This window comes from Aulonocara sp. 'chitande type north' Nkhata Bay, linkage group LG15 (assembly GCF_057382095.1).
Source record: "Aulonocara sp. 'chitande type north' Nkhata Bay isolate Kocher_YH1m ecotype deep benthic linkage group LG15, A_spYH_male_GT1.1, whole genome shotgun sequence".
Classification (NCBI taxonomy): domain Eukaryota; kingdom Metazoa; phylum Chordata; class Actinopteri; order Cichliformes; family Cichlidae; genus Aulonocara; species Aulonocara sp. 'chitande type north' Nkhata Bay.
Window position 1 is genome coordinate 43,211,489 of NC_141358.1, and position 70,660 is coordinate 43,282,148.

The following is a 70,660-nucleotide window of genomic DNA, read 5'->3' on the forward strand; positions in this document are numbered from 1 at the left end:
AAAAACAAGTTTGTAAACGAGTTGATTCTGTTCGTCTGGACGCAGCCTTTTCAGAAATGTCTGCCAACCTCACAGCACCTTGGTCATTCAGTGGGCTCTGTCGTGTTGGCGCCGTGCAGCCCCATGCATGGGGTGATCCGCGTTAACTCGCTAATGGAGATTTGCCGCTTTAATGCGGTTACGGCGTTAACGTCATATTAACGAAGACAGCACATGTGTGTGTGTGTGTGTGTGTATATGTACAGTATTAGATTTAATTTTTCTACTACTGTAACTGTGGCTTAGCAAGCTTTCTTAGTGTTCTTTTAAACTCTGTCATAACAATTAGTTATACTGAAAACTATTTTAAAATTAGGCTAATAGGGAAACCACATGGTATTGTTTAAGTCAGTGGTTCCTAAACTTTTTTTGCTAGGCCCCCCTTTGTTTTACAAGAAAAATGTCCCCCCCCCCCCCCTGCACAAACACATCCTCCAACCACACACGCCCATATTTTGTTTTCAAACTCCATTGCGGTTTATTTCACACCTCAAACCTTTAGTAAACAATTAAACAAGTAACAGTAATCTGCAATAAATTAAAGGTAGTAATAAAATACATTACTAACTCTCTTACGCCATGTCCACACCTACACGGGTATTTTTGAAAACGCAGCTGTTTCTATGCGTTGGGCATTTCGTTCACACGTAAACTGCGTTTCGAATCCCCTCCAAATGAAGATTTTTTTAAAAACTCCTTTCTTGCGTTTACGTGTGGAAGAGGAAGTTCGTAATGCAACGTCAAAGGTATGTGCCTTTTTTCACGTCACGTTGTGCGCCATGTTATTGTTTATATGAGATGAATTGCAGAATGGCAGATAGAGACGAAATACTGTTAATCTGACTGTCTTCAGGTTTTACACACTTGCATATACACACGCAGTTACTGCCCCTCCATTTAGAAATGCAGAGGCGTCATGGTGTGATTATTTTACATGTAGCTGGGGGTTTTTTTTTCCTGTGAAATAATATTCAACATTGCTATCAATAAATTTTTCAAAAAATGCCTCTCTGAACTTCCGGGTAGGCTATGAGAGGGTGAAGACGCGTGTGTCAGTGGCTCTTCCACCTGACTTGTTGAAATTGTGATAATCATCAAAGTAACATCTTTTTCTTAAAAAGCAATATAGGGAGTGCAGAATTATTAGGCAAGTTGTATTTTTGAGGAATAATTTTATTATTGAACAACAACCATGTTCTCAATGAATGTTTTTGGAAGTAGTTTTTAGTTTGTTTTTAGTTTTAGCTATTTTAGGGGGATATCTGTGTGTGCAGGTGACTATTACTGTGCATAATTATTAGGCAACTTAACAAAAAACAAATATATACCCATTTCAATTATTTATTTTTACCAGTGACACCAATATAACATCTCCACATTCACAAATACACATTTCTGACATTCCAAAACAAAAACAAATCAGCGACCAATATAGCCACCTTTCTTTGCAAGGACACTCAAAAGCCTGCCATCCATGGATTCTGTCAGTGTTTTGATCTGTTCACCATCAACATTGCGTGCAGCAGCAATCACAGCCTCCCAGACACTGTTCAGAGAGGTGTACTGTTTTCCCTCCTTGTAAATCTCACATTTGATGATGGACCACATGTTCTCAATGGGGTTCAGATCAGGTGAACAAGGAGGCCAATGTCATTAGTTCTTCTTCTTTTATACCCTGTCTTGCAGCCACGCTGTGGAGTACTTGGACGCGTGTGATGGAGCATTGTCCTGAGTATTGCACACCTTGTGCTTCTGGGCACTCCAGTGATGTTGCAGCTCTGAAATATGGCCAAACTGGTGGCAAGTGGCATCTTGGCAGCTGCACGCTTGACTTTTCTCAGTTCATGGGCAGTTATTTTGCGCCTTGGTTTTTCCACACGCTTCATCCGACCCTGTTGACTATTTTGAATGAAACGCTTGATTGTTCGATGATCACGCTTCAGAAGCTTTGCAATTTTGAGACTGCTGCATCCCTCTGCAAGATATCTCACTATTTTTGACTTTTCTGAGCCTGTCAAGTCCTTCTTTTGACCCATTTTGCCAAAGGAAAGGACATTGCCTAATAATTATGCACACCTGATATAGGGTGTTGATGTCATTAGACCACACCCCTTCTCATTACAGAGTTGCACATCACCTAATATGCTTAATTGCTAGTAGGCTTTCGAGCCTATACAGCTTGGAGTAAGACAACATGCATGAAGAGGATGATGTGGACAAAATACTTATTTGCCTAATAATTCTGCACTCCCTGTACAGTGGTTGTGAAGAGTGCATTCTTTTTCGAAATGCCACCAAAAAGGACAAACCCGAAGCAAGTGGCGACTGAAACGACCGACCTTGGCGAGGCCTCGGCTGAAAATGACGGCGCTAAAGCTTACGCGCCCGCTAGTTCTGCACACGAGGAGTACACACAAGGCAATAAACAAGTGCTGTCTGCAATTGTTACTTTGGACGCCAAGATAACTCAAATGAAAGTGGACATTTGTGATACTCTGCGCGGGGAAATTGCAACGCTGAGGGCTGAAAATGATGAGGCCATTTCAGCTTTGAGAACTGTGATGGAAAACGACAATGTCCACCTGAAGGATTTATCAGAATCGGCTACAAGCACTTCCAACTCCGTGGTGAAATTAGAAGAAAAAGTTAAACAACTTTCTAGCAAAGTGGAACAACTGACTGAAAAATGCATTGATCTGGAAGGGCGTTCAAAGAGAATGTCATGTGACCCAGTATTCTGAGTTTCTTGGTGTTTTTGTTATTCTTTTCAGTCTAGTTTCATTTCAGTTTATCTAGTTACTAGGGGTGCAATGATACTCGTATCGATATTGAACCGTTCGATACAGTGCTTTCGGTTCGGTACGCATACAGTATGTATCGAACAATACAAAATTTTTAATTTATTTTATCAACTTTCCTTCTGACGATGCTGTCTGTGTTGAGCGCGGTAGCTCGTCAACGGAGATTTGCCGTGTTGTGGCGTTAACGTCATTTCAGATTAACGCTGACAGCACTACTGGGAACACAACGAATATGACTGCACATTTACTCCGACATCATCCTAGTGCAAAGACACGTGGAAGCAGACAAAAACAACAAGCACGCATGCTACAAACCATTTCTCTGTAATAAACTCTCTTTTCCAAAGATGAGTGATTCCTCAATCAGATACAGGGCTCGCAAAATCGCTAGCCCGACGTCCCGGGGCTAGCAATTTTTCCAGTCGGGCTACCAAAATCTATCTCTACCCTGCTTGTCGGGCTATCGTAGGAAGGAAAAATATATGTCAATGCTTTTGCATTCTTTCGGAAATGTAGCTGGGTAATTATGTCATTGGCATCGGTGAGCCACTGACAATATGTGACATATTGAAATCACGTTTGAATTTGCGCTTGTTTTTTGCTTTCACTTTGCAATCGCGCGAACTGTGTATAGAGAGCGACAGCACTGATTGGTGAGTGACGATAATTTGCGCACCAATTCCTCTGACATCGTCTTATCAATCGTTAGCTTACTATGCAAACATGACAAGTGAAATCTCCCGCAGCTTAAACATGTGAGAGGTTGATCGCGCAGAGAATCGCTGAGCGTTATGTGAGTGCGTGTGTAAAAGCAGCAGGATATTTTAGTTCTGCTGAGCCAAATAAGACAGGTCAGGGTGAAGAAGTGACAGCCAAAGAAAAGCTTACCACAAAACGGAAAAGTTATGACAAATCAGACTATAAGGCAAAAAGAAAGTGCAGCTTTATGGTTTCATGGACAAAATAATTTCTCTGGCTGCAATATGATGAGCTAAATAACCAGGGGTGCACATAATTATATTTGTTTTTTGTTAAGTTGCCTAATAATTATGCACAGTAATAGTCACCTGCACACACAGATATCCCCCTAAAATAGCTAAAACTAAAAACAAACTAAAAACTACTTCCAAAAACATTCAGCTTTGATATTAATGAGTTTTTTGGGTTCATTGAGAACATGGTTGTTGTTCAATAATAAAATTATTCCTCAAAAATACAACTTGCCTAATAATTCTGCACTCCCTGTATTTAGTCTGTGTGTTTCCGCTGACTCAGTGTCAGATTGTCTGTTTTTGTTTTTTTTGTTTTTTTTCCCAGATCGTCTGTTAACCTCACCACAGTTTTCATAGGGTTACCTCATTGTTTCACTGTGTTTCCTAGTTTACTCAGTGTTTATAGTTTTGTCATAGTTTTTTCACTGAGTGTCACATCCTTCTGTTAACACAGTGTTCATAGTCCCCTTAGTTTCCCTAGTTTCATGTTTTTCTTCTGCAATCAGCCACAGTGGCTCGCTTTATTTTTGAAACTACGTTTTGTCTCCACCATCTCTGCATCTGGGTCTACCTCATTCTTCACACCCGCGCACCCGCCGTGACAGTACGATCTGACCATGTCAGACCCAGCGGACAGTCTGGACGAGATTGGGGAGGAGCTGCAGCGGACCAGCCGGCTCATGATGCGCATCTGTGGGTGCACGGACCCCAGAGTGGTGTCCACTGGGTTGGCGGCCATAGACGCCATCCTTCAGAAGGCGCCGCAGCTCCGGCAGTTTCTCCAGCTTTTTGAGGCGTTTGACTCACTGGTCCCCCTGAAGGAGGAGCTTCGCGCCCGCGCGCTGGCTCAGAGTGTTGAACGCCGCCTCAGCACCTACGACTCCGACCCATAAACGGTTGTCGTTGTCATCGCTGCTGCCTCGTGAGCCGGAGGCAGTCACAGTCCGGTCGTTCAGTCTGACGTCACTAGCCGTATCTGGGCCTAAACTCCGCTGCAGGTCCATATATCAAACGATCACTATGGCATTACTGAGAGTTGAAAAACTGTCTAAAGTCTTTCATCTTTAATAAAATGATCAGCGTTCTGCTCTACCAGGTGTAACAATTGAGTTTAACATCCAGGCATCCATGAAAACGGAATTTATGACATTTAACAGAGTTAGAAGTTAGCAGGAAGTTAGCTCGCTAGCTTCTATCTAAATACAATATAGTATGTCCTGACTGCGGGGTTTTGGAAACAAATTAAAACGTACAGCTCTGTTATCACTTCCAGCGTAAATGAAGACAGAAAACTAAACAGCAGTGACGTTTGTAGGGTTACTGAAGTTTGGCTAGCTTTACCCTACCGCCTACTGGTGTTGGCCAGAGGGGCCGATGGCGCAATATGGCAGCCTCGCTTCTGTCAGTCTGCCCCAGGGCAGCTGTGGCTACAACCGTAGCTTGCCTCCACCAGTGTATGAATGCGAGAGTGAATGAATAGTGGCATTGTAAAGCGCTATAATAAATCCATTATTATTATTATTATTTTTAGGGGCTTTTTGAAATTAAATAGAAGAAGATACAAAACATTAAACATGTTAACAACACAAAAGCCATATTAAACGCAGACTACTTTGGCCCGGAAGCAGGATTTGTCACGTCATCACTTAAAGACCGGATTAAACTTTCTCCGGGTGTGGGTGTCACTACCCAATCCGTACCGGAAACCCGATCGGTACCACACATGCGCAAATCTTACGTCCCTTCCTCTATTTGCCAACATTGTGACAGTTAATGTATTTGAGTGACACGGTTAGCACCCAGTTAGCTCCTAGCATTTCTCAACAGCTCTGCCTGCCCGGGACATTTAAACAATGGATAATCCGTTTACAAACATATTCATGTTTTTCTCCTCAGCAGAGAGCCTCCCCCGATTTAACAACAGCGCCGTAAAATAAGAAGAATAGCGCCTAATTACAGACTTAATAATACTAACTTAAATTAGTATATAGCAATATGTCACATGAAGATTCATCAGCCAGATTAAGTGTTTACTGACAATTGGCAGTGATAGTGGACATCTTCGCACAGACAAGCATAAACACACTTGACTATCACTAAATCAAATTAAACATGCATTTGTCATTCGGTTTACTTCAGTTTACAATACGGTTCATTCGCTCGGTCAGCAGGTGGCGGTATCCTCGTGCACTGAGGAGTAAACTGCTGTTAAATGAAACAGAAGAAGAAAAAATCTCCACATGCGCAGTAAGGATCGGGGAGTCCTGATCCGTAACTATCTTTTTATTTTTCGTTTTTGTCTACATTATATTGAAATGCTTGATTATTGCAAACATTTTAAGAGATACTTATTATTCTTAACATCTTAACAGATACTCTGACCTGTAACTATCGTAAAACGCTACTAAATAATGATTATAAAATATTGGCTCTATTGCTAGCTAGAAGAATTAAATATATTTTGGATGATATTGTAGATGAGACACAGTCTGGATTTATGACAAACAGGCACATCTCCAATAGACTCGTCTTGGATATTCTGGACTACTCAGCATTAATATCTGATGACTCATTTATCCTAATCCTAGACTTCTATAAAGCCTTTGACTCAATTGAGCATGAATTTGTATTTCTTACACTTCAGAAATTTGGTTTTGGTGATATCTTCTGCAAAGCTATCAAAACTCTGTATTCCAATGCAAATAGTTCTATTAGAATGAAAAAGGGCACCACTTCTCGTTTTAGTCTTAATCAAGGGGTACGCCAGGGATGCCCGATTAGCCCTTATATTTTTTTTCTTTGCACCCAAATTCTTGCCTCTCATATTTCGAATAGCACTGTGAAAGGTATAAATATAGCAGACAGAGAGATTGTCATCAGTCAATTGGCAGATGATACCACAATTTTTCTTAAATATGCCAGCCAAGTGCCAATTGCTTTACATGTAATAGAGGATTTCTCAAAAGGGTCTGGATTGATGTTAAACTTAAATGTCAATTATTACCTGTCAAAGAGTGTAATGTTCAGAGTCTTTGTAATATAACAGTTAAAAATGAAGCAACATATTTAGGTCTGATTATCTGCAAAGATCAAAAAGACAGAATTTCACAAAATTTTCCCCCAATTATTAAAAAATCTCAAACCAAATTAAATCAGTGGTTGCAGAGACATTTAAGTTTAAGAGGAAGGGTATCTGAAAAGCAGAAGGTCTGTCTCGACTGACTTGTGCAGCAATTTCTCTGCATGTGGACGGCAAAACTTGTAAGGACCGAATGCTCTTCAACTTCCTCTGGAAAAATGGGACACATTACATCAGAAAAAGTGTATTGATGAATGACTATGAACACGGTGGTCTCAATATTTTGGATTTTACTACTCTAAACAATACATTTAAGATTAATTGGGTTAAACATTTTCTTAAAAATCCGGTATCCATTTGGAATTTTATTCCTCACTACATTTTCTCTAAGTTTGGTGGTCTAAGTTTTATCTTAGGTTGTGATTATAATATAGATAAGCTTCCAGAAAACCTTTCGATGTTTCACAAACAAGTTCTATTAGCTTGGTCCCTTATATATAAACACAACTTTACACCCCATACGTATTTAATTTGGAATAATAGGAACATAGTGCATAAAAATAAATCATTAATTTTTTTCTAGGTGGGTTGAGAAACAGATTGTTTTAGTAAATCAGCTGTTTAATCCTAATGGGCAGCTTATGCCTTATTCAGAATTCTTAAACACTTATAAATTTTCAGCCACACCCAAAGAATATGCCATATTATTTGATGCAATACCTACGGGTATTATAATGCTTTTTAAAGGTATTCAACCTTGTATATCATCTGTTTCTCTCCCCAACCCTGTGGATACACCCATAGGAAGAATCTGTTTAAAAAAACCATAGTAAAGGTAATAAAATAAGATTAGTCCCACGAGTGGGAAATTTCATGTTAAGGCTGCCGACCTATTGCACGCAATGGCGGCGCCAATAAGAATATCCGTGCTTTGTTCCAGACAGAATCTCTAACTGTTCTCCTTTGTCAGTGACATTAACTGGAAAAGACTATGGACAATTCCTAACAAGTATCTGGTAACGAATAAAGTAAAAGAAGTTTCCTTTAAAATACTGCATAAATTTTATTCTGCTAATCATTATATGACAAACTTCAAAAGGGACATAAATGTGAGCTGTGGATTTTGTAGAAGCCATCCTGAGACTGTGCAGCACCTCTTCTGGATCTGTTCATGCACTAGAACATTTTGGAAAGACTTCAGTAGATTCATTGCTGGACATCTCTATAAAGACTTTACTGTGAAACGGGAAAATGTTGTATATTGTTTCTTTTGAAGGCAAAAAAAAAGATGATGTTTACTTTATAATAAACTTGTTAGTTATCTTAGCTAAATTTTATTTTCACAAATGCAAATACAGTAACCAAAAGGCTAGTTTTAAACATTACTATAATGATGTTTTATGTTACATAAAATTGATTCATGGATCACTTAACAAAAAGGCTATGAAAACTATTACTATTTGTAGTAATTACAAATTATTTGAATGTTTGTAATTCTTTGTATTACACCCCCTGGCATATGTTAATTTTGTTCTGGTTGTATACATGTTCTGTATACTGTTTCTCAATAAAGTTTTTAAAAAAAAGATCGGGTAGCGACAGGGGTGCTCCGCTGGGAGGGGCGGAGCTGCGAGACTGGGTCAGTGTGCACACACAGAGAGCACTTCAGAGTACTGCGTCTGGTACTGCAGCAGGTAAGTGGGTGCCGGTTCAGTTGTGTTTATGTGTACTGAGTACATGGTAGCGCTCCAGAAAGCTACAAACTTAACTTCTTTACACCGAACCAAACTCCGTCTAAAAATGTGCTGATTTTTAGTGTCGCATGCTTTTCCGGAGGCTCGCGAGGTAAAAGTTTGGTGTTTCCGGATGAAAGCGAATCTGTTTTTAATTCGGCATTAGTGTTTGCTCCAAACTTCACGGGACTCCGTGAGAATCTGAATTTTGGCTTGCCAGGGCTCAGCTCCTCACTGTAACACGGTCGTTCACCTTAATGAAGACGTGCACGAGCCGTGCGGGGCAGGGGCGGATCTAGAGAAATTTTCTTAGGGTGGCATGAGGGTGGCAAAGAAATCAAATGGGGTGGCAAAATCAAAGCCTTTTTTTTTTCAAACACATATGCAGGTGGTTACATATGGTTAGTTTTGATTATATGTACTGTATAGCCTGTATAATAAATAAGTATGTAGCCCAATAAGTATAAAATCCTGAAAGCTACACAACATGAGGCGGTCTATTTACAAACACAGGTCTAACTTGAGTTTCACTGTTTTTTGTTAGAAAACAGTCACATTGTTACAGCTTAAATTACACAAAATGTCAGAAATCTGCACCGTCATGAACAAACATGTAAACCTAATTTTTCATGATTTGTTGGATTAACTCACTGAGGTCTGAAATACAACCGGCGATTTTGACTCCTTTTGAGTTTACGTTTGTATTTTTTTCCCCTTGCCTTGTTTGGTATCTTTTCAGCTCAACTGAATTTAGTTGTTTTTTTCACTGACATACTGCATTAGTATTACTGATCTGAAATCACACAAAGAACTTAAGATCCTAGTAGTAATTTTTTTACTGTAAAAAAACCCACAGACATGTTGAGTAAATTTTTATAACTTGAAATGCAAATATAAATTGTACATTTTGTAAACATAAACAACTATTTATCTAAAAATGCAGCCAATACACCTGCTGTTTTTTTCATTTTGTATAACCATTTAAAAATCTTACTAAAACTAAAATGAGAGAACAATCAGGTGTTGCAATAAGATGCCCCACAAATGATGTGTGTCAGTAAAAACAGGAGAACAGCACAGGGAGAAACCTGCAGGCCTGACAACAGCAGGTGTATCACTCCGCTGGTTTTCTACTTAGTCAGAATCAGAATCAGAATCAGAAAGGGTTTTATTGCCAAATGTTGAGCAGGTTTACAACATTAGGAAATTGCTGCGGTGCTTCAGTGCAAACATACTGTCATAAAAATATAAAAATAAGAATAAGAATTAAAAGTGCTAAGTGGATAGATATATACATGATATATACATGAGTGCAGGTGGTGATCAGTGCCAAACATGGAATGATGCAGTGAACACAGCGTAGGGTCATGTGTTAGTGGTGGGAACAGTCATACGGTTATTGTTCATGTGTCCGACAGCAGAGGGGAAGAAACTGTTCTTATGGCGAGAGGTTCTGGTGCGAATGGACCGGAGCCTCCTGCCTGAGGGGAGCAGGTCAAACAGACTGTGTCCAGGGTGAGAAGGGTCAGCTGAGATCCGAGCTGCACGCCGCAGTGTCCTGGAGGTGTACAGGTCCTGCAGAGATGGGAGTCTGCAGCCAATCACCTTCTCAGCAGAGCGCACAACACGCTGCAGTCTCTGTTTGTCCCTGATAGTGGCTCCAGCGTACCACACGGTGATGGAGGAGGTGAGGATGGACTCGATGATTGCAGTGTAGAATTGCATCATCGTCCGTGTTGGCAGGTTGAATTTCTTCAGCTGCCTCAGGAAGTACATCCTCTGCTGGGCTTTCTTAATGACGGAAGTGATGGTGGGCTCCCACTTCAGGTCCTGGGTGATGGTGGTACCCAGGAAGCGGAACGAGTCCACAGAGGTGATGGGGGTGTCAGTCAGGATGATGGGGGGGAGTGGAGCTGTGTGCTTCCTGAAGTCCACAATAATCTCCACTGTCTTCTGGGCATTCAGCACCAGGTTGTTGTGGCTGCACCAGGACACCAGACGTTCAACCTCCCTCCTGTAGGCAGACTCATCCCCGTCCGAGATGAGCCCAATGACGGTGGTGTCGTCTGCGAACTTGATTAGCTTGACAGACTGGTGGGTGGAGGTGCAGCAGTTGGTGTACAGGGAGAAGAGCAGAGGAGAAAGAACACAGCCCTGAGGGGAGCCGGTGCTGATGGTCCGGGAGTCCGAGACATTCTTTCCCAGCCTCACGTGCTGCTTCCTGTCCGTCAGGAAGTCAGTGATCCACCGGCAGATGGGATCAGGCACATTCATCTGGGAAAGCTTGCCTCGGAGATGGTCTGGAAGGATGGTGTTGAAGGCAGAGCTGAAGTCCACAAACAGGATCCTGGCGTAGGTTCCTGGGGAGTCCAGATGCTGCAGGATGAAGTGTAGGGCCATGTTGATGGCGTCGTCTACAGACCTGTTGGCTCTGTATGCAAACTGCAGGGGGTCCAGGAGGGGGGCCGTGAGGGTCTTGAGATGGGAGAGAGCTAGGCGCTCAAATGACTTCATGACCACAGATGTCAGAGCCACGGGTCTGTAGTCATTTAGTCCAGTGATCCTAGGTTTCTTGGGGACAGGGATTATGGTGGAGGACTTGAAGCAGGCAGGCACATGGCGTGCCTGCAGTGAGGAGTTGAAAATGCCAGAAAACACTGGGGCCAGCTCGTTTGCACAGTGTCTGAGGGTGGCAGGAGACACACCGTCTGGGCCGGGAGCTTTTCGAGCATTCAGACTCTTAAACTGCTTCCTCACATCTGCTTCATGAATATGAAGAGTTGTGGTGGGAGGAGGTGGTGTGAAATCCTCTTTTGTGTGGGGTGAGGAGGGGGGTGTTGTAGGTGAAGTGTTTGAAGGTGGTGATGGCTCTATGGAGGGGGAAGAGGTGGGGGAATTAGTGTCCAAAGTGTCTCTATTGTTGGGGCCGTTGGAGGTGTGAAGGCTGCCTGATGGCTCGTCAAAACGGCAGTAAAAGTCGTTGAGGGTGTTGGCCAAGAGCAAGTCATCAGTGGAGTGGGGGGTTTTAGGCTTGTAGTTGGTGATATTCCTAAAACCTTTCCACACAGAGGCCGAGTCATTCTCTGAGATCTGCTGCTGCATCTTCTCAGAGTGCTGATGTTTAGCAATGTCCACTTCTTTAGTGAACCTGTACTTGGCCTCTCTGTAGCAGTCCCTGTCTCCGCTTCTGAACGCCTTTCTCTTTTCCAGCCACAGCTTTTTGAGTTTAGGAGTAAACCAGGGTTTGTCATTGTTATAACTCACCCTGGTGCGTGATGGCACAATGCTGTCCTCACAGAAGTGGATATAGGAGGTGACAGTGTCCGTAAACTCGTCCAAGCTGTTAGAAGCAGCCTTCATTGTGTCCCAGTCTGTAGACTCCAAACACGTGCGAAGCTCCTCCACAGCCTCGTTGCTCCACAGTTTTTTGGTCCTCACGACAGGTTTGGAGAGCTTCAGCCTCTGTCTGTACGCGGGGATTAGGTGGATCATGACGTGGTCAGAAAGTCCGAGTGAAGCGCGGGGCACCGCACGACAGGCCCCGCTGATCGTGCTGTAACAGTGGTCTCTGGTCGGGCATTTAATATACTGCTTGTATTTGGGAAGCTCATGGCTCAGATTGGCTTTGTTAAAGTCCCCAAGAGCAATGATGAGAGAGTCCGGGTATGTCCGCTCCATGTGCAGTATCTGCTCCGCGAGTGCGCACTGAGCTGCCTGCGCATCCGCATCTGGCGGGATGTAAACAGCAGCCAGGATGAATGAAGCAAACTCCCGCGGAGAATAAAACGGTTTGCAGTGAATGACAAGGTATTCCAGAGAGGAAGAGCAGTGCTGAGCAATCACTGTTTCATCTGTGCACCAGCCACTATTAATGTAGAAGCAGAGACCTCCACCTTTGGTCTTACCAGAGAGAGAGGCCTGCCGGTCAGCGCGCAGCAGATGAAAGCCCTCCAGCTTGAGCGCGCTGTCCGGGATGTCCTCACAGAGCCACGTCTCCGTAAAACATAACACACAGGAGGAGGCAAAGTCTCTGTTCATGCTTCTCATCAGGGCCAGTTCGTCTGTCTTATTCCTGAGTGATCGTACATTGGAAAGGAAGATCCCAGGAAGAGCAGTTCGCAGTCCACGTCTCCTCAGACGCACGAGTGCGCCGGCTCGCTTACCTCTCTTTCGGCGTCTCACTTTCCTGATCAGAGTCTGCAGTAAATCTGCCGCAGATGCGACAAATATTGGAAGTAAATCCACAGGTGTTGTAGTCCTGTGGTTAAGAAGCTCTTCTCTGGTGTAAGAATATCCAGAGGAGTGCCCAGACACAGAAGTTATGCACAAAAACAAGACAGAAGTAACGCACTGAAGCACCAGGGCATCCATACGCGGCGCCATCTTGGATCGTGACAGTGTTTACATTGCAAATGTGCCTTTGTGACATTCATTAGTGCCCTCACTGACACACAAAACAAAACAACGACTACACAACACAATAACTAAACACTCCACACTAAACGTCACAGATCTGCCACATCTAAAAACTCTCTCTCTCGCTCTGTCTCGCTGCCGTTACCGTCACTCCTAAAACTTTTCCCTCTTCCTAAAACACCAAATCACACATGTTGACTTTTTTTAAATTGGCCGACATGGTACTTTTTCCACCGATAGGAGAGAGGTGGCTTTTCTTCCTTTCTTTACTGTTTTCGTGCTGTCCTTACAAAACGCTTAAAACACACACACACAAAAACGTGACGACAGTATTTAGAAAAAAGCGTGGCTTATATATATGATCATAACTCTGGATTTACTGGCCTGTAATTAAAATTTAAAAACTTTGAAGTCCGAATTTTCAATGTGGCTGAAACAGAGACTCAGCGGCTGCAGCTTGTTGCTGTGTCAGCTTACATCAGTCATGTGATTTGGAGGTGCAGCGTGTCCGTGGACCACAGAGGGTTAACAACACTCACCTTCCATTTCCACAGTGTAACATCCACCCACCTGTGTAAAAAGCGAAATTCCCATGGTGTTGTTCAGAATGTGCTCTGGCACAATCATAAGCATCGCTTGCTACTGAAAACAAGAAAAAAGCCGGTCCTGCTATGGGCTGAACCATTTGTTACTGGTGAGGGGGGTTTATATTCAGTTTTAGCATTTATAGTCACTGTTGACTGTAACTACGCTCAAACTGTTAATGCTATCTTATTTTAGTAAACAACACTGTCATATCCAAAACTGGGGTGGCAGGGGATCATTTTAGGGTGGCACTTGCCACCCCATGCCACCCTTCTAGATCCACCCCTGGTGCGGGGACGAGCGACGTCAAATTCACGTAGTTCACCTGTAGTTGATGAGACAGGTGAGGCCGACAAGTACAAAGACACAGAAGGCGGAAGCAGCGTGTTGGTCCTGCAGGACTCTGCAGTCTTTAAACTTTTTTTATTCTGCGTGTGCGCACGCGCGTGGTTGCTGGATGGTCGAAGTTAAAGACTGTGTCCTCCCTCCGCTGAGCTGTGCGATCCTCACGCACGTGTCACTGCCGTGGCAGATGTTTAATGATCGGATCCAGAGCAGTCTGTGCACCTGGAGCATGATGAGGAGGACACGGAGCCATGAAACTTGAGGAGGTTCCCCTCATGTGTGGAGGCGCAGCCGTCACGGCACACTCCTGCTGGGACACCACAGAACAGATGAAAAGTGTTGAGGTCACAGTGGGCTGTCCTAGTTTGGGGCATGTCCCTGCTGTCCTCCTGCACCTTCACCTGTCTCTGTGAGCGTCTGTTGTTATGCCTGAACCTGTGAGGTTTTATGGGACATCAAAGTGACGACCAGAATGCTATCAGGCTCATCAGACTCCTGCTGATTTGTTGTGGGGTAATAAAGACAGCAGTTTTCAGTTTTATTTGTCATATGCAAGTTAGCACAGGGTCAACATTGCAATGAAATGTATTTGATGAGCAGAAGACAGTCACTCAGCAGAATGGTACAGTGGAAAAAATAGTAAAGAGCAAAATGTTAATAAAATATAGTAAAAGAAAAAAGATTAACAGTTAACAGACTAAATATATATATGTATATATAAATATATGTACACTAGTGATTGAATAAAGAAAATCTTATATAGGAATGTGAGGGGGGGGGGCAAATGGGATATTGCACAGTGGCAGGAATGAGCAGCAGTACAGACTGAACAGTACAATAAATTTTTGCATTTAATACAGTATTGCACTTTTTTTTCTCTTAATATAAATACCAATAAAGTGGAGTGACCAGGGAACCAGCAGCTCTTTAAAGTGTCTGAGAGATGAAAGAAAGCTGACTCACTCAGTTTAATGTTTAACTCACCAGTTAGTTAATAATCAATCAACAGATCAATATAAAAAAAACAGCATGTCATGTAGGCTGCATGTTACATAAGACTGCGTGATGCAGTACTCCTTTCTGAACATGAGTAGTACTACTTTATGTAAGACCGCAGTACCTCCCAGCACAGAGCTCATGGTCGGGGTCATTGTCGGGGTAACGGCTGTCCTGTGGGCACATTTCCATTTCCACAGTGTCAATCTGGACTGTACAACTCATAAGGTCAATGTTTGTGTTTCGCCTGTTGCCCTCATGTTTATGACATCACCAGGTGTGTTAATGACATCAGAAAGTTTTTATTCTGGGATCAGGGTCTAGCCCGACTCGCCGTCAGGAGAACTTCCTGTTGTTATGAGTGGAGGTCACGAAGGTCGTGTCAGCGTCACGCTGTTGTCCAGGTGACCGTTATACTTCGCCCACGTTCCTCTGAGCAGTACAGGGAATGTCCCATCAGACCTGTTTCACCAATCAACAAGACACCTGCTCAGCTGCTCATTCATAAGGCGATTAGTTGATTCTCCTAGCAGCTGATTGGTGATTCACTAACACAGTACAGGTACATGTAGTACAGGTGAGTTCAGTACATAATTTGATTTAAAACAACTGACCTGCTGTTTCCATGGCTACAGTGTCCTGCTCTGTGATTGGCCCCAAAGATGTCGTCAGTGAAGGTGCACCCCATAGTGAAATCAAGCGCTCTGATTGGTGAAGGGCCGGTGTGGGAGGAGTCAGAGCAGACCCTGCTGTTTGTTGACATCATAGGGCAGAAAATCCACCGATGGAGTCCTGCGACCAATCGCATCCAGTCTGTGGAGACAGGTGGGCCAATCAGCATTTTCACCTGTCTGACGCTTACCTGAATGTTGACCATGTCTCACCTGTCCTTCTCCCCTCAGCTGACACAGTGGGCTTCGCGGTTCCTCGCAGGTCGGGCGGGTACGTTGCAGGTGTGGGTCGCAACATTGTGGCTGTTGATTGGCAGACGCACAAGGTGACATCACTGGTTGAGGTCGATGAAGACAAACCGAACAACCGCCTGAATGATGGGAAGGCTGATCCGAGTGGACGACTGCTAACGGGTCAGTCTGCACACCTGGTTACTGTCTTACCTGCCTGTCTCTCTGTTGCTATGGTAACAGTGGGATGTGTTTTAGGTACGATGTTAAAAGATTACCCGTCCGGGGAAAGGAAACAAGGAGCTCTGTTCTCTGTAGCCCCTGACCTCACTGTGACCAAACACCTGAGCCAGGTAACTTAACCTGCCTGTGATACTGACTAAGATAATCCTGTTGGTGTTCTTAATCAAGTGGCTGTATTAGGGCTGTTCGATATAACGATATATATCGGATGACGATATAAAGACATCTATCATTTCATATTACGCTATTGTTTGTTTCGTGGTGTCATAAAATAAACTGTTTACGGCAATATTTATTCATGGTTTTGATGGTCACTGTAGTTATTATTAATTTCTTAAAGTTCTCTCTTTCTCTTATATTTAATATAACCACACTACGGACGGACAAGCGCCTGTTTTTACGTGTTGTCGTTAGCAACAACGACGGTAAAACCATCGCGTGGCTCCGCTGTCCGCTTGTTTGTTTTCCACGTAAACCTTTCACAATAAAGCTCAAGATCCTGTTGAGACTTTTCAAAATAAACTGAATCACGTGAAAGATGCAGAGAGTTTACGGATGAGAAGAAAAAAAAAGAGCCGTCAGGTGCTAAAAAATAAACCTTAGACTCAAACTTTGAAAGAAAATGGTGGCCGTTACAACTATCCATCCATCCATCCATCCATCCATTCGCTTCCGCTTATCCTTTTCAGGGTCGCGGGGGGCGCTGGAGCCTATCCCAGCTGTCATAGGGCGAAAGGCGGGGTACACCCTGGACAGGTCGCCAGTCTGTCGCAGGGCCAACACACAGGGACAGACAACCATTCACACTCGCATTCACACCGCCGTTACAACTAATGTCTAAAAATGTATAGTTTCATGCATCAGTAAAAGCACTCGAATCCAGGTAAAGGACGCCCAGCTGGAAAAACTTCACACAAGTCGAGCTGCCCGAGATTCACAGAATTTACAGAAAATATTATATTTTTGTGATTTATATCGTTGTCAGGACGATAAATGTCTTATATCGGGATATGAGATTTTGGTCATATCGCACAGCCCTAGGCTGTATTAATGACATCAGCCAGGTTGGCAGCTCATTAAACAAGACAGTCAATGAGCCGTTGATACCTGACCATGTAAAATAAATGTACAGTCTCACTGTACCTGTCTGTCTCACCCGTCTGTCTCACCTGTCTGCCTCACCCGTACCTGTCTGGCTCACCTGTCTGCCTCTCAGGTGGACATCTCTAATGGGATGGACTGGTCTGAGGATCAGAAGACGTTTTTCTACATCGACAGTTTGGCTCTTACTGTCGACGCCTTTGACCACGACCCCAGCACTGGACACATTGGTACCTGTGTACTTATGCTGCACATTGTGTGTGCTTATGGTGTAGTACATCTGTATTTATAGCCGTGTTTCCTAGGTAATCGCCGTGTGGTATGCCACATTCAGGAGGGGGAAGGGATTCCCGATGGGATGACTCTTGATGCTGAAGGTCGTCTGTGGGTGGCCTGTTACGACGGAGGGCGGGTCATCAACATCGACCCTGCTACTGGTTAGTTCTGGTTCTGATGATTAGTTCTGGTTTCTGCCGATTCTGGGTGTTTCTGTAAGTGCGGTCATTTTAAAGTGGTGGTGATGATGATGATGTACCTGTCATACACTCACAGGTGTGCGGCTGAAGACGATCTCTCTGCCGGTGACGAAGACCACCTCGTGTTGTTTCGGAGGTCCAGACTACTCTGAGCTCTACGTGACCTCGGCCAGTCTTGGCCTCAACCAGTCTGAGAGCAAACAGCAGCCCCTGGCTGGAAGCACCTTCAGGGTGAGTTGGCAGCTCATGTGTTCCCTTTTAATAAACTTTTGACACTTGACTGTGAGAAGATGATGAAACACAAAGAGCTCTCAGACTGTTTACAGTAGATGGACGTACTCAACTTTTATGTCACTGACCCAAACTGGAGCTCAGACTTCTTGGGTCATGTGTAATATTGTAAGGTAAAGACCCTGCAATAATACAGAGATATCCCAACAATCAGACAACCCCCTACAAGCAAACACTTTGGCGACAGTGGGAAGGAAAAACTCCCTTTTAACAGGAAGAAACCTCCAGCAGAACCAGGCTCAGGGAGGGGCGGGGCCATCTGCTGCGACTGGTTGGGGTGAGAGAAGGAAGACAGGATAAAGACATGCTGTGGAAGAGAGACAGAGATTAATAACAAGTACGATTCAATGCAGAGAGGTCTGTTAATACATAGGGAAAGGAAAAACTCAATGCATCATGGGAATCCCCGGCAGCCTACGTCTATTGCAGCATAACTAAGGGAGGATTCAGGGTCACCTGGTCCAGCCCTAACTATATGCTTTAGCAAAAAGGAAAGTTTGAAGCCTAATCTTGAAAGTAGAGATAGTGTCTGTCTCCTGAATCCAAACTGGAAGCTGGTTCCACAGAAGAGGGGCCTGAAAACTGAAGGCTCTGCCTCCCATTCTACTTTTAAATACTCTAGGAACAACAAGTAGGCCTGCAGAGCGAGAGCGAAGTGCTCTAATAGGGTGATATGGTACTACAAGGTCATTAAGATAAGATGGGGCCTGATTATTTAACACTTAGACCCCCGGAGAGCAGTCATTTTGGTTTTCTATCTTAGACCCCTGCGGAGTCATCATTTTGCGTTTCTACCTTTAAAAGCCGGAGAGCAGTCAGTCAAATGCTGGAGTCGTTCATATGTATATTAGGTCGTTACCTAGGAATTCTGGAGGGAGGGGAGTGGGGGTGAGTGATTGAGGGGGTGGGGGAGTGGAGTGTTTCAGTTTGCCATCTTAGGGAGAAATCAACACGTCCTTTGTATGTCCTTCGTTGCTGACATTTATTGATGAAAACAGTACAAAAAACCAACCATTTGTACACATATTTACAAATAATAATAAAAAGTGAGTGAGTACATTTCAACATTTTCAGCAATCACTCACAATCCTGGCACTGCCACGGTATCTGTCGTCTGCATTTACCACATGTGTACCTGTAGCAGTGAACACATCGCACAGTGGCCTGATTTTTTTTGCATCTGTGTACTTGGATTTTAGGTCGCAAGCCACCCAAAACTTGCTCCATGCACCACTCAGCAGGCCATTTGTAAATATGTGTACAAATGGTTGGTTTTTTGTACTGTTTTTATCAATAAATGTCAGCAACAAAGGACATACACCCATGTGTGTTGATTTCTCCCTAAGATGGCAAACTGAAACACTCCAAGTTGGTGACTTTTGGAGATTTGTTTCCCTGGATGATTGAGAATGCATCAAGATGAAACACAAAAGGAAGCTCACCGCTTTTAGCAGCTCCCCCACCCCCTCAATCACTCAGTGAGTGATTGAGGGGGTGGGGGAGTGGAGTGTTTCAGTGTTTCAGTTTGCCATCTTAGGGAGAAATCAACACATGTCCTTTGTATGTCCTTTGTTGCTGACATTTATTGATAAAAACAGTACAAAAAACCAACCATTTGTACACATATTTACAAATGGCCTGCTGAGTGGTGCATGGAGCAAGTTTTGGGTGGCTTGCGACCTAAAATCCAAGTACACAGATGCAAAAAAAATCAGGCCACTGTGCGATGTGTTCACTGCTACAGGTACACATGTGGTAAATGCAGACGACAGATACCGTGGCAGTGCCAGGATTGTGAGTGATTGCTGAAAATGTTGAAATGTACTCACTCACTTTTTATCATTATTTGTAAATATGTGTACAAATGGTTGGTTTTTTGTACTGTTTTCATCAATAAATGTCAGCAACAAAGGACATACAAAGGACATGTGTTGATTTCTCCCTAAGATGGCAAACTGAAACACTCCACTCCCCCACCCCCTCAATCACTCACCCCCACTCCCCTCCCTCCAGAATTCCTAGGTAACGACCTAATATACATATGAATGACTAGCCAATTTAGCTTCCACTTCCACCATTTGACTGCTCTCGGGTTTTATAGGTAGAAAGGTAGAAGCCTGGGGATGCAAGACCTTGTATGTGAGGAGCAGGATTTTTGAATTCAATTCTGGATTTAACAGGAAGCCAATGAAGGGAAGCCAAAACAGGAGAAATCTGCTCTCTCTTTCTAGTCCCTGTCAGGACTCTTGCTGCAGCATTTTGGATTAACTCAAGGCTTTTCAGGGAGTTTTTAGGACTTCCTGATAATAATGAATTACAGTCGTCCAGCCTGGAAGTAATAAATGCATGAACTAGTTTTTCAGCGTCACTCTGAGACAGGATATTTCTAACTTTAGAGATGTTGCACAAATGGAAGAACTCAGTCTTACATATTTGTTTAATATGTGCATTGAAGGACTTGTCCTGGTCAAAAATCAGAATCAGAAAGGGTTTTATTGCCAAATGTTGAGCGGGTTTACAACATTAGGAAATTGCTGCGGTGCTTCAGTGCAAACATACTGTTATAAATTAAGCTTAAATAGACATGAAAATAAAAATGAGAATAAGAATTAAAAGTGCTAAGTAGATAGATATATACATGATATATACATGAGTGCAGGTGGTGATCAGTGCCAAGCATGGAATGATGCAGTGAACACAGCGTAGGGTCATGTGTTAGTGGTGGGAACAGTTATACGGTTATTGTTCATGTGTTCAACAGCAGAGGGGAAGAAACTGTTCTTATGGCGAGAGGTTCTGGTGCGAATGGACCGGAGCCTCCTGCCTGAGGGGAGCAGGTCAAACAGACTGTGTCCAGGGTGAGAAGGGTCAGCTGAGATCCGAGCTGCACGCCCCAGTGTCCTGGAGGTGTACAGGTCCTGCAGAGATAGGAGTCTGCAGCCAATCACCTTCTCAGCAGAGCGCACAACACGCTGCAGTCTCTGTTTGTCCCTGATAGTGGCTCCAGCGTACCACACGGTGATGGAGGAGGTGAGGATGGACTCGATGATTGCAGTGTAGAATTGCATCATCGTCCGTGTTGGCAGGTTGAATTTCTTCAGCTGCCTCAGGAAGTACATCCTCTGCTGGGCTTTCTTAATGACGGAGGTGATGGTGGGCTCCCACTTCAGGTCCTGGGTGATGGTGGTACCCAGGAAGCGGAATGAGTCCACAGAGGTGATGGGGGTGTCAGTCAGGATGATGGGGGGGAGTGGGGCTGTGTGCTTCCTGAAGTCCACAATAATCTCCACTGTCTTCTGGGCATTCAGCACCAGGTTGTTGTGGCTGCACCAGGACACCAGACGCTCAACCTCCCTCCTGTAGGCAGACTCATCCCCGTCCGAGATGAGTCCAATAACGGTAGTGTCATCTGCAAACTTGATTATCTTGACAGACTGGTGGGTGGAGGTGCAGCAGTTAGTATACAGGGAGAAGAGCAGGGGAGAAATGTCTGTGAAGGTTCTCAGTCATCCAGGTCATCGTAGTCAAAGGAGCTTGCAAAGAAAAGCGTCTGGACTTCTTTAAGTTGCTTGAAGACGTTTCACCTCTCATCCGAGAAGCTTCTTCAGTTCTAAGGTCAAATGGTGGAGAGTCCCAGATATAAACCTAGTGGGAGTGACCCCCCACAGAGGGACAAAAGGACCCCCTGATGATCCTCTAATCGCCTGAGCCAAGGTGGGAAACTGAGTTTCGGGTGTGTTCATTGTGAAACCTGGCCCCACCTTATCATGTGATTTCCTGAGGTCAGATGGCCCAGGATGTGAGTGGGCGTTAAGGCGTCTGGGAAGGGATCTCAAAACTGGATTATAGATGGCAGAGAGTTGGTGTCGTAAACCCCCGCCTCTGTTCAAAGATGGTCGCTCACAGTGGACATAGATGCTTCTTTCACTCCTCTTTCAAACCATCTGTCCTCTCTGTCCAAAGTGTGAACATTGGCATCCTCGAAAGAGTGACCTTTATCCTTAAGATGCAGATGGACTGCTGAGTCTTGTCCTGTGGAGGTGGCTCTTCTGTGTTGTGCCATGCGCTTGTGAAGTGGCTGTTTGGTCTCTCCAATGTAGAGGTCTGAGCATTCCTCGCTGCACTGTACAGCATACACCACATTGTTAAGTTTGTGTTTTGGCGTTTTGTCTTTCGGGTGAACCAGTTTCTGTCTGAGCGTGTTGCTGGGTCTGAAATACACTGGGATGTCATGCTTGGAGAAAACTCTCCTGAGTTTCTCTGATACACCGGCTACATAGGGGATGACAATGTTGTTGTGTCTGTCCTCCCTCGCTGGTGTCTGATCTTCTTTTCTGTGCCTCTTTGCTGACTTTAAGAACGCCCATTTAGGATAGCCGCACGTTTTGAGTGCTTCCTTTACATGTGTGTGTTCCTTCTTTTTCCCTTCAGGCTTAGAGGGAACATATTCTGCCCGGTGGTGTAGGGTCCTGATTACTCCAAGTTTGTGTTCCAAAGGGTGATGGGAGTCAAAGAGGAGGTACTGGTCCGTGTGTGTGGGCTTCCGGTAAACTTCGATGTTGAGTTTGCCGTTCTCTTCAATGTGCACAGCGCAGTCCAGGAAAGGCAAACAGTCGTCCTTTGTGTCTTCCCTGGTGAACTTGATGTTCTTATCCACAGCGTTAATGTGCGCAGTGAAGGATTCCACTTCTTGTGTCTTGATTTTGACCCAGGTGTCGTCCACATATCTGTACCAGTGGCTGGGTACTCTTCCTTTGAAAGAGCCAAGAGCCATTCCTGCGGTTTAACTCATTGGTGTGTGTTATCTGGCTTCATGGACAGATAGAGCTGGGTGTCATCTGCATAGCAGTGAAAATGCATGCTACGTATACTAATAGTTGGCTCAACAGTGCTCTGACTGTTTGTCAGCCTGGCTACAGAGCTGAAGAGAAACCTGGGGTTCTTATTTTCTTCAATCAGTGACGAATAGTAAGATGTTCTGGCTTTGCAGAGGGTTAGTGGTTAGGGTTAGGGGTTATGTCTCTAGGGGCCACCGCATATATTTATATGTAAACATATAAATAAATCCACTTTTTTTTTTACATTAGTAATTTCTTTTGTGCATAATTTTATATTGTTGTTGATAATAAATTAATTAAAATGGTAAATGGCCTGCATTTGTATAGCGCTTTTCTAGTCCCTAAGGACCCCAAAGCGCTTCACACTACATTCAGTCATTCACCCATTCACACACACATTCACACACTAATTAAAGCAACAAAACAACCTGAAGAGCTGGTTGGGAGCCGAGAGAGCCGGCTGTTTTTAGTGAGCCGAGCCGAAAGAGCCGGTTCTCCAAAAAGAGCCGGAATTCCCATCACTACTGCCCTGACTCGTGTGTGTGTGTGTGTGTGTGTGTGTGTGTGTGTGTGTGTGCGCGCGCATGCACAGGTCACAGGACTCGGGGTCAAAGGTCGACCTTCATACGCTTTCTCCGGATGAACTTCAGGAGAAGACCTGATCCATCAGTGACCTCTAACAGCCAATCACAGCACAGATCAACATTATGAACTAATCAACATGTTTACTGATTACTTGTCAATCAATCAGTGTACTGATACATGATTAACAATCATCAATAACACAGATTAATGATGCTTTGTGTTGGAAATAAAACCTGAGTGACAGAGGGATTGTGGGTAATGTAGTGTCAAACAGAACACACTGCATCATGTTGACAAGGTGCGCTTTATTAACACACCAAGTGCAGAATCACCACCAAACACAAACACAGACACGTACAAGCATTGCTACACGGTGATCTAGAAAATGTCTGTACATGTAGAAAACGTTGTGCTGCCATTTTTTTGTCTTCTTTGAATCTAAATGATGAAGAGGAGAGAAGGGGAGGGGCTTCAGTCTGAGACTGGACCTCTAAAAGGAAACGGGGACTGCAGAAACACCACAGAAACATCAGTGGGAGTCGAGGTGTGTCGAGCACAGAGCCCCACCTGCCAACTTCACTGTCGTCGTGAACCTGCTCAGGTGGATTCCGGTCCACAGGTGGGAGCTCCTTGTGTTTCAGCTACAGCGGCCCCTCGGTGCCACACTCCAGATTGCAGCGCTGAGTCGTGACCTTTGGGTGACCAGCTTTGCAGGTGTGTGTGCATGAACAGCTGGAAAACAGCATATTGTGGCTGGTGAGGCTCTGCAAGTTAACAGGCTAACTGACAGATGTGGGCTCAGGAGGGTGGAGAAGGGGCGGAGCCACAGATAGAGTGATACTTCAGTGAGGCTCTGGTACCTGCAGTAAGGCCAGTAGATACAGTAGAACACAGTAGAATATAGTGAAGGTAGAACCCTGTACAGTTAAAGAAACAGACCGGAGAAGCCCATGCACTCTGACCCCCCCCCCCCCCCCCGACCTTTGACCCTTCGGATGTTTGTTAGCCCTCGTGGTGTGAAAAGGCATGTATGCACCTTTGCTCCAGTCCAAACCCAAATGCTGCTCTACAGCATCGTCTGTGGCGAGGCACAACTTTGTTTGTAGCACCGCGGGTTCTCGGTTGTCACGCCAACGGCGTTCAGAGCCGCATGATCTGATTACAGGAAGTGGAATTCTACCTGACCACAGACCACATGATCTTTGTCAGGAGAGGTCAAAGGTCAGATTCAGTCTGTAAAGTGCTCTGAGTAACATCTGCTGGGAAGGTCATGTGATCTAATCAAGTGTTATTTTATGTCTGTGGCGAGGAGGAAAGGCAATGATTAGGACTATATCAGTTCAGCTGGAGGGACGCTGCCCCCTGATTGTTCTGCCACGCTGCTGGACTTCAGTCAAAAGGTGTTTAAAACACCTGCTGAAGTGTTCAGCTGACAGCCAAAAAGCCAATCACAGCAGGACAGGGCATCCTTCCGATCGATCCGGTTTAGCTGAGGTCAGGTGTGTGGGCGCCCAGTCTATGCACAAAGAAACCAATAAAATAACATAGAAAACATGATGTCATCAGTTAGAGCGATCAGAAAAGTTCAAAGTGCTAATTGGTCCCATCAATGAAAAGTGGGCGTTGTCACTCTTCGTGACTTCTCAGTAGTGCTCCTCGGTGTGGGCGGGGTCACAGAAGAAGCGAGAGCTGCGTTTGGCAGTCCGAGCCGTGAAGGGGACGGTCTTCAGAGCTGTAGATAAGCGAATAAACAGTCAATCAGAGGACAGCTGACACGCCTGCTGTGGTCACTCACGTGCCTTGGCAACATGTTTACCTGTTATGATATCCTCGATAGCGCCGTCCTTCCCCTCATAAACATGGCGGCTGTCTTTTCCTTGGCGCCTTCTGAGCTCCGTGATCAGCTCCTGCTGCTGCCGCTTCCCTCTGTGGGACGGAGACTGAGAGGGGGAGGGGCTTCAGTATTAGACGCTGTGACACGTCACGTCACCTGATCGATCGATTAGTGATCTGAATAAACCTAAATCTGACCCCCTGGAGCCTCCTGACCAATCAGAGACTGTTGAAATCATGATGTCAGCGAGGACAAAGAATTACTGAGCTTCTGTCATGGTCTCCGTGCCTGCCCAGCTGGCCCCGCAAGGCTACATGTGTTTGTTTTGCTTTCTCTCTCTCTCTCTCTTTCTGGGCGGAGCTCACTGCGGGCTCCCGCCCTTGGCCCACACACCTGTCCACTATTTGAGGCTGGGACACAGATCTTCTCGTCGCTGGATGATTGTACTACAGACTTTTCCTTCCCGTACCTGTGACCTCCCTGCAGTGCGTGTGTGTGAGGCTGGGCATGAAGACGAGAGCGAGTGTGAGAGAGCTTCCCCTTGGTCCCTTGGAGCCTGGATTTTCCCCTCACTGTATATATTGTGCACCGGTGTTGTAAATAAACTGTGTTTGGAAACGTCAACCTGCTCTGCTCTTGAGTCCTTACTCTCAGTTGTGACAGCTTTATTTTTAAAAACAAAGATGTAAAGAAACTTTCAGAGAACCGAGGTATTTTAAAAATACCTGAAAACTAAACATTTTGGTTTAATGTAGGAATTCAACATGGAGGTGCAAGCATAAGCTCCTCCTCCATCAGGAGGTCACATCCAGCTGACATAATGGGAGCTAAGTAATGGATTATGTCATGAAGTTTCACCCTGGTCTCCTCTTCCTCCTCCTGCTGCTCCTCCTGTTCCAGTTTCTCCAACAACATCTGCTCCTGACGCCTCCTCTGCTCGTTCTCCTCCTCAGCCAGCTGGAGACACACAGAAACATATTAATGCAAAACTAAACTCAACTGATATAGGCCTACTATCAGAGAGGGAGCATGGTCTATAGACAAAGGTTACCCACCCTGTAGGCTTTGATGAAACGAACAAAGATTGGGAAGAAGACAGACGGCGGCATCGTCTTTGAACTCTCTCCGAAAAACTTCACGGCATCTTCAAAGGCATCCTAAAGTTTATACACACACACACACACACACACACACACACACACAGAGAGAGAGCTGGTTATCATCAGTCTACCTGTTCTCGTACCTTAAAAAGACAAACAATACATAAAACTGATTAAGAAACAAGTTAGGAACATGTGTAAAGCTTGTAGGTTTAGTGTTGGTAGTGTTGTGGGTTTACCCCTCTTCTTCTCCTTCTACCTCTTCTTCTTCTCCTTCTTCGTCTTCTCCTACCTCTTCTCCTCCTTCTTCGTCTTCTTCTCCTCCTTCTCCTTCTACCTCTTCTTCTCCTTCTACCTCTCCTTCTTCTAATAATAATAATAATGGATTGCATTTATATAGCGCTTTTCGGGACACCTCAAAGCGCTTTACAATACCACTATTTATTCACTCTCACATTCATACACTGGTGAAGGCAGCTACAGTTGTAGCCACAGCTGCCCTGGGGCAGACTGACGAGGCGAGGCTGCCATATCGCACCATCGGCCCCTCTGGCCATCACCAGTAGGCGGTAGGTGAAGTGTCTTGCCCAAGGACACAACGACCGAGACTGTCTGAGCTGGGGCTCGAACCGGCAACCTTCCGATTACAAGACGAACACCCAACTTGAGCCACGATCGCCCTTCTTCTTCTTCCTCTTCTTCTCCTCCATCTTCTACTCCTCCTATGTGCTCGGCTGTTTGGTGTTCACAGTTTGAGCTGATTCTGCAGGAGGAATTGCACCTGAATCATGGCTGTGTGGTAACACATGGTGTATGTGTGTTTCTCACCTGAGCAATGCGTGCGTCCTCCTGCAGTTTGCTGAGCCGTGATTCGTTCCTGCTGATGAAGTCTTTGAGCGTAGCATTGTGCGACACGCTGAACTCTCTCCAGGTGAGCTCCATGCCGCGCTGGAGCTCCTTCACATCACTCAGCACGTTCTCCAGACTCACTGCACAGTACAGGTAAACGAGCTCAGGTAAACGGGCTTCTCGCAGGGAGCGCAGCGTCCTGATTGGCTGTCAGACTCACCTGCGGCAGCCTTGTCCACGTAGTGAAGCTCGTTGTAAAACAGAGACACAGCAGGATACTTCTCTCTCACCACGTTGCTGATGTAATGAAGCAGCGTTTGTGTCCTGTCGGTTGACTTGGTCTCCAGTAACTATGCAGAAAACGCACAACCATGGTAACCGCAACAAACAACAAGGCTCTAGAGCAGGGGTGTCAAACTCAAATACACTGTGGGCTAAAATTCAAAACAGGAACAAAGTCGCGGGCTAACGTTAATATTTATTGAAATATATTTATTCCTCCAGATATAAGAATGAATCTTTTCTTATGGACTCAAACACGTTTTGCTGAAAAACTGAATATGGAACAAGCAAAGCTTAATACTAAACAATATATATATTAGCTGTATAATACCAGTAGGCCAGCTCTAATAGTAATTTGGTATGGCTTCGCGGGCCAAATGTAATTAGGCTGCGGGCCAAATTTGGCCCGCGGGCCAGAGTTTGACACCTATGCTCTAGAGTGTGCTCCAAATAAAGAACTTTGTGATGAGAAGATTGTTCGTTAATCATTTACAAATCAATACTGTCTGTATGGACAGCAATTAAAAACAAGGTGAACATGTAAAGCTGTGGCGTTAAGCGATGCGGTTGGAAAATTTGGGTGCACCTAACTTTTGTGCTGGTGCACCTAAGAAAAAAAGTTAGTCTAGAGCCCTGAAACACACAAACGGTCACAGCTGCGTGTTGGGGCCTATTAAAGCTCGCTCTGGGGATATGTCCACACTAATGCGTTTTTGTTTGAAAACGCATTGTTTTCTCTCCGTTTTGGCCTCCCGTCCACACTGAGATGGCGTTTTCCCCAAGGAAAAACGCAGCGTTTTTGAAAACGCTCTCGAAAACGAATAAATATGAAGACAGTGCATTTGCGTCGTAGTGTGGACAGTGAAAATGGAGACTTTCGAATCGATGATACATTTTAGTCATGTGATGCAGTCATGTGACCAATTAAACAAAGATAGCAGTTGTTTTGTTTGCTATCAATTTTGACAGCCCTATTAAAGATAAATATCAGCTTGTACATGCTTCAGGTAGCTTTTCTTCAAATTATTTAATTCTCACACGCTTTTGCAACTTTGTTCTTTTGTGTTACTCGCAGCAACAACTCCACCTCATTGTTAGTCCATTTAAAAAACGTGGTGCTTTTCCTTGACGCTTTGCCGCAACGTTTCAAGGAGTTGGAAAGTAAATAAACGGCTGACGGAAATGAAGGGGGCCGAATCTTCTTGCGCTTCACGCAAGTACTGGAATGTAAGCGTTCTCGTCCGTTTCAATGTGGGCGCACAACTCTGTGAAAATAACTGAAAACGCTAGTGTGGACGTGGATTGTTTTCAGATGAAAACGCCGTTTTCAAATCTATCCGGGCTAGTGTGGACGTAGCCTGAGCCTTTTGGTGGGATTCACTGTATCAGACTATAAATAAACCCACCAGCAGGGGACGCCTGTGCTGATGTCTGATGGAGGTCTGCGAGAAACTGGTTCAACCCAGCTGCCATGGCAACACACCAAGTTATAAAAGTCAAGAGATCTATGACTGACTCATGTGACACAAGATGTGATGTCATTGCTTATTTTGGTACATAAACTCCAAACATGTCAGGCAGTTAAACGTCAATTATTAGAAATTAAAGCTGTTTAAGTGATAAAGATACTAAATTCAAAATAAAATTAATTAAAATCATGTTGTGCTGATTGGTCGGATCAGTGATTCAGTGTGTGTGTGTGTGTGTGTGTGTTACCAGGTCTAAGCTCTGCAGCTTGAATCCATACACCGCTCCTCTCTTACTGCTGTTCATGTAGTTTCCCAAAGCCAAGATGATCTACGACAACACACAGCAGCTGAGCATGAGTATTGATGACACTGACTGATTATTGATACAGAAACAGAGAATCAGGCAGAATATCCACAGGTAACCTCAGACTGACCTCGAGGATCTTCTTCAGCTTCTGAGAGGACTTTATAGAAACTGAGGCCGCGATCATGGCGTGGAGTTGCTGAAAGGAAACAAGACGGTCAGATGGGTCACACCTGTCGATATACTTGCATACCTTCCTATCTGTATATCTGTCTCACCGGTGTTAACATCTGGACGTTGTCGTTGAAGTTGCCCATGAAAGTCATGATGGTCATGCGCTGACTGAGTCTCTCAAGGCGACTGAACTGCATCATGAAGCGATCTTCGTCACTTAGTGCCTCCAGAGGTTTTCGGTCCCTCTCATATTGCCGTAGCAACTTCAACTCAGCCTCCGTCGGCAGGAAACGTGTCAGACACTCTACAAAGTCCACCCGAACGGTCCGGAGGTCAAACCTGGAGAGATGATGGACTGGGTTGATTTGATAGAGTGACTCGGAGTGTACACAGGTACCTAATAAGCCACTTAAACACACCTGTAGAGGGTCACCTGATTGATTTCAGGCACATTGCAGTATGGCTGACTCAGATTCAGTTCTGAGGCCTGAATCTGAAGTCTGATTATCACTGATGGAACCCAGGCCAGGCCAGAACCGACTGCTTTTATTGGGGTCATGGGATGCTCACTATGATGCTGTTTAAACTCTAAAGTACTCTGAGACAGAGGAACTTCTATGATGTCATCTCAGGCTGGGTGTGAAGGCAGTTTGTCTGATGAATGGAAGCCACCATGAGTAAATTCTCAGCTAACAGAGGTAACAAACTCCAAATGTTAAAAGCTCTGATATCGGAGGCAGAGAGAAGAAGGTCAAGGATCAAAGCTAGGAAGAGATCGATGGATCATAAAGCAGCAGCTCTGGTGGACAGAATCATATGCCCACCTGAACTCACCTGTAAACACACTGCTGTTGTGCACTGCTGTTATATAAACATAGCTACATTCAATTTTGCCTATTTCTGACTCTGGCACCAAGCTGGCATCGCTGGCACCTGTAACCTGGTGCAGTTCCACCTACGTTTGGATGGCACGGCAGATGACCTCTGACCCCTGGCCGGCCTTCCTCAGCGTGATGGCCAGGTTTTTGGCTCTGTTGGCCTCCAGCAGAGAAACTTTGGACGGAGCTTTCTGAGGAAGCTTCTGTCTGGACAGCGTCAGGTCCACAGCTGGACCCTGAGCCTTGGTCTTAAACATCTCCTCGAACTCCTCCACGTTCAGGTCCTGAGACACACACAGGTCATCGCAGATTTTAAACAGGTGAAAAGCTTTTGTCAGCCCTGAGTGATGCCTCTTGCTGTGGATGTTACCTGCAGGATGGACTCGTCATCAATGTCATTGAAGATGGTTCCGTTTATCTGACTTGGCTTCAGAGCTACCCAGTTCAGCACCGGCATCCTGAACTTGGTCTGGATTGGCTTCTTTATCTTCACCGCTGTGCGAGACATGTGAGCAGGGAGACATGTGAGGAGAGGACGAGACTGGCCTCAGATTGGTACTGCGAGTGACTAAAGTCCAGCTGTGTGTTCAGACCGATCAATCAGTTTGTGCCAAACTGCTGAAGGTTAACAGGCATCACTGCACCTGTTACTATTGTCAGGTACAGGTGCGACAGGTGAGCAGGTCTGTATGGGACAGACCAACAGAAGTCTGTTTTTCTAGCATAACCAATATAGGTCTTCAACTTAATTCATGGATGAGCATTACTTTGGGTCTCATCAGAGCCAATCTATCCCTCGGACTCTATTTTATTTATTTATATCTTTTCTCTTCTCAGGTAAGAGTAGGTATGATCCTTCAGTCTGAACACACATCATAGAAGTGGGATCAAACATATGACTCTGACTGACAATTGTGGCAGTTGATTAATTGAGAAACCAGCCACTGACTGGCTGCGGCTGGTTTCCAGGTGATGGAGGAATGGAAGAAGATGGAGGGTGGGGAAGTAAGGGTGTTTTGTGAAGATGTTAGAGAAAGTAAACGTACAGAACAATTTGAGAGCACCCTCTGTGAGCAAAACAGAAGAAAAGAAACAACATGTTAGTAAAATGGCAGTTAACATACACATTTATCACACTGACTAATATTTCTGGACTCTCATCGGCTGAAGGTGTGACATATTTAATTGTAAGGAATAGACAGCGTATATAAAGAGATCTGAACTGTGGTTATTTGTGTAAACTGAGAGCTGAGTTCTGGTGAAGCTGCTGAAGTTGAATCAGTTCTGTAAATTTTATTTTGATAAAATGTGATGGAACAAATATCTCTAATGTCTTTTATTAGTGACGATGGTATAAGTAGGATAACAGTCTGAGATTTGAGCTCCATTTCACTTCAGTGGTTCTTCATCAATAGTACAAACAATATGCAACTTTTTCTGTATGAACAGAACATTAAACTGAGAAAAATCCAAAAAAGTAATACTCTGTATATATCAGCATCCATTCACCAATGGAGACTGTTGGAAATATTTAATATTTAATAAGAAATTAACTTCCCAGAAGTAAATATTAACCACCAGAGAAGACCGTCATGACTGAAATTTGCAGACAAGGACTCTATGACCTCTTGGACTTCAAGGACACGTGTTTATTTATGTCTGACCATCAGCCACCTGCAATCCAAAGCAAAGCATTCATCCAAGGAAAAATGATGCAAACCAAACCTTAACCAACCTAAACTCCAAACCAAACAATCAATGAAAGCCAAACTCCAAACCAAAACAAACCGAGCAAAACCAAACTCTCAATCAAACTAGAGTCCAAACCAAACTAATCCAAGCCAAACCAGCCAAAGACCAGATCAATCTTAACCATGTCTGTTGTTGTGATTTGGTGATGTATAAGTAAAACTGAATTGAAAATTGAATTGAATTGAACTGAATCAAACCAAAACAGTCCGCACCAAACCAAACTCTCACCTAAATCAAATCTGGACCCAACCAAATAATCAATACCAACCCAACCTAAACCAAAAGAATCCAAGCCAAAAGCCAAACTCTCAACCAATGGTTCGGTCAAATCCAAACTTCAAACCAGACAAAAACAACCCGAGCAAAACCTTGCTCTTAACCAAGCTAAACTCCAAACTTAAACAACCTTAACTCCAAACCAGAGCAACACAAATTCGAAATCAATCCAAATTCTCAACAAATTCAACTGAGTTCAATGTCACCAGTTATCACCACCATCATCAAACAAAGGCTCAGATTCACTGACTACCTGCTCTGCATGAGTACCATCTGGCCTCAACAGATCTTCTATTTATGGCTTTTCCCTGATCTGATGTATTACCTCTCCAACATTTCAGAAACAAACTCTGACTATGAAGAAGACAAATCTACAACCAAGGAAGAACAACCAAAGGTTGAAAACCCCGGCCTCAAACTAACACAGATTCACTGAGATTTGCTGACCCAAACTACAACCACCTCCTTCTGTTCAACCTTTGCAGACCTTAGTTTTTCACCCAAATGTTACCAAAAACCAACTTCTCAACTGAGAAAAGTAAAGAGAACTAACAACTGGCTAAAAAACAAGAACAGCTGGTGTCAGCTGGAGTCAGCATGTTTATAGTTTCTATTATTTTTTTTTCGTAATAATGATTTGAAACTGATGTCTATAGTTCATGTCCTGATTAACTGTAACTGAGTTTACTCCTCACCTGGCTGCAGTAATGTACAGGTGTAGTGTTGGTGTGGTTACAGGGGAAAGGACAGTTTGATGGTCAGGTTTGGTTCAGTTCTAAACAGCCTGTGAACCCACTGTTTGCAGTCTCACCTGCAAGTCCAGAGTTAAAGATGACTGTAGGTGACCCCCCTGTTCCTGGGAGTGGTGGGGCCACAGGTGGAGGAGGCGGGGGCATGGGGACGGAGGAGAGCTCACTGGTCCGACAAGGTGGAGGAGGGGGAGGGGGAGGAGGAGGAGGACCAGGTGGAGGAGGTGCTGGGTACGGTCCGTTGGACACTAAAGAGGAAAAAAAAAGACAATGTTATTACTCATTATACAGGTGATACTCAGCAGTAAAGTAAAGTAAAAATCACGAAGTGCTTCACAGAAACGGACATACAACCTCAAACAAACAAAATCAACCAAAAGCAAGTTTAAACAGATATGTTTTTAACTGCTTTTAAAAGAAATGACTGAGTCCACAGATCTCAAACTCAAAGGGAGTGAGTTCCAGAGTCTGGGGGCCACTGATACAAACGCTCTGTCACCTTTTGTTTTTAGCCTTGTATGCTGGACAACCAGCAAGCCCTGGTTGCAAGACCTCAGGGACCTGCTGGGGCGATAAGGAAGAAGATGATCGCTGATGTAAATGGGAGCTACACCGTGCAGGGCCCTATAGGTCATGATTATAATCTTAAAACGGACCCTGAACTTGACAGGGAGCCAATGCAGTTGAATCAGCAGGGGAGTGGCATGGGAGTATTTGGGATGCTTTGTCAGAAGCCTGGCAGCAGCATTTTGAACACCCTGCAGTCGTTCCAGGGAGGCATTACTTAAGCAAGTAAACAAGGAATTACAATAATCTAAGTGAGATGAAACAAAAGCATGAAGAATCATTTCCAATTCAGAGCGTGACACAATGAGCTTAGCAATATTTCTTAAACGGTAAAAACAAGAACGAACCAAAGATTTAATGTGTGTGTCCAGCGTCAGAGCTGGGTCAAATGTAACACCAGGGTTCCTAATGGAGGGTTTAATATAAGAAGCAGGAGGGCCTAGATTTTTAACCACGAGGGGAACAAAATTCTCAGGAGCAAAGACAATGACTTCACTTTTATCAGCATTTAGTTGAAGATAATTATCAGCCATCCAATCTCTAATGGGATCTAAGGACCGCAAGATTTGAAGCTTAGAAGCATCAGTACCTGCAAGGTTCAACTCACTTGTGCCTGGCATTGGTGGAGGAGGAGGTGGAGGAGGTGGGGCCAGCATGCCTGGGGCTCCGCCCAGCCCCGGTCCCGTACTGTGATAAGCTACAGTCTCAGGGCTGCAGGAATCAATCAAAATCAATCAAAAACAAAATCCTTAGCCAGAAGTTTTTAACTGTGAGATACTACAGCTTCTAGGTCCTGTGATTCACCTAGGGGACAGGTTAGGACAGGGTGGAGGTGACGGAGAGGCAGAATCAGCCACCCCTCCATCGCCCTCTCCTCTCTGTGGTTGAGGAGCTCCGGGTCCTCCGGCCTGCTGCGCTTCCTGAGCCTGACGCTCCAGACGACTCTGACGTCGGATCGTCTGGTCCTTTTCCCGTACCATACGCCGCAAGGTATGCACCTGTGAGTTAGCACTGGCATACACATCCTGCAGAGGTAAGCGGTGATGGTGAGTCAGGGGCAAGAGTGGTGCCAAAGAACAGTCCAACATTTTATAAAACCCATGTTTAAAGTAGTATTTCAGCCCTGTAAACTCCACATTATTCCCTGTAGATGTCTCTTCATCATTATCACCATCTGACCTACTCTTATACCTTTATTTGCCTCATTTATTTGCTCCATGGTGACAATGTACATGTGGTTTCCACAGTAACAAGACTGACCCGGAGTTGGTCCAGCTCTTTGTTGGTCTGCATCAGCTGTTTCTCCAGTTCCACAATCTTCAACATTGCTTCGTTCTCCACATCCAGCAGACGTTCTGACATCTGAAGGCATATAGAGAAAGAAAGAGGCTGGTGAAGGTCAGCACAAAACCAGAGATTTATCATAATGTCTTTTAAGACTTGACCCCTTTGTTTCCACCTGTCTCCCTCCACCTGGAGGTCTTACCGTGGCCAGGTTCTCCTCCAGTTCCTCGACTCTCTCCAGAGCAGCAGTTTTGGTCTCTGCATCCTCCAGCAGTGTCCCGACATCAAATACGTTGTCCAGGTACGCCTGAATCTGAACCTGCAACCTGTCACTCTCTGTGTGCTTTAGCCGCTGAGGTGAAACAGGTGAGGGCACAGGTGAGGAGACAGGTTTTGGTGAAACACATCATTTTCTGAACAGCACTAGATGTAAATTAAAACCACATTCTGTCTGAGAGTGACTGTGATGCTCTGATTGTGGGTTTCTGTCTTACCTCCAGGTGTTCTTCCAGGTTGAGTTTGGTGAAGTCATATTGCAAGTGGACTCTGAAGTTCATGTCCTCTACAGAGTGAACCACAATGTTGATGAACTGCATGCAGGCCACCTGGAAACATGTTTCACTGCCCATTATTAACCTGATGATGTCACACCAGGCAAGTATGACGTTACCAAAGTCACACAGATGTAAACTTTGTGAGCTGAATGGATCTTAAATTTCATGCAATTAATTTAAAAGAAAAATCTTGAAATATTAGGTCCCATTTGAGACAAAGTTACCAAGAAGTCGATGTTGTCATCTTCATTCTTAAAATGTTCCATCAACTTTTCAAAACGCATTGACTCAGAGCACACCTGCAACACATCAATCAATCAATCAATCAATCAATCAATCAATCAATCAATCAATCAAACAAACAAACAAACAAACAAACAAACAAACAAACAAACGTATGCTGTTTACTCTCTTCTCATTTTCCCAGTTTGTACCTCCTTTCCTTTAATATAATTTCCTCCCATCTGAGATGTGATGGGAGGAAATGCAAGAAGTCGAATCAACAGGTTTTTAACAACAGGAGAGCTCTTTAGTCCAGAGCTTCATTTTATAATAACGCATACAGATGATCACTCTGGATGCCATTACCTTGGCCTCCAGTAACACCATGAAGAAAACCTTTAGTTGTTCTTGACCAGGATATGTCCTTCAATGCACATATAAACAAACATCTTTAGGACTGCAATATCTCTAAAACTAGAAATGTCCTCCTCCCTTCATGGTTTGGTGATTCCAGCTCTGTGGCACACCTGTTTCATACGTTACTTTCTCCTTCTCATGTATCCTGACAGAGACCCCAAGACAACAGGAGGCACAAAGTGGAGAAATGACAAAAGGATTACTTGTTGTTTTATGTTTAGAGTGTGTTGTTATTTTGTTTACAGTTTTAAAGTTGTCGAAGGCCGACAGGATGATCTCGTGCCCTCCTCTGACCAAACACACTGCGGCCAACAACTCCAAGACCAGAGCCTTTGTCCTGATGAAGAAAATGCATCAAATAAATTTTTAAAAAGCTATTTATAGAGAGAAAAACAAGCTTCACACACTAATTAACAAACAGTGAACAGAAACAATGTCTACATCTGTGGTTTAACTGACTTTGTGGCTTTCTTCTCAGGAGCTGTTTGAATTCACTCAAAGTTTGTATTTTCTAACACGCAGGTGTATTTTGTTCTCTGCCAGCGAGACAGATACAGCAGTGGTAATATTTATATTAGTTGTATCTGCAGATGTACCTTGGGTTCCTGTTGTTGAGGCTGAGAGCAATTTCATTGACAGCGTGAGGATGAGACATCACCATGTTGAAACCGTACTGATGAAGATGAGGACACAGATGAAGGTCAGTAATGTTTCCGGCTCTAAAATCTAAACTTTACAGATTTAGGACAGGTTTGACTTCAAATTGACACAAACGTTCTGTCACCGGGCAGATTAAGTTACCTGGTAGTTCATGATGGCTCTCAGACACATGATACAAACGTGAACATCATCTTTCTTGCACACAAGTCGTGAGTTCTTGAGAGTTCGACGACTCGGCAGCGTGTTGGATCGAGTCACCAGAGTCGAACTACAAACAGAAAATTCACGTTAGCACACCTAGGTGACTTCTGGTTTTATTCATACATTATGTTCTGCTACCTGATGGAGTGTCGAGCTGCTCGGGGTACAGAGGAGGATGGTGAGGGGAGGCTGCAGTCACCATGGAGATCTTCTATCGAACGACTCCAGGGAGAGTCGATGGACGACACCTCGCCTCCAGCCTCTGACTGTTCTCCATCAAACCTGAGCACAAAAAGTTTGTAAAATGTTTGTAAGTCCCAAACCTGCTCCAAACTAATCACCTGAACACTACATTTCATCTGTCGGTGTGATCGCACCATAAAAAGATCCGACATGTGAAGTTCAAAATTCAGACCGAAGCTCAGAAAGCAAAGAGGAAGCCCTGTCTTTACTCACGTGACAGCGTACTGAGCAAACGACAAATATTCAACCAGAACATCAAGACCCCTATTCTCCTCATTCAGAAACTCTCTCACCCACCTGCAGACAGACGGGAGACAGATGTTAGACAGCCATGAGACTGTTAGACAGGTTAGAGAGACAGACAAGTGTTCTGACAGACAGGTACCCAATGTGGTTTGTACGAAGAGAAATCTCGAGTTCTCTGAGCGTCTGAGTTGATTCCTGAACTCTTCTCCTGAACTTCTGCAGACAAACACACAAACTGGTCAATATTTAAAAAAAATATAAACACAGGCCGTAACTGAAGGACTACCAGCAGGACTCTAAAAGAAAGTTTTCTCTGTCAGCGCAATAAACTTTAAACTTTGCCATCTTACCTTCCGTGTGACGGCCGGGTCGAGGAAGCCTCTCAGTTTCTGGATGTAGGTGTGAGGAGGATTCTTGACCTGAAACCTTTCCTACATCAAACATAAAAACAGTGGGACTAGATGGGATCAGATATGAAGCCCCACCCACCACAACGCCTGTCTGACTTTTACTGGGGAAAATAATTCTAAATGTCATTTTTTAAAGAAACTTTAAAATGTTATTAAATTTGCTCTCAACTTTATCAGCTGCAGGATTTTGTCAAATCTCAAATCAACAGAAGTGGGGCAAATTACAGACTGGAACCAAAGGTACGGGGACCCAGAAAGTCCAAGAACCCTAGTCAGGGCTCTAGAGTGCGACCAATTTGGTCGCAAATGCGACCAAATTTTTCAGTGGTGCGACTAAAAAAAAATATTTGGTTGCACCTGTGCGACCAACTGTTCGGGTAGCAAAAAAAAAAAAAAAAATCTGCAACCTTCCCTGTGGTCAAAAAGAGACACACATTATGCCCCTATCGTGGACTAAACCAATCAGAGATAGTAAGGGGCGGGACCTCTCTGATTGGCCGTGGTCCCGTTGAAAGTCCAGGTGGAAGTGGGAGGTGAGTAGCTTGAATAAAGCGATATCAATTCATTAAATCCTGAATCGACTTTTAAATATAACTGTGTTTTGCCAGAAACGCCAGATTCTCAGATTAAAGCTCACAAAACCATTTCAACAACAACCAAACAGCAAATGAGAGCAGGTACACGGACTCCACACAAAGACGTAAACACAGACCCGACGCATCAGAATCAACTTTGTCTTTCTCGGCTTTCTCACCCGACGGCCCGTAGACGGACACGCTGTCGGAGCTTGTTCAGTACTGAAGAAATTTAAACTTTAAATGCCGAACATTGTAGAATATTTTTAAGGTTATCTGCTATAAAAAGCCAGACCAGGAAAATCTCCTTCATGTTTTTCTGTTTTATTCTCAGTTACTTTCACACAAAGGCATCTGCTGTGATGTTCACAATTCTGAAGAAGTCAGTACTGATAAATGATCAGAATTATAATATTTCTGTCTGAGGCTAAGTTGAATCGAATCGGGACTTTGAAAACCAGAATCGAATGGATTATAGAAATCAGTGATGATACCCAGCCCTAGTGAGCAGCCTGGGCACGACAGAAGTGGATGTAGCTGTAATAGGAAAAGAACTATTGCTAACTTTTCTGTTAAGTTAAGGCCTGATCCTTCTGAAATTCATAGCCAGTGCTCTGACACGGTGTCATCAATCTTTGAATGCTGAAAAAGCACAGTGTATCCAGAAAAACACATTATATTATAGAAATTATTATAAAATTTGTGTGCGCCTAACTTTTGTGCCGGTACGCCTAACTTTTTAAAGTTAGGCGTACCTGTACGCCCAGGCAAAAAGTTAGTCTAGAGCCCTGCTAGTCTAAACCAAGAGATATGACATATAACCCAGAAATAACTAAAATGACATACAGGAGAGATGTAAAATGACCGTGAAGAACAAAAACAGCAACAAACAGCTGGAAAAAGTCTAAAATTACATAAAATGCCACATTAGAAACACATAAAACAATCTGTTTTGTAAAATGACCAAAATGGGATAACAAATGACCCCAAAGTCACACAACAAATCATATCTGCACCGTTTATGATTCGTGTCTCTTTCAATATTCAGATCAATGAGTTGAAGCTTCTTAACAATTTGTTCCTGCAGTCCCATAAACATCCACCTACCTGATCACAGATAAGCTCCCACTTCTTTTCATTGTCGTAGGAACGCAGCAGACGCACCTTGTCAGGTGGCAGGTTCATTGAATTCTGAAAATCAGACAGTTTTATTGCTCAAACACGTCTAGAAACAAAAAAGACAACATTTTGAACCCTTAGTCCATGAATACAGACACAAACCCTTAAAGAAAATCAAAGTAATATGTAAATCTCAACCCCCAAACCCTAAATACAGAATGAACTCTAAACTCCCAACTCTTTTTTTTTATTCACTAAACAGCCCAAGACAAAATCTGGATGTTCCAATTCACATGTCTGTACTTAAATCCACAGATTAAATAAAAGAGTCAGTCATACCAAAGGTTGCTCCAAAAACAACAAGATTTGAGCCTTTGAAGATTAAAGTGATGACGATCAACTGATCCTGGATCTGCTGGTTCATCCATGAATTTTTCCATGACATGAAACTTACTTTGTACCAGTTTTATTCAGTGTAAACACAATTAAATGATGGCTGTCAACCAACCATGATATGCTACTCCTGCAGGAGGATCCTGCTGTTACTAGTGGACCATGTGACCACTATTAAGTGATTCTTTAGTTAGCTTGACTTGTGACTTTTAGAGATACTGAGTCAGGTCGTATACCTTCAAAGGTCAGCTGTTTCATATTTTCAGTGGATAGCTAAAGTGGCTTATAGCCCTCATACTGAAGCTCATGTCAGGGTGAAACTTCGAGCCCTCCTATTGGTCCAGTCCCAGAGCTGCTGATCATGGTTTCCAGTATCAACGTGTTTCCCCTGTCTGACTTGGCTAATCTAATTCTCTTGTGTTTTTGAAGACCTGAACAAACTGTAGAGGGGCTTTGAGCGTGAATCTGAAGACAAGCGTGTGAACAGACTCTTGAACAGACCCAGCTGGTTCTGATGTGGTTCTGAATGTTCCTCCCTTTAGATCCAGATTCAGACCAGGATCTGTGTCTCCTGAGCCAGACTACATCACAGTTTACAGAATGAACCTGCAGAACTATAGACCTCTAGGACCAAAGACCACAGGAGAAGTGACCTGGAGAACCAGAAACCCAAAGAGGGGAAACTTACAGATCCAGAGCCCTGCAGAACCACAGGCATTTAAAACCAGTAGATCTGGAGACCAGGATCTCATGGCCTGGTGATCAGGTTCTGCAGAGACCACTAACCCACGCCAGACCTGCAGAGTGTGACTGCATATTTTCAGCATGCCTGTGTGTGTCTGTGCGAGTATCCTACCAGTGCGATGGAGAACCTCTCCTCTAGCTCGGCCGGGTCTGGCATCGGGAGTCGAACCGGAGCAGCTCTGGACCGGATGACGGCCAGCTGGCTCTCCATGCTCTCGGCGTTACCCATCACATGCGCCGTGAACACACACCGAGCAGGAACACGGGAACACACCCACCCACAGCAGCACACACACTCAGCACACACACAGGAACATGTGGTCGACCATCACTATGAACGTAGATGGGTGGTCGAGCTGCTGAAGGCCTGTCTCTCTCTCTCTCCTGTCTGACTCCTCAGACGATGAAGAGCGTCTGCCTCCTCCTCCTCTTTGCCTGTCTCTCTCTCTCTCTCTGTCTCTTTGTCTCTCTCCCTCACCGCTGCCACTGCCGCTGCTGATGCTTCTGCTGCTGATCCAGATGAAGCCTGCTTGGCTGCTGTGTTATTGTGTGTTTGTTTGTCTGAAATGTGTGTGTGTGTGAGCGCGCGTGGCAGATCAGTCGGTTAATCCTCCCCCTCTCCTCCCCCACACGAAGAAAGAAAGAGAGAGTCGGCCTCCCCCCTCTTTGTCTCTCTCTCTCCCAGCTGCAGTCTCTGTGCAGCTTGCTCCACCCTCCCTCCACCCTCTCTCTGCCTCCTCAGACAATGAACCTTCTGCTGCCACAGGCCCCGCCCACCAACACACACACACACACATGCAGCGCTGTGAGTAATCTGACTCTGGATCAGCTGTGTGTGTTTTCATTAGTCTATAATAAACAAGATTTGTTGTTAAACATGTAAATCTTGGGTTTGATCCCACACATGTGTTACCATGGACACAGATTATTTACAGCAATAAACCATGTTTCCAGCTTTCAAACATTAAACGTGCTTGTATTGTAGTTTTATGATTTTAACTCTAAAACAACAATATTAAATTACACATGTACCAAAGAAAACTGCAGACTAACGAACACTCCTCCTTCATTTGTCACACAACTTCTTCACAAATAACATTTTTACCATTAATTCAAAAATGACTGATCACCATCTCACAGACGTAACTTTATGTACAGCTACTTTCAGTACCATTGATACTCATTTAGACTCTTTATATAATATCCTATTAGAGCGATTAGAGCACACTGTAGGTATTACAGGTACTGCGCTGCAGTGGTTTGTATCATATCTATCTAATAGACTCCAATTTGTGCATGTAAATGGAGAGTCCTCTTCACACACTAAGGCCAATTATGGAGTTCCACAGGGTTCAGTGCTAGGACCAATTCTGTTTACAGATACCCAATAACACACACCAATGAGTTAAACTGCAGGAATGTCTTAAAGACATAAAGACCTGGATGACCGCTAACTTTCTGCTTCTTAATTCAGATCAAACTGAGGTTATTGTACTCGGCCCTGAAAATCTTAGAAATATGGTATCTAACCAGATTCTTACTCTGGATGGCAATACCTTGGCCTCCAGTAACACTGTGAGGAACCTCATTTTTGACCAGGATATGTCGTTCAATGCACATATTGAAATATGTAGGACTGCTTTCTCACTTTCCTCTGAAAGCTCCTCGAATATCCAGCCTGAAAATATCTAAATGCCTTCATTAATTTTTACTTAATAACTCAGTGATTTAGTAAGTGTGACTTAAAAATGTATTCAAATGTTTTAGAGTTAAACAAAAGCTCATCAGCAACAACCAGTTCTTTTCAGTCACTGCATCTCTTCCTACTCCTCCTCAGCAACAGGACAGCTCCCTCTGGAGGACACTGAGAAAACTGCAGGTCAAACTGAGAGGTCTGATTAGTGTGTTTGTGGTAATAGAGATCAATAAAGCTGATTCTGAATCTGTACTAATAAAAGCTCCACCGAGCAATCAAACAGCTGAACCGTCACACAGGATGCATCTGCCTTTAATCTGACAAGCTCATGATCTCCGACATTTTATAGTGTAAGGTTCCGGCTTTGGTTTCCTGCACAATAAAAGCCTTGCAGCTTGTCTCTTCTGAGAGGCTTTTATTGTGAAACATCCACAGGAAGTGGGGTTTGAACTGCAGATCACAGATGAGCCAAAAACATGTGGATCAGTACTTCTGTTTGTGTACCTCAGTGTGTATTTGTACACAGTATGTCAGTTTACTTTCTCCACCTCTCCAGGTGTATCCAGGTGTTGCAATAGATGCCTCGCAGCTGCTTGTCTCTCCAAGTGCATTGTGGGTGACTGCATCTGTTTCTTTGTTGTAAAAACAACGGATCAGAGACTAAAACGTAAGCCCTGCACGCCAGCCTGCATCACACGCGGACAGGTGAGACAGACAGACGGATGGGCTTTCTCTCTCCTCTTCTCTCTTTCTCATCCCCTCCTTGTTCCTTTTCCTCCCTCCTCCTCCTCCTCTGTTGCTGCAGTGCCTCTCGCCTCCATCTGGTTGTCGTCATGGGAACGGTGCTGTCTCTGTCTCCGGGCTCACGGAAAGCCGCTCGGGGCCCGGAGGAGCTCGCGGTAAAGAAGCCGCTGGAGGAGGAGGAGAAGGACGGAACAAGGAAGAAGAAGAGGCACCCGGTGCTCCTGCACGCGCTCAGCTGGAAGAAACGGCTCGTGGCCGCGCGAGCGAAGAGGAAGGGAGGGAAGAAAGTGAAGCCCGCAGTGTCCGAGCCCAGGCACGTGCAGCAGGAGCGCCGCGAGCCCAGAGTAGCGAAGCCCGGACACAAACACGGACCCATCCCGGTGCCCGTGCCCACGGTCCCAGACCAGAACCAGAGACAGGCCTGGCCCGAGCCGCTCGTGTCCCCACGGAGGGTGGTGGTTCAGGTGGGTGAGTCAGTGAGGGGTGCTCATGTGTGTTGGCAGAGGTCATCAGCTGGTTTTTAATCAGAGACACGTAGACAGACAGACAGTAAGTGCATGCGCTTGAAGGTCAGAACATTAGGAACAGTGAAGGCAGAAAAACGTGATGCTAAATAATAAAAATGGAGAAGCCGTGAAACCTAACAAAGGAATCAGGAATAATAGATGTAAAATAATTAATATAAATTCATTCATAAAATAAGATTTTTATAAAATGGGGGTGTAAGAAGAATTATTCTGAAATTAATAATAACTAGAAACTCTGTGGTGAATACAGTTTTATTGTTAAGGGTCTGAGGTGGTTCAAAGACAGTTTTCAGTCTAAAAAACCCGGAGGAAAAAAACTCCCATCTGATTATAAAGTTTAAAACATCAGAGGGCACCACACACATCCACCCAGAGGACAGGTTCCACCTACAGAACCTTCAACAGAACCTCAGGTTCTACAGAAACCCAAACACTTTGTTCTACTTCCTGTGTTACAACAAAAAGCTTCCTCTCCTCGCTCCTTGTTTCCTTGTCTTCTCTGCAGGCGTCCACAGGTGAGCTCCTACGCTGTCTCTCCGACTTCATGTGTCGCCGCTGTGTCAAACTGAAGGAGCTCTCATCCAATCAGATCGTTCTGTGGTTCAGAAACGTGGACCGAGCGTTGCTCGTTCAGGGTTGGCAGGTGAGAGCCCATCTGTGTGTCTGTGCTAGTCTCACCTGTCCAGAGCTGTTATCTGCATTCATTTACCTTAACCTCAGGGTTTAACATGTGTGCTTACATGAAAGGGGCAGGGCTTGTAACTCCTCTGGCCAGTCACGGTGTTTACAGTGGTGACAGCTGAGTGGCTTATTTCCAAAGGAAGACAAACTGTATATTAGAGAGATATGAAGGTTTCAGACATGCTACAGACTGAAAGTAACAGACTGCTCCACACAGAGCACTGTCGGTGGAAACGTGTGTGTGTGTCTGTGTTTGTGTGTGTGTGCACTTTAACTTCATGTTGTATGTTTTTATTTCATATCTACTGTGGTATTTAATAAACATGTCATGTTACTGTAGGTTGTTGCTGTGTTTACAAACTGCTGCTGAAAATTAACCTCAGCATCGATGTTTGGGCGTTGCATGTTAAAAATGATAAAACGTTACATTCAGGTCATGTTAGCACAGCTGAAAACTGGAGGAGCATGCTTGGTTTTGTTTGGCTTGGTTTGGTTCTGCTTGGTTTGGTTTGGTTCAGTTTGGCTTTGTTTGGTTTAGGTTGGTTTGGTTGGGTTAGGCTTGGTTTGATTGGCCTCCTCAGTTTCTGTGGGCTCGATTATTGTCTCAAGAGAACATCAGACTTCAGGGAGATCGATGGTTGGTGGCAGTTCTGAGACATGAGCCTCTGAAGCCTTGATCTCTTTCAAATCCCTTCTCCAGAAATTTGCAGTGGCAGTCAGAATGAAGGAAGACGGGTGGACGAATAACTACATGAACAAATCAGTCCTCCTCTTACTTCCAAGATAAGATAAGATAGAACTTTATTAATCCCTCGGGTGGGTTCCTCTGGGAAATTCGACTTTCCAGCATCAAGTCTGAACTGGGTTGTTTAATCTTCAGTTTGCAGCCGTCTGCTTTTAAGGGGTTAATGATGTAATTTTAATAAGGAGAGATCACTTGGATGAATTGAATGTAATTCACTGAGATAGAGAAATTATATTATTTTAAATGTATTCTGCCATTAGACTCTGATGACCCGTCATGGCAAAGTGGACTACCAGTGGTGATAGGATTTAGAACAGGACTCCTGGGAGTCTAGACACTGGTTTGGATGGGGCTCCAATTGAGGTGTCTATGAGGTGGAGATGGGATGGAGGTGGGATGTACAAATGAGAGTCTGAAAGGGAGAATGACTGAGAGCATAGATTGAATCTATGCAAATTGGGGGCTGATTGGCTCAAAGATGGCGGGCGATAAAATGAGCCTAACACCCAGGAAAGCAGGTGTATGCTTATTGAACTTAGGCATAAGCTTCATAATGATGTCACTTGGATGTCTTCTGCTATTGGTCAGTCATCATCGGTGGAAGTGTTGTGACACTACGAACTATAATAATAATAATAATAATAATAATAATAATAATAATAATAATAATACATTTTATTTATAGGCGCCTTTCAGACCCTCAAGGTCACCTCACAGTAGCACGTAAACGTGAACTAATAGATAACAATGATATTAATCCAGAATAATTCACCTATTAGTTCAGCTGCTCTTTCTGTAGTACTAGTACTGTTGTCCCTTCATTGCCCTGTCATTGGCTGGCGTTGGCCAGGTGATAGAGCATGTTGTCTGCTAAATGGAAGGCTGATTGTTTGATTGAGATCAGTCCACATTTTGAAACGTGTCCTTGGGCATTGTACCGTCCTCAGAAAGACCACTATAGTGGGTCCGGGATGGGCGTGAGGTTCTGGGGGCGCTCCGTCTCTGGGCTGGGGCCCGGGCCGGGCCTCGGGGGCTTGGGTCCTGGTTGGTGTGTTGCTGGGGTTGTGGGCGGGTGGGTGCATGGGGGCCCAGCCCTGGAGCAGGGTGCCGCCGGTGCATCGAGCCACCTGGGGGGCTCTTCAACTGGTGGGGAAGATTGTCACATCTTGCAGGAGCTTTCCTCTCCTCAGGGGCTCTCTCTGCGGGAGGGGGAGATACAGGAGAGGTGGAAGAAGATCTCAGCCTGGGTGTTTATTGTCTTATGTAGTCTGGAAGAAGAGTGGATGGTGGGGTGGGTGCAGTTTTCTCTGTGGTGGGGTTGGGTGGACTGTCCCGGGCTCTGTGGGGCCGGGAGGCGCTGCTGCTCTGGGCCCCGGTCTGGATGGGCCTGGGCCCCCTTTCCCTGGCGGATCGCGGAGTATGGGGGTGCCTACTGGGGTCAGCGGGGGAGCTGGCCCCAGGGAGGGGTCACTTGCCCCTCCCTTCCTTCCCTCCCCATCTCCAGCTGCCTCCCTCTTCCTGCTCCACCACAACCACCCACACATGCAGGACCTTGGAGTAGGGGTATGTCACCAGGGTGCAGAGGAGACCCCCCCCCCCCCCCCCCCCCTTCCCCGTCCCCTTCTGGCTGCCTCTGCCTCAATTTTATCCCACAACTTAGACATTCACATTACTCACACTCTCATTACACATACATATAGGATCTTGGGGGTGGGCACGATACACGGAATCCAAAGTACCATCAGGGTGTACACCCCACCCCTGGTGTCGTTGCCCACCTCTCAATTTTGAATACACGTAGACACTGAGGGCTAGCAGGAGGGACCATGCGCTTACCTGCTGCTCTCTGGCAGGTAGCTCCATGCCCTCCTGGGTTTTAAATGCACCTTAGAACACACATGCATCAACACTACAATGAGCGGGTGGAGGGAGGTTTGGAGTCTTCTCTCACCCCCATTCTCTGCGACCTGCTGGAGCGGGGGGGCTAGGAGGAGGAGTTGGCCGTCCGACTGCGGTCTGGAGTGTGGGGCCTTCCTGCTGCTGCGGAGTCGGGGCGGTCTGCCTCCCCCCACTGCAGGGAAAAGGGTAACACCACCTGGGTCTGGGTGCAGTTCCCCCCTCCAGGGCCAAGGGTACCTAGACCCGGTTTGTAGAGTACGCTTGGGGAGTGTGATTGTGTGTACAGCGTCTCTTTATGTCTGTCTCCACGTTGTTTGAGTGTGGAGTAAGTGCATATGAGAGCATGAGGGTGGGAATGGATGTTTGTATATGTGTGTGCCTGTATTTCTGTGTCTATATGTCAGGTTGGGTGTCAGGCGCCACCTCTCTGGGGACATCTTAGGCCCTCCAAGGTTTGGAGGCCTATCTCCCCCTACCACCACTTCCCTGCCAGTGGCGGACTCCCTCAGACATCGGTGCGTTGGTGGTTCTTTGTGTCCGGGGATGGGCGTCCAGGTACACACCGGCTCACTCCTTGGCGGCCGCTTATTGGGGCCTGGGGCCTGGGGCTCGCTCGGGCCACTTCGGAGGTGGGGTGCCCCCGGCCTCTCGGCCTGGGGCTCGGTCACTCAGGCACGGCTGGCTGCCGGCGGAGCTCACGGGCGCGTCACTGCAACTCCCCCTGGCTTCTGCTCCGCGGCTGCTGAGTGAGCCCTCATCTGGGACTCTCCTCAGCTCTTTCTGGGACAGTGGCGCGGCTGCCCCTCTGTTGGTCTTCCTTGGTCTCTTGTGTTCTGGGGGCCTCTGGATGTCTGGAGTTTTGATCTCCTCCATACCTGCTTCATGCCCTGGAGGACGGGGCTGTGGCCCCCCCACACCCTCTAGCAGATCATTACATGAAGGAACCTTTAAAAAACAAAAAACAAAAACAAGCGCGTCCATGCTCACAGGTGTACACACGGGTGATCACACCCACAAACTACACCCTTTTTGGCTCCTACCTCAAAGCACACTGTGTTCTGTTGATCTTATGTGCTGCACAATAATGTTTAATATTTAGTATTTACTGTCATATTCCCATATATCATTGTGAGGTTGTTTATTCTATTACTCTTGTTCTCTTCTGCTTGTTTTCTTTTTTCTTTCTCAGCAGGTGACCCAGGTGATCGATATATGCATTTTTTTTTCTTCTTTTTTTTTTCTGCTCATTCTGTTGGTTTTTGTCTTTTGCCCTTCTCCCCTGTCCCTCTTCTCAGCTGTTTCTCTTTCCCTCTTTCTTTCTCCCCTTCTTTCCCCCAGTCAAGTCTGTCCCGTATTCAATAAGTGAAAATAAAATGAACAATAAAAGGTGAATCAAATGGACCATTACGGCAAGGCTGGGATGGTCAATTTGGTAAAGTAAATCCGTTGGGTCTCTTTCTTTGCCTTTAGACAAAAATTCTGATGGCAAAAGAGCCAAACGGGACAGGCAAAAAAAAAAAAAAAAGAAAAAAAAAAAAAGAAAGACCACTATAGTGAGTGTAAAACAGCTCTGTATGAGTGTGGATGGACGTGTGGATGGATGAGTGGACAAATGTGTGGACAGATGTGTGGATGAATGAGTGGATAGATGTGTGGTTGGATGAGTGGACAGATGTGTGCATGGATGTGTGGATGAGTGGGTGGATGGACGTGTGGATGCATGTGTGGACGTATGGGTGGACAGATGGGAGGATGGATGGGTGGATGACTCTAAGACTGGTTGTAAAGTCCACTCTCGGTTGTCCCCCTGCAGGACCAGTGCTTCATCAGTCCGGCCAGCCTGGTGTTTGTGTACCTGCTGTGCAGGGATGTGGTGGATGAGGATACTGCTTCAGAGCACGAGCTCCACGCCACATTCCTCACCTGTCTCTATCTGGCCTACTCCTACTTGGGCAACGAGATCTCCTACCCCCTGAAGCCTTTCCTAGTGGAGTCCAGTCGTGATGCATTCTGGGATCGAGCGCTAGAGCTGATCGAGCGCCTTAGCGGCAACATGCTGCGAATCAACGCTGATCCACACTTCTTCACCGAGGTGTTTCAGGACCTGAAGAAGCAGGGCACATCAAGAGCGAGGGAAGCGGAGAAAGATGGGAAACAGCAGGAGAAGGAGGAGTTGAAAGAGGGGCAGGAGGAAAAGATGGAGAAGAAGGAGGACGTCAGCAAAGAGAAACCTGAGGAGCAGCAGCAGCAAGAGAAGGAGGGGCCGAATGAAGACGATGAAGAAGGCAAGCTGGATGATCTGGACCGCTAACAGAGAGAGGAGATCGGCAGTGTTTGTTACAGAGACTTGCCCAGCAACCATTGACCTGCTAGGGTCTGAATGTAAACCGCTGTTAGCGCGGCGACTGACAAGCGGCAGGCGCGATGCCAAAAGTTTTACAGACACTAGCTCACTTTAACTGCATGATGTCAATCAAGCTTGTAGACAAGTTACCATGGCAACCCTACCATCTCAAGCCTTATTTTGTTTAGTTGCACAATTTGGGGGTAGGGACAGAAAGCATCACACGTGACAGCAGCATGTTCAGGTCAACGCTGGTTTTGGTTCTGTTCTGAGGTTTCGTTTCTGAGTTGGTGGGGTTTTTTTGGGGGGTGGGTGGGTGTTTCTGGGTTCTGCCATTCTTTAAAAAACAAACCATGTATTGTTTTTTTTTAATGGGACTGACCTGAATGCTGCCCGTCTGAGGCGGTCCGCTGGTTAGAGTTGGGGTAACAGGTGACAACCCCTACAAACATGCAGGTTAGCATGTGGTGATGCATAATGATTAAATCTGGAGTTTTAATGTGTTAATGAAATAGTATCACTTAGTTTTATAAGGACAGAGGCAGTGATGCTGTACGCCCTGTACCTGCACAGGTGTGTGCACGAGTGAGTTCCAACCAGAAAGAAAACCATCTATTTTCTTTTGATAGAGTCAGAAAAGCTGGAGGGGGCAGACATAGAGCTTTAAAACGACTCATTTTTTATTACGTCTGACTCATCGTAGATGGAGTGCACAGGGAGATGTTTGTGGTTCATGAACTGCAGGTTTTTTTTTTTTTTTTTTAATCATTGGACGTTGATCAGCAGGACAATTGGTGATCGTCTCAGCTCTGAAACTGTCCTGTGCTGATCAGCAAGCTGCTTCAACTCGTTTCCTTCCTTTACTTTAGCTGGACTGAAGTTACTCACTGAGAGACAGGGATGCAGGAAAGGTTCCAGGTGTTTCACTTCATGTGGTTGTGCAGATGAAATCGTCTTTGAAAATAACTTGTTATTGTATTTATTCAGCTCATCAGAGCCCAAAGTGTATTTATTGATCAGAATCAATATTATTGAATGTTGAGTGGAAGATCTCCTCCTCCAGGAGGTTAGGGATGAAAATCTGACATTTTAACTTCCTGTAAACATAGTCCCATTAACAGAGCTGTGTAATGCAGATTTTCTCAGACAGGTCGTGTGACCTGGCAGTCAGCTGACGTGATTTTGATGTTTTCTGTCTCTGGTCTGAAAGTTGAATGTAAAAGCAGTCAGATCGACTGACCCTGCTGAACCATCATCATAAACAACAAAAGTCAGCTGTGTGTGTGTGACCTCTTATTTCCCTTTTCACCTGTGGTTTCATCTGCAGGCCACACTCTGTTCTACCTGCCTGTATCCATGGAATGAAAGATGAAGGTTTGAACCTGTCTGCTTGTGTTGTTTGGGTAACCCTCGGTCTTCAGACGGGACGAGAGTTCAGACCTGAGTCCCAGTTCATCCTGTTAGCCCTTTAAACTAGATCTTAAATGTGCCACTACGTGCACACTGCTAAATCTGAAGTGGCCAGAAGTTTGTGATGTGATGACAACTGCAGTCGTGGTTATTTCAGCCCCCTGACTGATGCCGAGACTGAGAGACAAGACCCTAAGTCAGGGGTGGGGAACTCGAGAGCTGGTGTCCTGCAGGTTTTAGATGTGTCCTTCTTCTTCTGAATCTGAATCTGTGTAGGGTTTATTGGCGGTTGGCAAACAGCAAGATGGTGCATTACCGCCACCAACTGGTGTGGAGTGTTAGATGTGCACTTGATCCAACACAGCTGATTTAAATGACTAAATGACCTCCTCAGCATGGCTGTATCCCAATTCAGGGTCTGCAGCCTTAAAGTACGCAGCCTCAACGCTCCTCAAGGGCCGCGTACTCAAAGACCGCTAAGGCTGGAAGTGTGAGGCTTGTGAAATGGGACGGTCTAGCCTCCGTCGCGCTGCCCAGCTTGCCTAGCAACCATGATAGCTGGAAACATGTGGTTGACAGAAATGAAGGAGAACATATTTTGCTTGTTTGTTTTTTTTCCACACGAGCTTTGTGTGATTTAATAAGTATCTGAGGCTGAGACCACAGGACTAAAACATGATTGTTGGGCTTCATATCTGTACTGAACAGTCATATAAGATTAGTTAGTAAATAACAGTTAGCTAATGTTGTTCATGAGACTAAAGTCAGTGTAAATATGATATGGCCAATATAATAGTTATTATATTAATCATTATTAGTTATTACAGCAGTGAGTTTGAACTCTCAAATCAAATCACTTCTATTGTCACATCACATGTGCAGGTACACTGGGACAGCACATGTGAGTGAAATTCATGCGAGTGAACTCTGTGTCAAATACTGAGCTTCAGTAAAGATTCAAGTTGCAGTTATTTATATGTCCTATCACCTTAAATCTTCATTCAAAGACACTCAAGTATCTTTGACAGTGTATATATAGATGTATCATATATAAGAGACAAATATTGTTCGTTTAATTTGTTGGCATTACTAAATTTGTCTCAATGCTTACATATATGTGTAAAAAGAAAATGTGCGAGCTGTGATAACTGTTTCTGATAGAATGAAGAGTAGACGGATATATGAAATATTCCTTTATTGGGTGAGAAAATCAGACCATGTCATAACTGCTTTAAGTCATACAGAATAGACATCAGAGCCTTAAACAGGCTGACTTCTGCTAAATGGGTCAAACTGGGCAGAAAGTCTACAAACTAGGGCTGCACGATTTTGCATAAAATGAGAATCATGATTTTTTGGCTTAGAATTGAGATCACGATTCTCTCACAATTTTCTTTTCCAGTATAAATATTTATTACATATATTAACTGCACATCAACTTCGTAACAGTTGAGACTGAACATAAAAACAATAAATAAACATAAAAACAACAAATGTCTCACGTTTTGTTGTTGCTGCAAAATGTTGTACTGCTTGAAATTCCGTCTCCACCATTGCTCGACACTGCGTGTATAGAGCAGGTAGTGCAACAATAGAAAAAATAGTTGCGGGACGGCACTGTGTAGCGTTTGTCTAGGGTGTTGATCATTTTCCTGAATCCCTCGTTTTGCACAGTGTTGATGGAGCCATATCTTTGGTCAGGTGATAAGTGATAGCCTCCGTAATTTCTTTGTGCCTGCGGGAGTTCGACGGGTATAGGGAAGCGCTGTATAAGGTTCCCGCTATTGATGTTTGGGTGGTTGACCGGGACGGATTTTCTCCTGTCACTTTCTCGTCATCCCTGACGTGCTCTCCGTTGTTTTTTCCCTGCTAATTTTAGCATCACACGGCACAGCTTCTGTATCACATGGTATAAGGCTCCGCCCTTGTCATTTGTTGAGCAGGAAGAGTGAGCGCTTGTTTTCATGCAGAGTACGTCCCGGATCAAAATGCGGTACAATCGTCGTCGTTGTCTTTTTTTTTTTTTTTTTTTTTTTTTTTTTAATCGTTGTCATTTGGAAATGAGATCGCACATAAGTATGAATCGAGATCGCGATTTTCTAACGATTAATCGTGCAGCCCTACTACAAACGCATAACATCCTTACAGAATATGATATAACACTATAGATCAACTTAGCTCAGAATATATAAAGCATATAAACAATTACAGCAATATGATGCAACAAACACAGCAGTGCTACTGATCCAAAATACTCAAAGCTTCATAGAACTGAAACAAACATTTATTTTTAGCTCCATTCTGCTGCTGATACATACTTTAGCTTTCTGAACATTAAACTTGTTGCTGCCTTTCATAGTGTGTAACTTGAAGGCCCTGAGTACTTTCTCCCACACTGAAAACACTGGGATGATCACATTATTTGAACATTACCTAATAAGACTGATTCAGGACAGACAGTTATGTTAAACTTTCCTAGCAGTCCTTCACAAACAGGGAACAGTATGGAGGCCTATCTCCCCTCACCACACTCCCTGCCGGTGACTGATGCCCTCAGGGGCCGGTGCATTGGTGGTTCTTGGTGTCCGGGGCTGGCCGCTCAGGTATGTACCGGCTCACTCCCGGTGGCTACTTGGCGGGGCCTGGTGCCCGTTGCTCGGTCAGGCCTCTTCCGGGCAAAGGGGGGCCCTCGGGCCTCCGGCCTCTGGGTCTGCGACTCGGTTCACTCTGGCACAGCTGGCTGCCGGCAGAGCCAGCGGGCACGCCGGTGCAGCCCCCTCTAGCTTCTGCTCGGTGGCTACTGGGTGACCCCTCGTCTGGGGATCCTCAGCCCTTCCCATGAGGGTGGCACGGATGCCCCTCCGGTGGTCCTCCTTGGGCTCTCGCACTCTGGGGCCTCTGGATGTCTGGGGCCTGGATCTCCTCCATGCCTGCTTCATGCCCTGGGGGACGGGGCTATTGCTCTCTACATCCTCTAGCAGACCATTACATGGGGAAACCTTTTGAATACAAGCATGATCCACACAGGTATGCACACGGGTGTTCACTGTTCATAGACGTAAATTACACCTTTCTTGGCTGCTACTTCAAAGCACATTGTGCGCTGTCTGTCCTGCGTGCTGCACAACAACATTCAATATTTAGTATTTACTGCTGTTTACACTTAGCTAGATTAATGCGATGTTTTTTTTTGCTTGTTTTCTATTCTTTCTCTCTCAACAGGTGATCCAGGAGATTTTTTTTCCCCTTTCTCGCTGTTCCTCTCCCCTTCTGTTTTTCTTTTCCTTCCTCTTTCTTTCTCCCTTTCCTATCCCTCACTCATGTCTGTCCCGTCTGTAACAAGTGAAAATAAAATAAAATAAATAATAAAAACAAAGGTCGATTAAATGGACCAATACGGCAATGCCATGATGATCCATTTGGCAAAATAAATCCATTGGGTCTCCTTGTTGGTCTTCAGACAACAATTCTGACGGCTAAAGAACCAAATGGGACAGGCAAAAAAAAAAGAGAAAAAAAAAGAGAGAGAAAGAAACAGAGAGAGAGTGCAGGACAGACAGACAGGTGACAGTCTCAGGTGTACACACTGCTACACAACAGCACCAGAGAAGCAGGATTTAGTGTTTGTGTTATTACGAGTGCTAAACAAGAAGAGTCCCAGATGGTACAGTGGACACATGTGTGACTGCTGTGATTAAAGCATCTTTCTTTCAGCTTAACGAGTGAACCGTCAGCTTGTTCAAACACACGTTAAAGTCCGTTTGGCTCGACACCACCGAACAGGGGCAGCAATATAACATAGCTAACATTAACAGTGCAGTGAATCCTGCTTGTGCCGTGATATTCAGGACTGCAAACCGAGCAGCATCACTCACTTTCAGCTTGTTGTGTTTGTGGATATATGACTGACTTTAATTATCCATAAAATCATCAGATTCTCTGTAAGATTAAGGTCGACTATTGAACGGCGTATATTTTAAAGTGAAGGCTTTAAAACAAAGTTGGTACTAACATCGCTAATGTTTGAAACTTTGCCGACCTGTGGCCAACAGTAATGATTTAATGTTCTTCGTTATTAAACGTTTGCACGTAAATAAGTGACACAATTCAGTATTTACTTTTAAAAGTTTACTCTTCGGCTGCCTCGCTTCAGCTGTCCGCTTTTTTTTCTGCAAAATTATCCACACCCATCGCCGTGCTATAAAGTCTGGGATATGTTTGAAGGATACACCAACTCATCCTTAAAATTCAGGGAAATAAGGACTCATTTGAGGGCCGCATTTTGAGCAACCTTCGAATTGGGACAGCCTCTGTCTCGTCACTGTGACGTAATCAGCCTTAAAATGCAGCCTTTGAGGCAGCAGACCCTGAATTGGGATACAGCAAACATGTCTTGAAGTTCTCCAGAGTCCTGGTAATGAACTAATCACTTGATTCAGGTGTGCTGACCCAGGGTGAGATCTAAAACCTGCAGGACACCGGCCCTTGAGTCCTAGAGTTCCCGACCCCTGCACTAAGTCGAGACCTGGAAAGCTGAAACTTGGATAATCAGTGTCTGTGTTCACTCGATTACAAAAGAACTAAGTTGGTAAGGAAAAGACACATGACAGAAAGACAGGCGGGTTGATGGATGGATAACTTGATGGATGGATTACATAACACAACGTAAGCACATCTACAGATGTGAACACAGGTCACATGATCCCAGCAGTCATGTGAACACAGCCTGGCATAAACTCTTTTTTTTTAAAAAGAGGTCCCAGTGTGAGTAATCCGTCCAGTGTGCCCGGTAGTCCATGGTTATGCTCAGGTTTACTGCGTGAACTGGGGCTCATCTCACGCAGCATTACAGGTATTAACCTAATCCAGCCACAGATGTGTTTCTCCAGCTGTCTCTGTTTCACTGCAGAGCCGCTGCATCACTGCTCCGCTTTTTCAGAGTAACCCAGGCACAGGTCATATGATGCAGCTCTGCTCACTGCCCATTGGTCCAGATTTGCTGCAGAAAGAGAGAGATGAGAGTGGGGTGAACAAGGAAGTAAAGTCACTCTTCTTCGTCTGTTTCATTCAGCAAACTTGCAGTGCTCCCTGCAGCACTGTCAGGGTGAGCGCTGCACTTTTCGGTTTACGTGTTTGTACCTCAGCTGCTGCTTCATTATTAATAAATGATGACTAAATCAGACCAATATCAAATTCAAATTCAAAATTCAAATTTTTATTTGTCACGTACACAGTCATACACAGTACGATATGCAGTGAAATGCTTAGACAACTGCTTGTGACCTAAAGACAAAAAAGGAAAAGGCTATGAATAAGATAGGAAATCAATTTAAAAAAATTAAAAAGTGTAAATTTAACTAGGAAGGAATAAAATATAAAAAATTAAGGTTAAAAATGAAATAACTGAACAACACAAATTAGAATGAAGGGTAAATTTAACTGGGAAAGAATAAGATAAAATATATAAATTAAAGTTGAAAATAAAATAACTGTACAACAAAATACACAATACACAGTATAGAACTATATAAGAAGTATGAAGAAATATAAATAAATAAATAAATAAATAAATAAATAAATATATACACAATAACAGCAGCTGTACAAGTATTAACTGGAAATGAAGAATATGATGTCCAGTGTTGTGCAATCCACATTATGTCTTGTGCAGTGCAAATATGCTTAAAGTGATTTTAGTGATGAAGTGAAAACAATGTCCAGAATGTCCAGTGTGTGTGTAAGAACTATTCAATTCAATTCAATTCAATTTTATTTATATAGCGCCAAATCACAACAAAAGTCGCCTCAAGGCGCTTCATAGATACAGAGAAAAACCCAACAATCATATGACCCCCTATGAGCAAGCACTTTGGCGACAGTGGGAAGGAAAAACTCCCTTTTAACAGGAAGAAACCTCCGGCAGAACCAGGCTCAGGGAGGGGCGGCCATCTGCTGCGACCGGTTGGGGTGAGAGAAGGAAGACAGGATAAAGACATGCTGTGGAAGAGAGACAGAGGTTAATAACAGATATGATTCAATGCAGAGAGGTCTATTAATACATAGTGAGTGAGAAAGGTGACTGGAAAGGAAAAACTCAATGCATCATGGGAATCCCCCGGCAGCCTACATCTATTGCAGCATAACAAAGGGAGGATTCAGGGTCACCTGGTCCAGCCCTAACTATATGCTTTAGAAAAAAGGAAAGTTTTAAGCCTAATCTTAAAAGTAGAGATAGTGTCTGTCTCCCGAATCCAAACTGGAAGCTGGTTCCACAGAAGAGGGGCCTGAAAACTGAAGGCTCTCCCTCCCATTCTACTTTTAAATACTCTAGGAACAACAAGTAGGCCTGCAGAGCGAGAGCGGAGCGCTCTAATAGGGTGATATGGTACTACAAGGTCATTAAGATAAGATGGGGCCTGATTATTTAAGACCTTGTATGTGAGGAGCAGGATTTTGAATTCAATTCTGGATTTAACAGGAAGCCAATGAAGGGAAGCCAAAACAGGAGAAATATGCTCTCTCTTTCTAGTCCCTGTCAGGACTCTTGCTGCAGCATTTTGGATTAGCTGAAGGCTTTTCAGTGAGTTTTTTGGACATCCTGATAATAATGAATTACAGTAGTCCAGCCTGGAAGTAATAAATGCATGAACTAGTTTTTCAGCGTCACTCTGAGACAGGATATTTCTAATTTTAGAGATGTTGCGCAAATGGAAGAAAGCAGTCTTACATATTTGTTTAATATGTGCGTTGAAGGACATGTCCTGGTCAAAAATGACTCCAAGGTTCCTCACAGCGTTACTGGAGGCCAAGGTAATGCCATCCAGAGTAAGAATCTGATTAGATACCATATTTCTAAGATTTTCAGGGCCGAGTACAATAACCTCAGTTTTATCTGAATTAAGAAGCAGAAAGTTAGCGGCCATCCAGGTCTTTATGTCTTTAAGACATTCCTGCAGTTTAACTAATTGGTGTGTGTTATCTGGCTTCATGGACAGATAGAGCTGGGTGTCATCTGCATAGCAGTGAAAATGTATGCTATGTCTTCTAATGATGCTGCCTAAGGGAAGCATGTATAATGTAAACAGAATTGGTCCTAGCACTGAACCCTGTGGAACTCCATAATTAACCTCAGTGTGTGAAGAGGACTCTCCATTTACATTCACGAATTGGAGTCTATTAGATAGATATGATACAAACCACTGCAGTGCAGTACCTGTAATACCTACAGCATGTTCTAATCGCTCTAATAGGATATTATGATCAACAGTATCGAACGCTGCACTGAGGTCTAGCAGGACAAGCACAGAGATGAGTCCACTGTCAGAGGCCATAAGAAGATCATTTGTAACCTTCACTAAAGCTGTTTCTGTGCTGTGCTGAGCTCTGAAACCTGACTGAAACTCTTCAAATAAACCATTCCTCTGCAGATGATCTGTTAGCTGTTTGACAACTACTCTTTCAAGGATTTTTGATATGAAAGGAAGGTTGGAGATTGGCCTATAATTAGCTAAGACTGCTGGGTCTAGAGATGGCTTTTTGAGTAAAGGTTTAACTACAGCCAGCTTGAAGGCCTGTGGTACATAGCCGATTATTAGAGATAGGTTGATCATATTTAAGATCGAAGAATTAATTAATGGCAGGACTTCTTTGAGCAGTTTTGTAGGAATGGGGTCTAAAAGACACGTTGATGGTTTGGAGGAAGTAATTATTGAAGTTAACTCAGAAAGATCAATTGGAGAAAAAGAGTCTAACTTAATATCAATGGTACTAAGAGTAGCTGTAGATAATATTACATCTGTGGGATGATTATTGGTAATTTTTTCTCTAATGATAAAAATTTTATTTATGAAGAAGTTCATGAAGTCATTACTAGTTAACGTTAAAGGGATGGTTGGCTCAAAAGAGCTCTGACTTTTTGTCAGCCTGGCTACAGTGCTGAAGAGAAACCTAGGGTTGTTCTTATTTTCTTCAATCAGTGATGAATAGTAAGATGTTCTGGCTTTGCGGAGGGCTTTCTTATAAAGCAGCAAACTATTTCTCCAGGCTAAATGATGATCCACACTATATGTGTGGGTCAGTACTGTGTGGTGGTGTGATTGAGAGACCGTATCGCCTGCGGGAAGAAGCTCCTCCTCAGTCTCTCTGTGTTGGTCTTCAGGGAGCGGAATCGCTTTCCTGACCTCAACAGAGAGAACAGTCTGTTGTTGGGATGGCTGAGGTCCTTCACGATCTTCCTGGCCTTGGTCCAGCACCGCCTGCTGTAGATTGAGTGCAGGTCAGGGAGCTCGGAGCAGATGGTGCGCTCAGCTGACCGCACAACCCTCTGTAGAGCTCATCTGTCTTGCATGGTGCTGTTCCCGAACCAGGTTAAGATGTTTCCCGTCAGGATGCTCTCTATGGTGCACGAGTAAAAGTTCCTGAGCACCTTGGAGGGCAGTTGGAAGTCTCTCAAGCGTCTGAGGTGGTAGAGACGCTGACGGGCCTTTTTCACCACGGTGTTGATGTGACAGGACCATGACAGGTCCTGCGTGATGTGAATTCCGAGGTATTTGAAGCTGTCCACTCTCTCCACTGGGCACTCGTTGATGACAGGGGTCTGGTAGTTCCTCTCCTGCTTAGTGCTGAAGTCCACTATCAGCTCCTTTGTCTTACTGACGTTTAGAAGGAGGTTGTTCCTCTGGCACCAGTTCTCCAGATTCCTAATCTCCTTCAGGTAGGCCGTCTCATTGTTATCAGAGATCAGGCCCACCACGACGGTGTCGTCAGCAAACTTGATGATGGTGGTGGAGCTGGTAGTGGCCACACAGTCATATGTGTACAGAGAGTACAGTAGGGGGCTCAGAACACACCCCTGGGGGGCTCCAGTGCTGAGAGTGGTGGAGGCTGAGACATGTCCGCCCATCCTTACTGCCCGTGGTCTGCCAGTTAGGAAGTTGGAGATCCACTGACACATACAGTGGGGCAAAAAAGTATTTAGTCAGCCACCGATTGTGCAAGTTCCCCCACCTAAAATGATGGCAGAGGTCAGTAATTTGCACCAGAGGTACACTTCAACTGTGAGAGACAGAATGTGAAAAAAAAATGCATGAATCCACATGGTAGGATTTGTAAAGAATTTATTCGTAAATCAGGGTGGAAAATAAGTATTTGGTCAATAACAAAAATACAACTCAATACTTTGTAACATAACCTTTGTTGGCAATAACAGAGGTCAAACGTTTACTATAGGTCTTTACCAGGTTTGCACACACAGTAGCTGGTATTTTGGCCCATTCCTCCATGCAGATCTTCTCGAGAGCAGTGATGTTTTGGGGCTGTCGCCGAGCAACACGGACTTTCAAACTCCCGCCACAGATTTTCTATGGGGTTGAGGTCTGGAGACTGGCTAGGCCACTCCAGGACTTTCAAATGCTTCTTACGGAGCCACTCCTTTGTTGCCCAGGCGGTGTGTTTTGGATCATTGTCATGTTGGAAGACCCAGCCTCGTTTCATCTTCAAAGTGCTCACTGATGGAAGGAGGTTTTGGTTCAAAATCTCACGATACATGGCCCCATTCATTCTGTCCTTAACACGGATCAGTCGTCCTGTCCCCTTGGCAGAAAAACAGCCCCATAGCATGATGTTTCCACCCCCATGCTTCACAGTAGGTATGGTGTTCTTGGGATGCAACTCAGTATTCTTCTTCCTCCAAACACGACGAGTTGAGTTTATACCAAAAAGTTCTACTTTGGTTTCATCTGACCACATGACATTCTCCCAATCCTCTGCTGTATCATTCATGTGCTCTCTGGCAAACTTCAGACGGGCCTGGACATGCACTGGCTTCAGCAGCGGAACACGTCTGGCACTGCGGGATTTGATTCCCTGCCGTTGTAGTGTGTTACTGATGGTGACCTTTGTTACTTTGGTCCCAGCTCTCTGCAGGTCATTCACCAGGTCCCCCCGTGTGGTTCTGGGATCTTTGCTCACCGTTCTCATGATCATTTTGACCCCACGGGATGAGATCTTGCGTGGAGCCCCAGATCGAGGGAGATTATCAGTGGTCTTGTATGTCTTCCATTTTCTGATGATTGCTCCCACAGTTGATTTTTTTCACACCAAGCTGCTTGCCTATTGTAGATTCACTCTTCCCAGTCTGGTGCAGGTCTACAATACTTTTCCTGGACACAGGACACAGAACAACTTCTGAACAAAGGACACAGAAGTTTGTCCTTTGTTCGAAGGACAAACTTCTGTGTTTGTCCTTCGAAAGCTCTTTGGTCTTGGCCATGGCGGAGTTTGGAGTCTGACTGTTTGAGGCTGTGGAAAGGTGTCTTTTATACAGATGATGAGTTCAAACAGGTGCCATTCATACAGGTAACGAGTGGGGGACAGAAAAGCTTCTTACAGAAGACGTTACAGGTCTGTGAGAGCCAGAGATTTTCCTTGTTTGAGGTGACCAAATACTTATTTTCCACCCTAATTTACGAAGTGTCAAACAGTGTCTGTTTGACTTCTGTCTTTTCTGTCCCTCTCTTGGCTTTAACACCTTTTCTTTGCTCCTCCCACTCTTGTTTTTTCAACTTGTTTTTCTTAAAAATTCTTTCCTACTTTTGTTCTTTTGTTTGTGTTTTTCTCTTTGCATGACTTTCTTGTCTTTACTTCTTTTCCCTTACTTGTGATCTATTTGTCTTTATTTGTTTACTACTTTTCTTTTTGTTTGTTTTTCTTGACTTTCTCGTCTTTCGTGACTTGTTTTCTTTTGTGACCTCTTTGTCTTTTTTTTTCTTGTCTTTCTACTTTTCTTCATTTTCTGCTTGTTAAGTGTGCCTATGCCAAAAGGCACACTTATTACTATTGCTCGGATTTATTATTATTATTGTGTGGATGCCCTCAAGGGCATCCACACTATTGAGATCCTGTTTCTCTTTATTGTGTGGATGCTTATTGAGTTCCTCTTGGGACTTCCGTACACTTTTTGGCACTTAACTACACTACTTCCACAATTTTCAGCCGATTTTCACCGTTCAAATTGTAAACTATTCTGCTATTTCTGCTCATGATGGCTATGTCTTTTGGTATTTTTCACTATTATACTTTTTAAAATATTAAGCTTAATTTGTCCCATTGAAATGAATGGGAAACTTCTGCAATTCTGCTAAAATTTGCTTGTTTTTGAAACTTAACTACTTCCTCATATTTTCACGTAGAACAACCATTCAAACTTTAAAATGTTCTCAAATTATTGGGCTATTCAGGTATAAATCAGCTTTTTCAAATCTTTTACCGTTTTACTTTTATGCCTTTTAAAGTTTTCAGTTGCAAAATTGTGATTTTTCACAAAATACATGCGTTGTTATGGTTGCTATGCACTTGGCTTCCAGTGTGCCACTGAAGGTTTTGCAGTCTTCTCTTCATGTCTGAACAACTTCTTGCTACTTGCTCAATTTTCACTGCACCAAACTCATTCGCACAAAGAAGAGGTGGAGAGACTGACAATTCTGGTGAAATTAGCAGAAGCTGCTTAGAATTGTGCTGATAAGAGGTGAAAAGGCTAAATATTTGGCAGAAAAGAGGTGAATCAGAAGAATTTCTGCTGAAAAGAGTTAAAGAAGCAAAAAGATGAGCTGAAAAGAAGTGTATAAGCAGAAGTGCTTGCTGAAGATGGCTGTATGTGTAATGACACACTGGAGAGTGTCAAGAAAGCAGAGCGCATGCAAGCAGGGAACATGTATAGCAACTGTCACAGGTAGGATTCGAACCTCTGCCACCGGGTCTCACGGCAGCTGCCCTACCCTCTGAGCCAAATGAGTTCTGGTCACAAGCAAAGATATGATGAGAGGGAAAATGTGCACTGTGGAGCAGAAGCTCAAATTAGCAGAATAGAGGTGAAGAGGAAGAACTTTGTTGTGAAATGAGATAAAGAAACTGAAATTTGTGCTTAAAACAAGTGAAAAAGCTGAACTCTGAAATCCTGCTAAAACAGCAGAAGAGGCTGATATTTTTCAGCTACTCATTGAGCCAAACTGGTTCTCACGTAACTGAAAAAAGGTGGAAAAGCTTAAAATTCTAATGAAAACAGCAGAAGAGGCTGAGATTTGTGCTGATAAGAGGTGAAAATGCTGAACCAATAAGATGTAGTGCTTCTGTCTGCTTCATCAGGCTGTGTACTTGTATGTATTTCTGCCATAGACTGTTAACAAGAATCTGAGGTCCATATTAGAAAAGCTGCTAAAATCATAAAACTTTGCAGAATTATAATAAATTATCAATATGTATTACCAGTCTGTGATAGTGTATAAATTTGTAGTTAAAAAAAACATGTGGGCCAAGGTGGAATCGAACCCACGACCTTTGGTCTGAAGAGCCGTGTCATTACCAATCGCGCCACCCGGAAAGGGGGCGGGGCGCCTTAAAAAGCAGCGTGATCAGCAGTCAGAATTTGATCGCGGTGAGAGGTGAAAAACGCCGTTTTTTGGAGTTACAAAGCGTCGTGTAACTCAAAAACTAGGTGGGATAGAAGCATAATTCTTGCACTGGGTGAATCAGTGGACTTTGGTGTACTTTGACTGCGATTTACATAGCTCTTTGTACCTCCGTCGCGGAGATATGACGAGAGAAGAAACGGCTTCATTTTCAGAGTTTGAAAAATGAGAGGACATATTTCCACCCCTCAAACATGTTTTTGCAGAAACACTGTAATTTCGCTTAAAAATAGTATGAAATAGCAGTAATACTATGATTTGGCAGAAATACTACTTTTTAGCACAAATACTATTGTACAGAATGGTGTACGTCAGTTTAATGCTGGGTGGTGCTGCAATAGTAACTATCCTCGGCTGACATCCAGGGATTAGATTACCACAGGTGGAGTTTATTGGCGGTCAGATGGATGGTACAGGATGTGGAGAGGTGATATGGTGTGGTTTCTATGATTAAGAACAGGGTATGCATTACAACATGCATACAGATTAAAGATTAAGAAAACTGGCAACAAATTCCTCCACTACAAATCAGTCTGATACCACTTCTTACAGGGTTCACGTTTACTAAGTCACTACCCAGAAGGCGCCACAAGAGGGCACTCCAACACAAGAGATGACCTATTTACACTGATGCGATTAGTAAACAGTCAGCCCCTTACTGACTATGATTTGGCAGAAATACTATGACTTAGTAGTAATACTATAACATAACAGATTTCCTAAAAAAAATATGAAATTGCAGTAATTCTATGACTTGGCAGAGATACTACGTTTTAGCACAAATACTATAACAACGCAGAAATACTATGACTTAGTAGTAATACTATAACATAACAGTTCAATGTTCTTGCACAAATACCACAATATGGCAGAAATATTATGTTTTAGCACAAATACTGTGATTTGGTATAAATACTACGATTTGGCACACATACTATATTCCGCAGATACACTATAACATAACAGATATTCTACGACTTAGTAGTAATACTATAACATAACAGAATTATTAATTGGGCACAAATATCATGATTTGGCAAAAATACTATGATTGGGTACAAATACTATGATTTGGCAATAATACTGCATTTTAACACAACTACTGAGATTTGATTGAAATACTATGATTTAGAAGAAATACTATTACTCCATACAAATACGATGCTTTGGGACAAATACTATGTTTTGGTTCCAATGCTATGATGTGCGACAAATACTATGATTTGGCACAAGTACTATGATTTAGTACAAATACTATGATTTGGCAGAAATACTATGCCTTAGTAGTAATACTATAACATAAGAGATATACTATGGTTTTGCAGACATACTATGTTTTTGCACAAATACCATGATTTGGCACAAATGCTATGATTTAGCAGAAATACTATGATTGGGTACAAATACTATGATTTGGCAATAATACTGCGTTTTAACAACAACTACTGAGATTTGCTTGAAATACTATGATTTAAAAGAAATACTATGACTCCATACAAATACGATGCTTTGGCAGAAATACTATGATTTGGCAGAAGTACTATCATTTAGTACAAATACTATGATTGGGGTTAGGGAAAATGAAGCTCCTCCCTGCACGAGGAGGGCAGGAGCGGTGCACGGGCCATACTTTACTGACCCTTCCCAAGACCCACTACGTGAACACCACTCCGTCTTCCGTGTCCGTTACTCTCCGGTTCCAGATCAGGTAAGTACCTTCCTCATTTAGGCTTCCAGGTAAGTACCGTATTTTTATTATTGTTGTTTTTAATCCAATTGTATTAATATGCTTTTCTTACAGGTTTTTAAATTGTTTTTACCTTGCTTTTAGTTTTCAATCAACTGGTTTTTAATTGTGCTTTTAATAAAATTTATATTTTTCCAATGAATTTCAGTCTCCGTGTTGTTTTTCATGAATTCCAAATTTTAGGTTTCAAATTAGTTTTTTAGGCCGTACATAAACAAGAAAATGAAAAAACAGCAAATAAACCTCCCCCAAAAATAACAAACTAAAATAACAAACTAAAACAACAAACAAAACATTTTTATTAATGATGCATGGCTTGCGCTAGCTTTCGGCGATATTGTGCCTTCTTCAGGCTATGCTCATGCATCGGTGGCCAAATTCAAATAAAGGAGACTCCTCTCTGCCCCTCCTTTTATAGGCTTTTTTGACTCCTCCCTACGGTGCTTTGTGTTTTTCCTTTTTGGGTTTTCTTTTTAGTTTTTTTACTCTACTTTCTTTGGCTTAACCCTATCCTTTTCCTTTCCTTTCTCCTTTCCTACCCTTGCTTTGCCTTCTGTTTCCTTTTGCTCCTAATTCCTGCTTCCTTTCCTTTGGCTTACATACCCTCCTTTCCTAATTATACACCTGGCCTTCATTTTTGTTTATTTCTTTGTGTCTTTGGCCGTTAACTTGGGGTTCCTTTCACTGGGGTTGAGGGGAAATCAAAGTTGGGAGCACAGACCATACCTGCTCCCATCTCAGGCATCCAGGACCCCCCCAGTGGAGTTCCAAATGGAATGTCATAGATGCGGTTCGAGAGGTGGGGGGAGGAGGGGTGTAGAGGTTAGGTTTAGGGTCCACTCAAGGGGTGGGGGATGACCAACCCTCGTGTCCAAACAGGGTGGCAAGTGGTTAGGTTTAGGGCAGGAGGCCAAATTATTATAGGGGTCACTGAGGTTAGGGTCAGGGTCAGTTTCAGGGCCAGGATGTTCCCCCGTGAGGCATGAAAGAAGCCGAGGTCCCAAGTGCAGTGACAAAATGTCCATAAGTACACACATAAAAAAACATTGAAATATTAACTATATACATGGTGTTGGATTAATACCTCCTAAAACCCTTTTCGTTGAGGCCATGTGGATAAACTGTATTCAGTTTAGCAATCCACATCCTCTCAGCTCTCCATCTCTGTTGTGTTGTCCACCTCGAACTGATCTGAATGACCGTCGCTGTGACAGAATCCCAGCCATGCAATAAAAAATGTTTGACCAGGTGGGTGTGAGTGTTCTTTTTCCGTGTAATGTTGTACCTGTGTTGAGTGAATCTGGTGAGCAGTGTGTTACCAGTTTCCCCCACATACTGGATCCCACATCTCTTACATGCAATCAAATACACACAATTTTTGGACCTCGGGGTCCCTTTGCACAATGACAGAAAAACCTGGCCATTGGAGTGGCTGCGCACCAACCTGTGATGCTGGAAGAACTGTCCCTGATTTCTCCGCCTAGGCACAGAGAGAGGCGTGATTTGGGCTCGAATAAGGAGATCACCCAGATTCTTATGCCTCCTGAAGGCAGCAATCACCTTGTGATTATGGAGTGTCTGTACATCACGAGACAGGTTCTGAAAATTGTTCTTAATAGCCCTGACCAATTTGCAGGTGCAAGGGGCATATGTGATGACCACTGGAAGTAAAGGGGAAACATCAATTGGCTTTGTCAGCAGAAATGATTTGAAGCACCTCCTTAGGAAAGACCAATGGTACCCTCTAGTGGAGAGAGCAGAGAATAGGGTCTTGACAGCAGTTCCAAAATCAGATTTTTGTGTGCAGATTCTGTGGAATCTTAGCAGTTGGGATTTGACAATTCCTGCAAATGTGTGTTTGGGATGAAAGCTTGTTTTAAATAGTAGGGCGTGAGTGTCTGTGGGTTTAAAGAATACCTTTATGTCCAATTTGTGGTCATTTATGAAATTTGTGCCCTTAAAGGTGGTTGTGTCAAGAAAATCAATAGAGGTCTTACTGATGGTTGATTTAAGCTTAATAGAAGCATTGTGGTCATTTAAAGTTTTAAGAAACATCTCAAAGTCCTGCTCAGAATGTTGCCAGACACCCCATATGTCGTCCAGAAAGCGATAATAATGCAGTGGCTTCTTTATGCATTTATCTAGTGCAGCAGTTTCCCACTCTGCCATGAAGATGTTTGCATATGCTGGGGCAAACTTTTTCCCCATAGCCGTCCCCTTGATTTGTAAATAGAAGTCACCATTGAATTCAAAATCGTTCCTTGTGAGGTTTATTTCTAAAAGTTGTAGTAATTCTTTTTCTGGCCTTTTCTTATCCGGGTATCTTTGAAAGACTCTCTTAATGGAGTCAATGCCTTCACCAATGTCAATGTTTGTGTAAAGGCTGTCAATATCTATGGAAAACAGAAAAGCATCAATGGGGACTTCTATTTGCTTCACTTTATCCACAAAATCATATGTATCTTTAATATAGCTTGCATGTTTTGTGGATAAAGGAGTCAGGAAATAGTCCAGGTATTCAGCTGTATAATACGTCTCACTATCACAGTCTGAAACGATTGGTCGCCCTGGGGGCACCTGAAAGGGGACACTCCATTTCGCCGGATCCTTGTGGATCTTAGGCAGCATGTAAAAAAGCCTTCCTCTTGGCTCAGCGGAGCCCAGTAAATAGTTCTTTTGTTTTAGGTTTATAAATTTCTTTTGTTCAAATTATTAATAATCTTTTCCACTAGTGGTACTGTTTCGTGGTAAATGGTTTTTTTTAGTTTCAAATAATATGTTTTGTCGTTCAATTGTCTGTAGCCTTCCTCCAAATACTGTTCTCTATCCAAAATTACAACTGCGCTTCCTTTGTCTGCTGGTTTAATGATAATTTGTTTGTTTCCTTTCAATTCTGTTAGGGCCTTTATCTCTTCTACTGTCAAATTGGACTTAATTCGTCCTACATTAAAGTGGTTTTGAAAATATTCATTATCTGTTTTGATCAAATTAAGAATTTGGGGTGGAAGCTGAGCATTGGGTGGTGACCAGTATGATTTTGGAGTGAAGGGCTGAGATTGAGTCTCATTTTTATCTCCATAAAAGGCAGCCAATTTGATCCTCCTATGGTACTGCTGAATGTCATATTTACACTGTAATTTTAGATTTTTGTTATAGCCTTTTGTGGGGATAAAAGTCAGGCCTCTATTCAGTAGGGTCCGCTGAGCAATGGAAGGACGGAATTTTTTGGACAAGTTCATAACACCATCAACAACATGTAAATCACTTGACCCCTCCCGACGTGTCAGGCTTATGGGGACTCCCCATTTACATACTTCTCCCAGTGCTGAAGCATTGCCTCTGCAGTTTCATGTGACCAGTGAACGTCATCATCTTCTGTAGTGAAGTTGTCCGGGGTGAGAGCTGGAATGTGCTCTTTTAAACCTGTAATGAACGTGTTCATGTACAGCAAAGTGTCCTGTTCAATCTGAGGAAGAGCAGAAGAAAAGTTAACCTCAGGCACATAAATGTCTGCCTCAGGGAATTTCTCCCGGGCTGCCTTTAGGACTCTTTTCAGTTCTAGAACAGGCACATTTTTGTCTCTCTGGGACCTGTTATTAATGCCAAAGGACAGGATCAGATTTGTCACCGTGGTGTCAGTAGTGGCCTTCTGCAGGATGAATTCTGCATGCCACCATTTGGCACCCGGGAAACTGTCAATCTGCAGGCTGTCGGCTGCAAAAGGAGGCAATTTGCTAACATTGGAATCGCCGACGATGAGCCAGGGGTCCCTGACGTGTAGATGCCAGTCTGTCAGCTTCCTGTATGTGTTGGGATGTCTGGTCGGGGTCCGCACCTGCTGTCCCGGTGAGGTTGGTGAAGAAGGAAGAGATGGTGAAGAAGATGGTGATCCTTCTGCTGTCTGAACCTGGAGTCGAGTTTGCACACAGGAGTTGAGTCTGTCTAAACCGCTGCGAGGTGGGCCCAGGTGAGAAGCTGTTAGTGGTTTAGACACCTTAACAGCGCCAATGCGTCTTGCCTTAGTGGGGGTGGATTCCCCCTGCGTGAGGTCCAGCACCTCAGTGTGTGACCCTTGACCAGGTTGTGGCGTTTGGGTAGAGAGGGAACTTGGACGTCTCTGGCATGTTGTCTCTTGGAGCGAGGCGAAGAGTCTGTACACTCTCTGGTCTTTCGGAGTCTCCAGATTTGGCTCCGTTGGATGTAAAGGCTCCAGAGGAGGGGAAGGTGTCGGTTCCCTCTCCGGTTGCTGCTGCTTCTCACTGAAGGGCGACCAGTCCCCCGCGACGTGGTCCGTCATCGTTGCCGTCGTTGTTTTGGATGTTTTGCATGGTGCAGGCGGGGCGTGCACCTGTGCAGAAACCGTCACCATCCGACCAGCGCCGGTCTGTATCGGGGCGGGTTGTGTGGTCAGAGTATTAGGCTGCGTTACCTCGCGAAGGGTTAGGGTTAGGGTTAGGGGAAATCAAGTTTGGGAGTCCGGTCCCCGAAGGGGGCCGGGCTCCAATGCACGGTCCATACCTGTTCCCATCCCGGGCGTCAAGGTCCCCCATAGCATGCCCCAAGAGGCTGTGATCGTCCAACGGATTGGTATGATGTCCCTATCCCGTTTCCAAAAATTACCCGTAGGTAGGTCATTGTTATAATTATTATTATTATTTTTTTGTTGTTTTGTGTTTTAATGTTGTGCTTCTGTGTCATTGGGCCGTCGCGACGTTTCGGCCGGTTTAGGCCTTCCTCAGGCTGGCCCAACGTGTGCGTCTGTGTGTTGTGTGTGTGCCTCCCTTGGCTTTTATAGTGTGCTGTCTCCTCCCACTCTTGGGTTTTCCGTTTCATTCTTTTTCTGTTTGATATTCTTAATGTCTTTGTCCTTTCTTTTCTTTGGCTTTCTTTGTTTTTATATTTTTTAATGGCACCCCCTTCTTAAATGTCCTTTCCAGTATTTGTCTTACGTTATTTATGGCACCCCCTTCTTATTTGTCCTTTCCTTTGGTTTTTACGTGACTTTATGATTTTATTCCTTTCTTTGTAACCATCCTGTCCCACCTTCCTTTGTCCTTGTTATGTCCTCCTCTGTGACCTTTTGTGTGATGTCCAATTGTTTTATGTCCTCCAAGTCCTCCTTATATTTTTCTGTCCCGATTATGTGTTTCTCGTTTTGACTTGTCCAATTGTTTTGTATCCTCCAAATCCTCCTTTTAATTTCTTGTCCTAATTATATGTATGTCTTTATTGACTTTTGTGTTTTGTCCAATTGTTTTGTGTCCTCCACGTCCTCCTTTTATTGTTTTGTCCTAATTACGTGTTTGTCTTATTGACCTTTGTATTATGTCCAATTAGTTTGTGTCCTCCAATTCCTCCTTTAATTGTTTAGTCCTAATTCTGTGTTTGTCTTTATTGATTTTTGTATAATGTCCAATTGTTTATATTCAGATTGTATGTGGTTAGGGTCAGGATGTGTTGTGTCCAATTGTTTTTGTGTGTCCTTTAGGGTTAGGATTGGTGAGGGGGTCGGGATACTCCCAGCCCAGTGGCCAAAGAACCTCCTGAGGGAGCCTTCAGGGAACCCCGCGCTACCCAAGCGGGCGGACAGGCGGCACTGGCGGGTTAGGGGAAATCAAGTTTGGGAGTCCGGTCCCCGAAGGGGGCCGGGCTCCAATGCACGGTCCATACCTGTTCCCA

The 70,660-nt window shown here is 44.2% G+C and overlaps 3 protein-coding genes across 5 annotated transcripts; 2 read left to right on the forward strand and 1 right to left on the reverse strand.

Moving 5' to 3' along the window:
* Positions 1–8,523: 8,523 nt before the first annotated feature.
* Positions 8,524–25,874, forward strand: rgn (regucalcin). The gene is made up of 8 exons (XM_086263589.1): positions 8,524–8,605; positions 15,622–15,811; positions 15,889–16,071; positions 16,147–16,241; positions 17,348–17,462; positions 17,538–17,669; positions 17,785–17,939; positions 23,430–25,874. Exons 2-8 carry the CDS (start codon positions 15,649–15,651, stop codon positions 23,478–23,480), a joined length of 894 nt encoding a protein of 297 aa, XP_086119715.1. The 5' UTR covers positions 8,524–8,605; positions 15,622–15,648; the 3' UTR covers positions 23,481–25,874.
* On the reverse strand, positions 24,402–41,338 carry LOC147313786 (formin-like protein 2). 2 transcript variants are annotated; one of them, XM_086263585.1, is made up of 28 exons: positions 40,837–41,338; positions 39,576–39,659; positions 37,834–37,914; positions 37,623–37,699; positions 37,451–37,534; positions 37,133–37,276; positions 36,935–37,061; positions 36,730–36,806; positions 36,377–36,470; positions 35,719–35,793; positions 35,435–35,545; positions 35,143–35,292; positions 34,917–35,018; positions 34,461–34,681; positions 34,264–34,367; positions 33,152–33,337; positions 31,359–31,379; positions 30,683–30,807; positions 30,394–30,596; positions 29,539–29,773; positions 29,391–29,459; positions 29,204–29,284; positions 27,426–27,555; positions 27,185–27,345; positions 26,312–26,413; positions 26,115–26,213; positions 25,239–25,362; positions 24,402–25,154 (listed from the first exon to the last, which is right to left on the reverse strand). In XM_086263585.1, exons 1-28 carry the CDS (start codon positions 40,951–40,953, stop codon positions 25,066–25,068), a joined length of 3,273 nt encoding a protein of 1,090 aa, XP_086119711.1. In that variant the 5' UTR covers positions 40,954–41,338; the 3' UTR covers positions 24,402–25,065. The 2 variants fall into 2 exon arrangements, with proteins under 2 accessions (XP_086119711.1, XP_086119712.1); XM_086263586.1 differs by lacking the exon at positions 31,359–31,379.
* A 1,573-nt stretch (positions 41,339–42,911) lies between these two features.
* Positions 42,912–49,650, forward strand: LOC147313787 (cyclin-dependent kinase 5 activator 1-like). Of its 2 annotated transcripts, XM_086263588.1 has the most exons (4): positions 42,912–43,087; positions 43,226–43,628; positions 44,197–44,334; positions 48,830–49,650. In XM_086263588.1, exons 2-4 carry the CDS (start codon positions 43,254–43,256, stop codon positions 49,325–49,327), a joined length of 1,011 nt encoding a protein of 336 aa, XP_086119714.1. In that variant the 5' UTR covers positions 42,912–43,087; positions 43,226–43,253; the 3' UTR covers positions 49,328–49,650. The 2 variants fall into 2 exon arrangements, with proteins under 2 accessions (XP_086119714.1, XP_086119713.1); XM_086263587.1 differs by having other exon boundaries at positions 42,912–43,628.
* The last annotated feature ends 21,010 nt before the right edge of the window (positions 49,651–70,660 follow it).

What these genes read in the sequence shown, in the direction of transcription:
- rgn (XM_086263589.1), top strand. Translation starts at nt 15,649, where the DNA reads ATGTCGTCAGTGAAGGTGCACCCCATAGTGAAATCAAGCGCTCTGATT. An exon ending in CATCCAGTCTGTGGAGACAG is followed by an intron (nt 15,812 to 15,888) that starts GTGGGCCAATCA and finishes TTCTCCCCTCAG; the next exon opens with CTGACACAGTGGGCTTCGCG. An exon ending in GAGTGGACGACTGCTAACGG is followed by an intron (nt 16,072 to 16,146) that starts GTCAGTCTGCAC and finishes GATGTGTTTTAG; the next exon opens with GTACGATGTTAAAAGATTAC.
- LOC147313786 (XM_086263585.1), bottom strand. Translation starts at nt 40,953, where the DNA reads ATGGGTAACGCCGAGAGCATGGAGAGCCAGCTGGCCGTCATCCGGTCC. An exon ending in TGGAGGAGAACCTGGCCACG is followed by an intron (nt 35,019 to 35,142) that starts GTAAGACCTCCA and finishes ATATGCCTTCAG; the next exon opens with ATGTCAGAACGTCTGCTGGA. An exon ending in TGTCCTAACCTGTCCCCTAG is followed by an intron (nt 34,368 to 34,460) that starts GTGAATCACAGG and finishes TGATTCCTGCAG; the next exon opens with CCCTGAGACTGTAGCTTATC.
- LOC147313787 (XM_086263587.1), top strand. Translation starts at nt 43,143, where the DNA reads ATGGGCTTTCTCTCTCCTCTTCTCTCTTTCTCATCCCCTCCTTGTTCC. An exon ending in CACGGAGGGTGGTGGTTCAG is followed by an intron (nt 43,629 to 44,196) that starts GTGGGTGAGTCA and finishes TCTTCTCTGCAG; the next exon opens with GCGTCCACAGGTGAGCTCCT. An exon ending in TGCTCGTTCAGGGTTGGCAG is followed by an intron (nt 44,335 to 48,829) that starts GTGAGAGCCCAT and finishes GTCCCCCTGCAG; the next exon opens with GACCAGTGCTTCATCAGTCC.